Raw genomic sequence first — 72089 nt, forward strand, 5'->3', positions numbered from 1 at the left:
TGTAACAGGAAATATATTTGATAGATAAAGTTAAAGCACATTAAAACCTCAGACTTACTTTTATGAAAAATAAGAGTAGGTGGTTTGCTTGCTCTCTGCCTTTTCTAAAACTTCGCTTCTCAGTGAAACAATAATCATCTTATTTTAAAACCATTTTGACCATGTCATTTCCCTTTTCAAAAGCCTGCAGTTCCTTACCCTTGCTTTTTGTAAAATTTCTATTATCAAGTACCTGTGGCCTCCATCAGTTCTCACTTTCTCATCTCATTATGCTACAATTCACCAACTTTATTTTTAGACACTCTCTACCATGATCTGCTCTCAGCCAAAAAAAGTAACTTCTCATCCCTAATGAAACTTTCTTACTCTCTGCCTCCAGAGGGTAACACTTATTGTTCAATGACCATTCTCCCTGGCCATATTTATACGTGATTTCTTTTAAAATTTTGATTTAAAAATACTTTATTACACGAATTCTTCCTTAGTACAAATCATTTGTTTATATTTTGTATGGCTTTACCACTGACTCATACAACTTACTTTATATAATCAACATTTATACATTTATATTATACTTATTGTCATTTTCACAGTTGTCTCTTTTGGTAACTCATTATGACCTGATTTCAGTCTGGTTTGTATGTCTCTCTATGGAATTCTAAGAAACAGTATCTATCAAAGCCACCTCTGAGACAATATTATGACAGGGAGAGAGCACTGGCCCTGGAGTTCCAGTCCTGGCTTATAACACTTACTAGTTGTTTGACCTTCGGTAATTTATCTACATTTCTAAGCTTCCATTAGCAGTATCCTCTTTCTTTTATCTGAAGATTAAATTAAATAAGCTTACAGTAAGCACTTGGCAATTGAAAGTTTATCAGCATTAGTATGGCCCATTCTATCATGTTAATACTGTTCCCAGGGACTTCCTTGGAGGTTCAGTGGTTAAGACTTCTCCTTAAAAATGCAGGAGGTGCAGGTTCAATCTCTGGTTGGGGAGCTAAGATCCTACATGCCTCACAGGCAAAAAACTAAAAACCAGAAGCAATACTGTAACAAATTCAATAAAGACTTAAAATTTTTTAAAAAATGGTCCACATCAAAAAAATAATCTTAAAATATACTGCTTATAAAGGATTTGTTTCTAATCAACAGCTTCTATAATCTTGTTGCCCTTAGCAGATCTGCTCTACTTGCATGTTTACCTTATTAGCTGAATCCTGTCAATGGGCCAATCTAGCAGTTGTTTACACTGCTGCATTTCCTCTATCCCTCCTAAATCAATTCTGCATTTCTAGGGATTTCGTGAGAGATCATTTGTCTCATGTGGCCCCACCTACTTTGATGCTTGTGGGCAGGCATATTCAGAAAGCTAGTCTATATTTCATAAACTCTGCATAAAATTAGAAATGATAAGTACCTTAAGGAAGGTACAGAGAAAATTATATAGGATTTCCCTGGTGGCTCAGATGGTAAAGCATCCGCCTACAATGCGGGAGACCCGGGTTCGATCCCTGGGTCGGGAAGATCCTCTGGAGAAGGAAATGGCAACCCACTCCAGTACTCTTGCCTGGAAAATCCCATGGATAAAACAGTATGGTAGGCTAAAGCCCATGGGGTTGCAAAGAGTCGGACCCGAGTGAGCAACTTCACTTTCACTTTTCAGAAGGTTAGCATTTGAAAGTCAACTACAAAGAATTTGCAGTCTCATATATTAATTTACTTATTATGAACACGCTGCCTTATTTATGAGAAGATATTTGGTAGGCAAAAATATGTGAATAAACAAGTAAAATTGGATATTTCAGTAATGCTTTCATTAATAACTTTAGCTAAAAACCTTACTGAGCCAATCAAAACCAGATAGCACTCATATATTGCTGATTAGAGTATGAAACAGTTATATGATTACTTTGGGAAGTTATTTGACAATTTCATAAATTAAAAATATGCCTACTCCATGACCCAACAATTCACTACTAGGTATATACTGAAGAAAGATGAAAATGAGTGCATGTGTCGAAGGAAAGATTTGTACAAGCATGCTCTTAACAACTTTATCGATAATAGTAAAAAAAATAGCAAACACTAAAAGCACCCCAAACATCTATGAAGCTGGAATAGATAAACAAGTTGTGGTATTCATAAAATGGAATACTATCCAGCAATAAAATGTATTAACTCCTGGAGGACTTCCCTGGTGGTCCAATGGTTAAGAGTCCGCTTGCCAGTGCAGAGGCCTCAAGTTCAATTGCTGGTCCAGGAAGATTCCACATGCTGCAGGGCAACTAAGCCCATGGACCACAGTTACTGAGCCTGTGCTCTAGAGCCTGAGAGACACAACTACTGAGCCCATGTGCTGCAACTGTTGAAGCCCCGCACACCCTAGAGCCGGAGCTCTGCAACAAGAGAAGCCCCTGCGATGAGAAGCCCATGCACCACAATTAGCGAGTAGCTAGCCCCCACTCACTGCGACTAGAGAAAAGGCCATGCAGCAATGAAGTCCCAGCACAGCTAAAAATAAATAAAACAACATTTTTTTTAAAAGTACTAACTACTGATATATGGAACACTGTGGATGAATATTTAAAAAAAATAATATGTCAAACAAAAAAAAAGAACACAGGCACAAAAGAATATGTTATATGATTCAAATTATGTGACATTCTGAAACAGACAAGGCCTAATTATGGTATCAGAAATCAGAATAGTGGTTAACATTGTAGGAGTATATAATGAGAAAGATGCTGTCTCGGAAGCAGCATCTTTGGGGGTGATGAAATGCAATGTTGCTTCAGATAATGATTACAAGAATATCCATACACAGGTAGAATTTCTTCACGAAGTATGCATTTTACTCTATGTAAACTATACTTCAATAAAAAATGCAAAAACATAAAGCAACAAAGAGGCAGATGTCTAGTAAAATATCAAAAGATGACTTCTACAATGTGCTAAATAATACTTACCTGTGGTGGGGGAGGAGACTATAAATAGAATATAAATCTATACATATATGATTTTCATTATTCCTTTCCTCTAATACATGCTGAAACAGGCCTTATTAGTTATCATTTTTAAAATATGTGAAAGTTATGTTGCATTATCATGTTGGCATAGGGTTCCTGATACCTCAGGACAAATGTTTACAACTCTTTTAAAATAAAAGTTATATTGATTTAGCAGACTGAAAAATATTTATCTAAGGATCACTTGATAGGAGGATAGTTGATTGTTAATCTAGTTTAATAACTTGATCTCATAAGTTTCCAAGCCTGTAGTAGTATCATGGAGGACTGTTTTGATGGATGCATGGTGGTGGTGGTGGTTTAATCACTAAGTCATGTTCAACTCTTGCGACTGCATGGACTGTAGCCCACCAGGCTCCTCTGTCCATGGGATTCTCCAGGCAAGAATACTGGAGTGGGTTGCCATTTCCTTCTCCAGGGGATCTTCCCAACCCGGGACTCGAACCCGAGTTTCCTGAATTGCAGGCAGATTCTCTACCGACTGAGCTATGAGGGAAGCTTGGTGGATGCATACTTGACCATATTGTATATTTTTAAAGATTCTTGTACAAGTATTCATGCTGCTGCTGCGTCGCTTCAGTCATGTCCGACTCTGTGCGACCCCATAGACGGCAGCCAACCAGGCTTCCCGTCCCTGGGATTCTCCAGGCAAGAACACTGGAGTGGGTTGCCATTTCCTTCTCCAATGCATGAAAGTGAAAAGTGAAAGTGAAGTCGCTCAGTCGTGTCCGACTCTAGCGGCCCCATGAACTGCAGCTCACCAGGCTCCTCCCTCCACGGGATTTTCCAGGCAAAAGTACTGGAGTGGGGTGCCATTCATACCCTGAGGCTAATGTTTTATTTCAGTATTTTAAAGCAAACTAGCAAATTCCATAGTGCTGACAAAGTAATAGGCTCTGACTTATTTGAAGTGAGAACTCTCTCCTGTCTGTTCCATCCATCCTCCAATCAATTTCTAAGTTTTATGAAGAAGTTCTTAAAATTGGGATGAGAAGCATCCAACCATGTGAACATAAAGGGAGGTAAAACATAAAAGAAGCTATACAAAGCTACTCTACAGGAAAAAGCTCTTCTATTAGTGTGCCTTTGTTTGAATAAATTTTAGCTGACTTAGTTAAGTGAACACCGACATCTGAAAATAATTAATAACAACTTACAATTGTTTGGGCTTCCCTGGTGGATCAGACAGTAAAGAATCTGCCTGCAAGACAGAAGACCTGGGTTCAGTCCCTGAGTTGGGAAGATGCCCTGGAGAAGGAAATGGCAACCCACTCTAGTATTCTTGCCTGGGAAATCCCATGAACAGAGGAGCCCAGCGGGCTACAGCCCATAAGGTCACAAACAGTCAGACACGCTCAGTCATACAGAGCTTCCAGGTATATAGCACTGTCCAGTTTCTTTCATTTGGTAGACTGTTATTTGAACACGAACACTTAATGGAATGTTTTGCCTATAGAGTGTTCCCATATACCACAGTCTTGTTACTTGAACCATTACAAATATGGCAGACTGGACTCTAATATTGAATATAAAAATGTCTCTTTAATTTTGGCTTTGTGGAGAACCAAGTGTGTGTGTGTATTAGTTGCTCAGTTGTGTCCAACTCTTTGTGACCCCATGGACTGCAGCCCACCAGGCTTCTTTGTCCATGGGATTCTTCAGGCAAGAATACTGGAGTGAGTTGCCATTTCCTTCTCCAGGGGATCTTCCTGACCCAGGGATCAAACCCAGGTTTCCTGCTTTGCAGGCAGATTCTTTACCATCTGAGCTAACTGAGTAGTTCAATATAAGTGGATTTTCCAGATAAACTACAGCTTAGCATTTGAAGCACCAACATGTTTAATTATAACCAATATTAAGAGGAGTTTTCATAAAAATCTGTATAACATTTTATCTCCTTTTTACAATTCATGTATTTTGACACGTATTTTAGTTACAAAGAAAAACAGCAGCACATTGTAATATTTGGAAAATATAGAGATGTGTGAAGAAGAAAACAAAAAACATCCATATTCCAACAGTGTTTATTTAAAGATAAACACTTAATATTTCAGTATGATTTCATCCTTTCTACAATGTAATATATTTCTATGTGTATAAGTATAGTTACATATTAATCTTACACTTTACATACTATTTTATCTTGGTTTTTAAATCAATACTATATCATGATAACATTTTTCACATTACTTGATGTCTAGACATACTAACTACTCATCATTCTCTATATCCTTTTTATCTTCCTTCTAAGATAATTGCTAAATAATTGTATTATAATTTAATTACATAAATGTTTAATCAGTTTCATGATTATATTTACATTAAAAATTAAGGATGCTTAAATTATAAATAACAGACTTCAACCTATTCTCATAAATCTATATATCATATTACATGATTTATGAAGAATTGAATAACCATTGAGTGAAAAAAGAATCTATGCTGTGTGATTATAGATAACGTTTTATATAGTTATGCTGTGATTATTTGGAGTTGTCTAAAATATGATCTCAATCTTGAGTTCTCTGTGAAATATTTAAAATAGACACTGTCTAGTAGATTCTACGGAGAAGGCAATGGCACCCCACTCCAGTACTCTTGCCTGGAAAATCCCATGGATGGAGGAGCCTGGTGGGCTGCAGTCCATGGGGTCGCTAGAAGTCGGAAACAACTGAGCTACTTCACTTTCACTTTTCACTTTCCTGCATTGGAGAAGGAAATGGCAACCCACTCCCGTGTTCTTGCCTGGAGAATCCCAAGGGACGGAGGAGCCTGGTGGGCTGCCGTCTATGGGGTCGCACAGAGTTGGACATGACTGAATCGACTTAGCAGCAGCAGCAGAAGTAGATTCTTAATAGGGTTAAATTTAAATGCAACATTCTTTATGTTTCTTAGTATGCTTACTTACATTGAAATATAAAATGCTAAGAATAAACACAATACCAGTGAAACCAATAATTAACTTGAAGCTTCAGAATATATATATATACACTATTAAGTATGAAGTGGTATGATACAGTAAAGGTGGGAAAAAATGTCCTTTGAAATTTCACAAAAAAGGAACACATCTCTATATTATTGAATCAGAAAACGTCAAGGTGCCTTCCTCCTTGAGATCTTAGGAAATACAACATTAAAATGGGGGTGGCATCTGCCTTTAATTTGAGTGATAGGTACAAAGATAGCTACCTACTCAAATATACTTTATATGGTAGAATGTATTGAGAATACTTTATATTCTTCTCGACATTGAGAATGACAGATGACAAATATAAACCCTTAGGGCTTTATTTATAAAGTCACATCTGTACATTCACATTGGCTCTGTTTATGAAAAGAGACAGACTGGATAAAAATAGTCAGGTATGATAACACAATGAAGTGTTCAGAGGATGTTGTTAAACATGTAGTCAACTATAAACCATTTGGCCCTGTATTAGGGCCAATTATTCAGAAAACTCTAGTATAAATGTCCTTAAAATCCCACTAAACCACAGTTTTGTCTTTTCTTTGAATTTTAACATGGGTACAGTAATTCTGAGCTCTGTGGTGGCTCAGTGGTAAAGAATCTGCCTGCCAATGCAGGAGCTGCAGGTTTGATCCCTAGGTCAGAAGGATCCTTGGGAGTTCTTCCCTGGAAAATCCCAGACAGAGGAGCCTGGTAGGCTACAGTCTTGGGGGTTGCAAAGAGTCAGACGTGACTTAGCAACTAAACAACAGCAACAGTAATTTTACAAGCTCCATGAGGACAGGAACCATGGGCAGTTTGTTCTGTCTTGTATTCCTAGAACCAAGCATAGTGCCCCACATTCAGCAGGTGCTCAATAAATACTTACATTGAATAAAAAAATATAGATTGGTTGGTTATAAAGTGCTTGGAAATTAGATATAGGGCATCTTGGGGAGATTAAATGCTGCATTACATGTATGTTAATATTCATATGCATGTATATGTATATCTATATTATAAAGTAATTAAAAAACACAAAAGTCTTAATAAAGTTGTAATCAATAATTTATTTTCCTTCAAAAAAGCGTATCATTTAAAAATATTTTCATCCCTGTAGGGCAAAGATCAAAGCTAAGGAATCTTAAGCAAACAATACAATTTGACTAGCTAATAATAGTGTTTAATATTGCCACGAGATGTAGCAAAACTTCCAGGCAGTGTGTAAGGAGGTATATTAGAGCAGGCTGGCTAGTCCTGTCTAAAGTGCTGCCCTTAAATTTTTCGTTTTTTTTTCTTGTTCGCCTCTGGTACTCATAAGCTAATGTTTTCTGCTTTTAGGAAGCATCTTCAATGTGGTGTCTTTGAGACTTTTGGCTGTGGTAGCCTGGACCTCAGGCAGTGAGAGATATTTGTCGGTGTTGGTCTTTATAAGTTGAATATACAGAATGTGATCTACATATGTTACATTGAATATTTTCCTTGCTCAAACAATGGAGAAATATTTAAAATCTTAAAATAGTGGAGTATTCTGTCTATGCATTTTATATACAGATACACATGTCTTTGTGTAGGTCTTAGACATGTATACTCATTTTATTTGTACTAGAGGGTGTTTAGCATGCATTCATTAAAACATGTCATCATTTCCCCAGTGATTTTATAAAAATACCATGACTGCCATTCTACACATCAGGAAAATGGTCCTCTGCTACAACATAAAAGCAAAGGTTTGTACATCTGTTTCATCTTAATGAATTTTGTGGTAGTAGATGATTTATGCTTCTTTTATCTTTTTATTCAATGAAAGCTCATATAACAGGATGACAGTTTATTCATCATAGCTTCATTGAATTGTTTTTCATGATATTTAAATGATGAATGCTATCTTTTAGTAAATGGGTATTTCGAAGTAACATTTTAGTATATTTTCTCATTTTAAAATTTGTGGGTGTATGTATGTGTGTGCATGTGTATTTTGACTTGAAGAGTCTCTACTGTTATGTTTGATATAGCTATTAATGATCTCTCTATCAATTCAGTGGCTCTTTTATCCTCCATCTATAGAAATTGAAGGAATGCAAATGTTAAATTGAGCTACAGACACCAATGGCCATGAAACAGATTTATTTCAATATATAAAGGGTTTTATAGGCTTCCTAGGTGGCTCAGTGGTAAAGAATATGTCTGCCAAGAAGAAGACATTGGTTTGATCCCTGGGTCAGGAAGATCCCCTGGAGAAGAAAATGGCAAACTACTCCAGTATTCTTGCCTGGGAAAGCCAATGGACAGAGGAGCCAGGTGGGCTACAGTCCATGCAATTGCTAAGAGTTGGATACCGTTTGTCAACTAAAGAACAATGACAAAAGGGTTTTATGGTATTGGTGGGATATCATTATATTTTGTTGCCTAAGAAGGGGATGACAGAGGATCAGATGGTTGGATGGCATCACCAACTCAATGGAAATGGGTTTAGGTGGACTCCGGGAGTTGCTGATGGACAGGGAGGCCTGGTGTGCTGCGGTTCATGGGGTCGCAAGGAGTCAGACACGACTGAGTGACTGAACTGACTGACTGACTGAAGCTCCATTTAAATATCAGAACTCAATATGGAAAAACAAAAGGAAGTTAACTTGTCCTCCTTGGGGCTATCTCCTCAGTGTTCAAGTTACTCTCCAGGAGTTAGTCACTCAAGTAAGGTCAGAAAGTTTTTTAGTGCTGAGTCTCCCTAAAAAACAACCAAGTGGCTTTAAGTGTATTAAAACTAACATAATGTATCAGGGTACTCAGGCCTCCCTGGTAGTTCAGCTGGTAAAGAATCTACCTGCAAAAAAAGAGAAGAATCTACCTGCAATGCAGGAGACCTGGGTTTGATCCCTGAGTTGGGAAGATCACCTGGAAGAGGGCAAGGCAACCCATTCCAGTATTCTTGCCTAGAGAATCCCATGGAAAGAGGAGCCTGATGGGCTACGATAGTACATGGGGTCACAAAGAGGTGGACAGGACTGAGTAGCTAAGCACAGCACAGCATGTCAGGATACACAGCTTTATTTAATTCCTACAGCAAACCTGTGAAGTATGTTTTTATCCCCATTTTGCAGATAAAAGCCTACCCACTCCTGTATTCTGGCTTGGAGAATTCCATGGACTGTATAGTCCATGGAGTCACAAAGAGTTGGACATGACTGAGCAACTTTCACTTTGAGCTTCCCTGGGAGCTTAGCTGGTAAAGAATCTGCCTGCAATACAGGAGACCCCAGTTCAATTCCAGGGTTGGGAAGGTCCTCTGAAGAAGGGAAAGGCGACCCACTCCAGTATTCTGACCTAGAGAATTCCATGGGATGTATAGATCACAGGATCACAAAGAGTTTGACATGACTGAGCAAATTTCACTTTCAATCTAAACTCAAAAAGACTAAAAACATTGCCCAAGGTCCTAGAACTAGTAAGAGATAGCTGAGATTCCATAATTGCTCTCCTTCCACAAAGGCTGTATTGCCTTTTCTACTCTGTGCTGTCTCCCAGCAATGTTAACACTGTATATAGAAGGCTAAATTTTAACTTAAAGCTTTTAAATGCATACACCTTTCAAAACTGCTCTCATATTTACTCAGAAAAGTCATTGAATATAAATGAATATTTGCCTCCCATTCAGTAAGTATTCCCGAGAAAAAATCCTGACCATCTTATTTCTCAGTGAAACATCCCACTGATATTTTGAGAAAATACTTATTGCATTGAATAGTTGGAATGTTTCACAGAGTAAAATACCAGTTCTTTTTGCTCCAGCTCTAGCTAGATTTGAAATGTCAGGTTGAGTCATTTCTCTGTATTCTGAAAGAATGTGAGACAGTAGGGAATATTTGGAGATGCCAGACACATACAATGTAGTATCCAGACCAAGGGGAACGATAGGTCATTGCCTGGCAGATGGCATAACGAGCTGGAGAGGCTAATGGCAGATGGACTTGACAATTTGGGCAAAGCCAAGGAGCGTTTGGCTACTAACACAAAGTACAGGAAAGCATTGCAGAAGTCTACTCCCACCTGATGATGATATCAACTTGGCTTTAGCAGATGATGTGATGAGAATGGGGCATATGGAAGATAAAGTGATTTTTTCCCTAGGTAAGGTAAAGAAAAGGCAGCTAATGTAAGCCAAGTGTCTGAAATTTTTGGTTAACTAAACTTCTTTGTGTGTAGGGATGTATTTTTAATGTACTTAGTAACACTTTCACATAGTTAAAGTAAAGTATGAATTTATAAGTTGTTCATTAATGCTGTAAGGTTAAACTTTAAATTTTACCACAGCCTTCAGCCTTCATGAGTTAAGCAAATTAACTCCAATTATATATTTTGTTTTGTTAGGAAAATGATATATTCATACCACTTGAAGCAATTCTAGTAAGTAGGTTTTCTAAGCTATATTTTTGCTTTGAGACTACTTGAAAGGAGCCACTATTTTTTCATTTATCAATCAAGGTAGCTTTTTTTGTATATAATGTTCTATCAGTCTAAAAACATGATGAAACTATTTAACAACCAAAAGAGAGCTTTGAGATATTTTCCCCAGTAGTAATAATTAATTTGCACTAATCCATCAAATTCTTTTATCCATCTCTAACACATACTGTGTTGAATTATTGATTGGCAATTTCTGGTTAAAATGTATCTTAACTTTAGCCCCTGATGAAGTCTCTCCAAACTTCCTATGAAGATATTGTGAATCCATAGAAAATGATGAAAACACTTAGAGCAAAAGATTAAAACAAATAAACAAAACAAAAGATAAGAGCTAGTATCTGGGCTAATGAAATGAGACTAAGAAATGAGCAGAAGTTTGCCTCATGAAAGTGAGATGGGTTACTTCCATGTCCCAGATATTGTAAACAGTGCTGCAGTGAACATTGGGGCACATGTGTCTTTTTCAATTCTGGTTTCCTCAGGGTATATGCCCAGTAGTGGGATTGAAATTGCTAATATCCATTGGATCATAGAAAAAGCAAGAGAATTCCAGAAAAACATCTACTTCTGCTTTATTGACTACGTCAAAGCCTTTGATTGTATGGATCACAACAAACAGTGAAAAATTCTTCAAGAGATGGGAATACCAGACCACCTTACCTGCCTCCTAAGAAATCTGTATGTAGGTCAAAAAGCAACAGTTAGAACCGGACATGGAGCAATGGACTGGTTCCAAATTGGGAAAGGAGTACACCAAGGCTGTATATTGTCACCCTGCTTATTTAACTTCTATGCAGAGTACATGATGCAAAAAGCTGGACTGGATGAAGCACAAGCTGGAGTCAAGATTGCCAGGAGAAATATCAATAACCTCAGACATGCAGATGACACAAACCTTATGGCAGAAAGTGGAGAGAAATTAAAGAGCCTCTTGATGAAATTGAAAGAGGAGAGTGAAAAATCTGGCTTAAAACTCAACATTCAAAAAACAAAGATCAGAGCATCTGGTCCTATCACTTCATAGCAAATAGATAATGAAAAAATGGAAACAGTTGCAGACTCTTATTTTCTTGGGCTCCAAAATCACTGCAGATGGTGACTGCAGCCATGAAATTAAAAGAGGCTTGCTTCTTGGAAGAATAGCTATGACCAATCTAGACAGCATATTAAAAAGCAGAGACATTACTTTGCTGACAAAGGTCCATCTAGTCAAAGCTATGGGTTTTTCCAGTAGTCAAGTATGGTGTGAGAGTAGGACCATAAAGAAAGCTGAATGCTGAAGAATTGATGCTTTTGAACTGTGTGTTGGATAAGACTCTTGAGAGTCCCTTGGACTGAAAGGAGATCAAACCAGTCAATCCTAAAGGAAATCAACCCTGAATATTCATTGGAAGGACTGATGCTGAAGCTGAAGCTCCAATACTTTGGCCACCTGATGCAAAGAACTGACTTACTGGAAAAGGCACTGATGCTGGGAAAGACTAAAGGCAGCAGGAGAAGGGGACGACAGAGGTTGAGATGGTTGGCTGGTATCACCTACCCGATCGACATGAGTTTGAGCAAGCTCTTGGAATTGATGATGGACAGGGAACCCTGGCATGCGTGGGATCGCAAAGAGTCAGACACGACTGAATTACTGAACTGAACTGATGGTAGTTTTATTCCTAGTTTAAAAGGAATCTTCATAGTGTTCTCCATAGTGGTTGCATCAGTTTGCATTCCTACCAACATTATAAGAGGGTTCCCTTTTCTCTATACAGATCCATCAACAGATGAATGGATAAGGAAGTTGTGGTATATATACACAATGGAATTTTACTCAGCTATAAGAAGGAATACATTTGAGTCAGTTCTAATGAGGTGGATGAACCTAGAGCCTATTATACAGAGGGAAGTAAGTCAGAAAAAGAAAGACGAATATCATATATATTAACACATATATGGAATCTAGAAAGATGGTACCAAGATCCTAGGTGTAGGGCAGCAAAGGAGACACAGACATAAAGAACAGGCTTTTGGACATAGTGGGAGGAGAGGGTGGGATGACTTGACAAAATAGTATTAAGACATATACATTGCCATAAAATAGATAGCTCGTGGGAATGATGTATGATGCAGGGAACCCAAAGCTGGTGCTCTGTGACAACCTGTAGGGATGTGGGGGAGGGAGATGAGGGGGGATTCAAGATAGAGGGGACACGTGTGTGCCTATGGCTGATTCATGTTGATGTGTGACAGATGCCATCACAATATTGTAAGGTAATTATCCTCCAATTAAAAAAAAAATAAAAAGTAAGATGCATAGGGGTAAGATGCATGTAGTTTTACAAGTCTACACTATGGCCGATGGCTCAGAGTCCAAGGATCTATACTAACTAGAACTCTAGACAACCATATCTCTAATGTGAAGTTGGTACTTTATGAGGCAAAAAGAGTATGCATACTTTCATCCATTTTTCTCTGTTCACATTGAAAGACAGCAGCTCCAAGCAGAATGACTGGACAGGCAACTGGTAGCAGTATATTTTATTCTGAGAACATGTAAGACTCACGAATAAACTGTGATAACTGGAGATTAAAGATTGTAAATGCCTATTATACATAACGGAACAAGGTTGTGGGTAGGAAAAATGTTACTGAAGTAAAGCAAAGATATGTTAAGCACATGGAAGCTAAAAACTGGAAACAGGACTAAAATATGTGGGCATTAACCTATCCTCTAACACTGGACCAAAAAAAGCCATTCAACTATTCTTTGAGTTGGCAAAGCCTGGGACTAAAGGCAAACAACTCGCTGGTTCTGTTGCCAACTATTTTGTCTGAAGAGAACTTGCCTCATTTGAAGATGAGTAAATAGAAGAAACACCGTGTGGGTTATGAAAAAATTCATACCAGACTGGGGAAATGGAACATGCCTTTTGAAAGAAGAGAATAGCACAGAAAATGAGTCCCTACAAGATAGAGAAGAAAATATCTTAAAACTCTTTGCCATTCTAAACACACTGGGGGAAAAAACATGCCTTGGAGGCACAAAAGTACAGTCATATGGACAACATTCTGAGATGTGCAGGCAACAAAAGTAGTTGAAAAGGGATATGGGTGAGATAATAAAGGGTTTCAATGTATCTAAAGACACAATAGAAGATTAGGAAATTAAATGCTTATTGGAGTTACTAAAAAGAAGAAATATACTGCAGAATAGCAAATTAGTTATGTAAAATAAACACATAGGAAGCTTTACTAGAGTCCTGGGAAAAGGAAAAAGAAATGAGAGGGAAAATGACAGCTATGGAAGAAAGAAAATGAAGATCTAGTCATGAATAATTGATATATCTGGGGAACAAATGTTACAGAAGTTATAATTTAAAATAAAGTGGAAGACAACATTTATGAATTGAAAACATGCCCATGTATGTACCTTGAAAGTGCCTACTAAATTTCAGGATAAAAATAATGAAAGGAAACTCATATCTAAATGTATTCTGGTTAAATTCTTATACTATATGTATAAAAGTCATGCTGGCATCTGTGAAGGGGAAAAAATAATAAAGACAATCTAGAAAAAAAAAAAAAAAAGCAAGCTGACTCTGGATTTATCTGTAACATCTTAGTCCTAAACGAAAAATAGGACTAAGATGTTACAGATAAAGGCAATATAACAACATCTAAAGAGGCAAATCTAGAGGTGGCAAGAGTTTGACACGTCTTGTACATTCAGCCATGATTGCTTCCATGTGTGAAGGCAATAGAAGTAAATCTTCAGATGCAAAATGATTCATTTAGACTTTTGAAAGAATTTACTTTAGGCCTTATTCCAGCCAACTGAGAGATTTTTTTTAAGGTCTAAAGTGTGAAAATCACATTATTATGAAGCCAGCGACATTTTTTCCTCTGAACATAATGTTAAAAGAATCAGGGTGAGAGTATATGTTTTCAGGTGGATTCTGCCAACCTAGACGTAAAGCTTTAATTTGCTGTATTGTCTTCAGATGCTATTCTTCTTTCATTTCCACTCCTTTTTAGTACCAAGAAGTGTGTTTTCCAAGCCATGTCTTTTATCTCACAGTTCATATGGAATCTTGTCATGTTTAATGACAACTTACAACAATTATTGGTGGTGTACCATTCCAGCACTTGTTAGCAATAGATAAACAATTTACGTAGTCACTGAATCAGAACACTGTTCCAGGAGAATTACTGAATAATTTTTACTCTCTACAAAATCATACCTACTAAAAGAAATATAACAGACATTCATTACAAAGAAACTTGAGTAATAATTTACTGCATCTTTAAAACACATTGACTGTCTTGACTAATTGCTACTATAGGCTGATGCTTTGTGATTTACCACATATAAACTCAGGTGTGATCACAATCATGCATTGAGTAATTACTAAGATTATGGGGTTAGTTTGAGAATTTTGAGATGTATCTTATTCACCAAAATGTCTTATCTGCACTAGAATGTGAAGTCTTGTATTAAAAAAGAGAAAAGAAAAACAGTAAATGCAGAATCTTCCACTTTAACTTCAACCAACACTCTAATTACATGAAGATCAATATTGATGATCCAGATACACAGCATTATTCATTTATTCAGTCAGTAAATCTTTATTGAAGTACTCCTATGTACAAAGAATTTTACTGGAACCTAGATACACATCTGCAATAACCTTGCCTGGTAATTACCTCTTTTCTACTTTCTCATGCTTAATAAATATTTTCTTCAAACACTTTGAAATAGTTAGACCATCATCATTCTTGGGTCTTTGGAATTCAAGTCTTTGGTAGATAAGATTGAATTCCATCTTTATAAATATGTGTGTAGGTTTAGGGGCCAAAATCTAAAATTTATCTTGAAAGCAGATTTGCCTGTCCACATCATTCTTGCAAACATTATGTCATTATTTTATATGAGTTTGTTCACAGTTACCAGTTATATGTGTAGGCCAGTTGTATGTAACCTTCCCATACAGATAACTTTGAGGATGAATTTAGATCTCACTTTACTTCAAGAAAATAAGCCTCTCACTCAGTGTCACATAATACAAATGGAAGGTCAAGTAAGGATGAAAGAAAGCTATGAAAGTTATATATGTGTGCGTGTGTGCTGAGTCTCTTAGTTGTGTCTGACTCTTTGCAACCCCACAGACTGTAGCCCACCAGGCTCCTCTGTCCATGGGATGATCCATGCAAGAATACTGGAGTGGGTTGCCAAGCTCTCCTCCAGGGGATCTTCCAGAGCCTGGGATCCAACCTGCATCTCTTTACATCTCCTGCATTGGCAGACAGGTTCTTTACCATTAGCGCCATCTGGGAAGCCCAGGGTAGATATAGGTTATATTATTTTAATGGATTCTCTTGGACAACCTATAGAAAGTTGGGAATGATAGAAAGAAGAATTGATTTAAAAAGCTCAGACATTAAAAAAAAGAATGAATTTGAGTCAGTTGAACTGAAGTGGGTGAACCTAGAGCCTGTTATAGAGTGAATTAAGTCAGAAAAAGAAAAATAAATATCGCATATTAATGCATATGGAATCTAGAAAAATGTTACTGATAAACTTATTTTCAGGGCAAGAATTGAGATATAGATGTAGAGAACATACTTGTGGACACAGCAGGGGAACAAGAGGGTGGGATGAACTGAGAGAATAGCACTGATATATATATACATTGCCGTGTGTAAAATAGATACTGAGTGGGAAGCTTCTGTATAGCACATGTAGCTCAGCCTGGTGCTCTGTGATGACCTAGAGGGGTGGGATTGGGGGGGAGGTGGAAGGAAGGTTCAAGAGGGAGAGGATATATGTATACTTATGGCTGATTCACATGGTTGTATGGCAAAAACCAACACAACATTGTAAAGCAATTATCCTCCAATTAAAAATAAATTTAAAAACAGATTATTGAAAGTTCAGGCCATTTTCCTATTTGTCCATCTTGTTCCTACTTTCTCATTTCTCATTATTTTATCATAAATAAATTTATAATATATTATACAGGGGGTTTTTCTTTAAGAAGTTTCTAGGGGGAGTTATATGCCATAATGGGTAACAGAACAAGAGTTGGAAACCAAGTTACTTGGGTTTGAATCCTGACTAACCCATTCCCTAGATATGTGACTTTGTACTTAATTTTTTCAGTTTTTGCATCTGTAAAATGAAGGAAGAGGTTATCTCCATAAAAATACCTATGAGGCATAAGGAATAATATTAGTACCTAACTCAGGGTGGTTTAAAGAAATAAGATATTTATTTGTGTATAGGCAAACAGAGTTTGTATGCACTAGATAGATAGTGCTTTTGCCTATATTAATCTTCATTAATCCTTGCAACAACTTTATGAGGTTCACTTCAGTCACTCAGTCATGTCTGACTCTTTGCTACTCCATGAATCCCAGCACGCCAGGCCTCCCTGTCCATCACCAACTCCCAGAGTCCACCTAAAGTCACGTGCATCGAGTCGGTGATGCCATCCAGCCATCTCATCCTCTGTTGTCCTCTTCTCCTCCTGCCCCCAATCCCTCCCAGCATCAAGGTCTTTTCCAATGAGTCAACTCTTTGCATGAGGTGGCCAAAGTATTGGAGTTTCAGCTTCAGCATCAGTCCTTCAAATAAACACCCAGGATTGATCTCCTTTAGGATGGACTAATTGGATCTCCTCGCAGTCCAAGGGACTGTCAAGAGTCTTCTCCAACACCACAGTTCAAAAGCATCAATTCTTCAGTGCTCAGCTTTCTTCACAGTCCAACTCTCACATCCATACATGACCACAGGAAAAACCATAGCCTTGATTAGACGGACTTTTGTTGGCAAAGTAATGTCTCTGCTTTTGAATATGCTATCTAGGTTGGTCATAACTTTTCTTCCAAGGAGTAAGCGTCTTTTAATTTCATGGCTGCAGTCACCATCTGCAGTGATTTTGGAGCCCAAAAAATAAAGTCTGACACTGTTTCCACTGTTTCCCCATCTATTTCCCATGAAGTCATGGGGCCAGATGCCATGATCTTCGTTTTCTGAATGTTGAGCTTTAAGCCAACTTTTTCACTCTCCTCTTTCACTTTCATCAAGAGGCTCTTTAGCTCCTCTTCACTTTCTGCCATAAGGTGGTGTCATCTGCATATCTGAGGTTATTGATATTTCTCCCGGGAATCTTGATTCCAGCTTGTGCTTCTTCCAGCCCAGCGTTTCTCATGATGTACTCTGCATAGAATTTAAATAAGTAGGGTGACAATACACACCCTTTACGTACTCCCTTTCCTATTTGGAACCAGTCTGTTGTTCCATGTCCAGTTCTAACTGTTGCTTCCTGACCTGCATATAGGTTTCTCAAGAGGCAGGTCAGATGGTCTGGTATTCCCATCTCTTTCAGAATTTTCCACAGTTGATTGTGATCCACACAGTCAAAGGCTTTGGCATAGTCAATAAAGCAGAAATAGATGTTTTTCTGGAACTCTCTTGCTTTTTCGATGATCCAGAGGATGTTGGCAATTTGATCTCTGGTTCCTCTGCCTTTTCTAAAACCAACTGGAACATCTGGAAGTTTACGTATTGCAGAAGCCTGGCTTGGAGAATTTTGAGCATTACTTTACTAGCATGTGAGATGAGTGCAATTGTGTGGTAGTTTGAGCATTCTTTGGCATTGCCTTTCTTTGGGATTGGAATGAAAACGGACCTTTTCTAGTCCTGTGGCCACTGCTGAGTTTTCCAAATTTGCTGGCATATTGAGTGCAGCACTTTCACAGCACCATCTTTCAGGATTTGAAATAGCTCAACAGGAATTCCATCACCTCCACTAGCTTTGTTCGTAGTGATGCATTAATCCTTGCAACAACTTTATGAGACAGGTATTCTAATTATTGTCCTTATTTTGTAGATAACTGAATTGAGTCATTGAAAGGTTAAATAACTTTCTCAAAATTACATAGTCAGTGAGTAGGAGAGCTGAGGTTTGATTCAATATAGTCTAACTTCTGAGTCTGTCTTCTTGACCACATTTTCTCTTTCTTTCTACCGTATAATGAGAGAACTTTACTTCAGGAGCATTTACTAATACCCAGGGCTAAGAATACAATTGCTAGTATGTCACTACTTAGATTTCTTGATATTTTAAAAATAGGCTTGCTCTTCTGCTTTTAACAAGAAATACTTTATCTATATCCTTTCAAATAAAGGTGAAATAGAATATAATTGCAAAAATCATGACTGCGTTTACAGTTGGCACTAAAATTCATAAATTATCCACATCTTCATCTATTCCAATTTCCATGTCACTTACATAAAAAATTGCTGATATGATTCAGAGCATTATTTGATGACTGAGTTTTAACTTCTTTGGCACTGCCATTAAGAAATAGGAATATTTAAATGTGCAGGTAGTTGTCTCTCCCCTTCAAATATCTGCCTTTAGAACTTATTACCAATAGCTTCAGGCATTTAATAACATATTGTATGGCAAGGTCATATTAGTGGGGTCTTTCCTATATCAACATTTTGCCCAAAGAATTCTTAAACCCAAACTGCATTTCTACATTGAAAATAATTACCAGAATATTTCACAGCAAAATGAGCTCTAATAGGTAAAATAAGAATATAGGTAAAGAACCAAATGAATAAGTGCATGTTATATCGATCACCAGCTCATATTTTAAAAATGCTTTTAGACAACTCTCACTCTGATAATCAATGACTATATCTCTGTGTTAATGTCTGTCATTTTAAATAATGTTGTTACCTGAAATTGTATATCTACATTGAATAACCTGAGAATAAATTAATAAGGCACTACTGAACTTGGTTTTCAGAAGCTATTAAAGCAAATAATGGCTATTACTGATGTTAAGATGTCTTTGTCACTATGCAGTTCAGTTCAGTTCAGTTCAGTAGTTCGGTCGTGTCCAACTCTTTGCAACCCCATGAACCACAGCACACCAGGCCTTCCTGTCTATCACCAACTCCCAGAGTTCACCCAAAACCATGTCCATTTTGTTGGTGATGCCATCTAACCATCTCATTCTCTGTCATCCCCTTCTTCTCCTGCCCTCAATCTTTCCCAGCATCAGGGTCTTTTCAAATGAGTCAGCTCTCTGCATAGGTGGCCAAGTATTGGAGTTTCAGCTTCAATATCAGTCCTTCCAATGAACACCCAGGACTGATCTCCTTTAGGATGGACTGGTTGGATCTCCTTGCAGTCCAAAGGACTCTGAAGAGTCTTCTCCAAGACCACAGTTCAAAAGCATCAATTCTTCTGCGCTCAGCTTTCTTTATAGTCCAACTCTCACATCCATATATGACTACTGGAAAAACCATAGCCTTGACTAGATGGATTTATATGTATATGAGTTGGACACAACTGAAGCTACTTAGCAGCAGCAGCAGCAGTGGTACATCCATATTAAGTACTATTTTAATAAAATAACCCCTGATTGCAAAATATTTCTTCAAATGCTTAAAAGGAACTTTATACCTCACATCTCATAACCCCCACTCCTATATATTTTGATCCAACCACAAAAGTACTTATCAAAAGCTTTGCTGGGACTAAAAGACTCCACATATATGTGTCTGAATCCTTCATTAATCTGTAAGTTCCAAGATGATAGGGACTATGCTTAATCCAATGCACATCAAAATAGTTAACACATAGTAGGTGTTCAAAATACTTCTTAAGTAAATGAAAGAGTCCTTACATGAAAAAATAACAATTTGATTAGCATATAGATGAAAACTGAGGACAAGGGAAGAAATTGTTTTCCAGAAATGATTGCCAAAATGAGAATATAAAAATGGATATGCACAGAGCCCAAGGAAGCCCAGAATTAAATGAAAGGGTAAGTGATAGGAACAAATAAAGGAGGTTCAGAGAAGTAGGAGAAAAAAGAGAGAGTAGTTATAAAACAAGGGAAAAGAAACATTCTAGAAGTTGAGACTTAATAGCAATGCCAAATGTTGTGGAAAAGGTAAGCAGTTTGAAGACTGAAGTTAGCTATGATTGTTAAGTCATTCTTATATATGGAATTTTATGTATAGTGCGTCAGTGTCAATCTAAGCAATGCTAAATATTTAAGAACAAATCATTTGAATTCAATGTCCTCCACATATGGTAAATCACCAAGGCTGGTCTGTGTTATACACTACAAAAACAACAAAACACTTAAGGTACAAGTATTTATTAAAAACAGGATACCTAGTTTTCTTTTTCATTTCAAGAGAAGGCTGGAATAGGAGACACAAATTAACAATGTTTATTACTGTATATGCAATTTCAATCAGAATCTGAAAGCCTAAAGCATATAAAGGGAAGTAAAATTAATATATGCAGGAACTTTAATTAGAATAAAAATGTTCTCTAAGCATTTATCTCAGATACAATCATTATTTTTACGGTGAAAATGAACTCAAATTTCATACTTTTAAGCTGATTAAATAGATTCTCTTCATTCAATTTCTTGGAACTGCCCAATTTACAGAGAATTTGGGTATTAAAATTTACTGTACATGACAACTGGAGTCATTTTCAGAATGCAGTCTACCACCTCTATGTGATTAGATTCCCTATTATAAGCTCTGAAAAGGTTAATGAATAATACCTTTGCCAAGCAGCTCAGGTTTTATAATTGAGTGTAATAAGTAGATATGGTGATGGAGTTCTTTGTTAATGTAATTATAATGCAGATCCACCATGTGTTATAAAAACACCATAGTGAAAGATTTAAAGAGAATAAAGACTCAACACATTTGTTGCTTGTAAATATGATCGAGAGACACATTGTATGTTTCTACTGATATTTGTCTATTAACTGCAAAATATACCTCAGAAACAACTATTCTTTTAAACTATAAACAAAGTTAGAATGGCCTTATGGCTTGAATTCCCATCTCTTCAGCCTGTCTCTTCCAGCCTTCTGATGAGAGCGAGCGAGCAGGAAAATGAAGGTTAGGGGAGGGAAGAAAGAAGAGAGAAATGAGGTATGAGAATATTTGCTCTTTGTTACCTGGGTTTCTTCTCTGCTCACCATGAAGACAACTACAACGCTTCAAGTATCAATCTAAATTTATTCCCCCAAGACAACTGAAGTGAACAACACCCTACACAATTACCACTTGCTTCCCAGTCCTTAGCTTGTACTTTATTCATAAAAGCTGTTACCTGTATATTTATCTACAGCCTAGTGGTTAAGAGCACGAACTCTGGAGATAAGCCTGTCTACATTCAAATCTCAATTCTGGCTAACTCTTAGCTGTCTGCTCTTGAGAAAAGAATTTAAAATACCTGAAGTAGTGTGTTTCTTGCACCATACCTAGATTAATAGTGATATATGAGGTGTTTTCCACCTTGGTTCAGGCTTTCCTTGCAAGACTCATCTATGACTTCTCTCTCAAGAGAGATGCTCTACGCATAGCACATGTTCCTAAGCACATTGTCCATCTGAATGCCTAAGTTTATACCATTCCTTTTGCCTGTAAAACTTCATACTATATGAGAAACTACTACATTTGTCATTCAAATGCCACCTTCTCTTTGAAGCCCTCCCTAAATGCTGTGAAGCCTTTCCTTATCTGTGATCCTATAGCACTTACAATTCTAAATGAAGATCTGCTTTCAAAGTTTATTGGCAAGGTTTGAGGGAAAAATTACAGTGGAGAAAGGTTGTTTTCAATACTATTTATGTTCTGGAGTAATCTAAAATTTTCAATAATGTAACTGGAAAAGATTTTCTTAGTTAAAAAATAGTGAAACATCAGGATTGTTCTACTGATTTTCAGAAATTAAATGATGGTTGTATTGGAAATAAAATTAACTACTAAAATTTTCTGAACTATATCTATGTATTCTCATTGTTCTTTTTTAACTCATTAAATCTGATGCCTTTTCAGAAGGTCTGCCTTCTCAACAGGGCTTTTCTCTAATTATCTCCTTATTTGTGAATGCAATGGGAATTTTAGGCAATTTAAGATGCACCTATTCGGTTTTATATAGACTTTTTTAAAATGATGCTTATTCTGACCAGTATTACCAATTTTTGTGTTAATTCTTATTTAACAAAATATCAAATAGGCATTGAGGAAAGCCATTGATGGTTATTTCAAATTATATTGTGTAAAAAGCATGTCAACACCATCTAGTCATAAAGATCAAGGTAAAAAAAATTTCTAAGTTATTTATTTCCATAGATCCATTAAGCCAGGAATTTAAAACCCATATAAGCCCAAATAAATTAGAATTGTCTTTCTGTTACTTTCTATTTCCAGAAATGCTTAAAATACTTTATATTTATAACATATAATGAAAATGCAGGAAACTGAAAGAAAGCCAAGGTAGGGAATAAGGAGATGGATAAAGACAGAGGGAGGAAAGAAGAGAGACAGGAGTAAAAGAAAAGTATTAGCAATTAATGTCACTTTTCTTGGCTCTCTAAGGAATTTTTGATTCTGCGTAACAATTTAATGTCTCATATAAGAGCTATTTGATGGGCACTAAGAAGGGAGAAAAAACATACTTTTAAGTGTCATTAGCTACCATTTATATCAGGAGATTATTTCTGTTTTTGTGGACTTTGGGGGTTCTTGGGTAATTTAAAAGAAAACGAAAACAAGTCATTTGGAAGCTATTATAATTTTTGTGCAGTGGAAGAAATACACACAGTATCAGGCAATATAGGAACTTGAGTCTGTTTCCAGACTGCAAGTCTGTATTCTCTTGATGAATTCTTGTATTTATCTGATAAAATGTTAAGCACTAAAAATGTGGGATTAAATAAAACAGCTTCATGCATGGCGCCCTCTCCTATCTGGAGGAATATCATTTAGAGAAAAATGAGAAGCATTTTATCATTGAGGCTGTAGTATTACCTTTTTTTGAATAACCATGACTGCATACCTCTGATATTTACATGTGATGCTCAAAATAATTTCATTATGATAAGTTATACTGCGGCAACAAAAAACTCCAAAATGTCAGTAGCTTAGAACACCAGAGATGTATTTCTCACACATAATACTGGTCTATTAACAGTTGTCTAGGGGCTCTGCTCCAAGCCACTTTACTCTGAAAACTGGGTGGATAGAACCATCACCAGCTTGAACAGTATTAGTCATTGTGACAAAGAAGAAGGGAAGCTCTCTGGAAGGTTTTTGCCTCAAATTAAATGCTCTGCATTGTCAAGTAGATGGCTCACGACTCAAGACAGAACTAGTTATAGTTCCATCCAACCACAAAGAGATGGTACAGAAAATGCAGTCCTGCCTCATGCCACTAACGAGTGTAGAATAGGACTATTCCTTGAAAGTATTAATGATTCCTACACACATTTCCAAATAAAGTCTTCCTAGCAAGTTCTAAATTTCAAAGATTCTGTGCAGAGCAGAAAATGGATAAGAATGAGCAACATTTAAATGAAATTAAATATATATACACACAGTTTGGGGGGAGTTTTAGGAATTTCTGACAATATTCTACAAAATACATACCTTTAATTTGAAAGTACTGTAATTAAGAGAAAACTATGGGGAAATCCTGGTTAAAACTAGCAAACAAACCTTTATAGAAAAATCACTGGGATGTATCAGGGTTAAAAATAATAATCTAAGCATAATATAGTCAGAAAAAATATTAGGAGCTTTATATTTTTGATAGATCAAAAATGCCACAGACATTTTCCAGAAGCTAAGAGATCACTGCTGGGTCAGCAATTCTATTCTCACTCATGACACTGCTTTAGAGATTTGATCATTACCGTCCCTTATTTTCTATTTTCTGACTTACAAAACATTTATTTTACTGTTTCATCCCAACCCATTCCATTCAATCACATTCCTGCCTCATCCCAGCATATTTATTCAATAACTCCAATCTTCAATTTGCAAGAGGCAGGGTAAGCCAGCTGGTCCTGATGTCATCTACCTTATGTCTATTTCTCTAAGATTTCAGCTCTTTTATTAAAAGGTAAAGAGGCTCTCTCTTTCTGATTTGTTGTTTTTGTTGTTCATTACCTAGTGTTTGAGGGTCCATATTTTAACACACCATAGGTTGGTAAACATATTTATTTTGAATGCCTGATAGGCTTCCCAGGTAGCACAATGATAAAGAAAAGTGAGTCACTCAGTCGTGTCCAACTCTTTGCAGCCCTATGGACTATACAGTTAATGGAATTCTCCCAGCCATAATACTGGAGTGGGTAGCCTATCCCTTCTCCAGTGGATCTTCCTGACCCAGGAATCCAACCGGGGTCTCCTGCATTGCAGGCATATTCTTTACCAACTGAGCTATTAGGGAAGCCCTGATAAAGAATCTGCCTGCCAATTCAGGAGATACAAGAGACGTGGGTTTAATCCCTGAGTTGGGAAGATCCCCTGGAAAAGGAAATAGCAACCTGCTCAGGTATTCCTGTCTGGGAAAATCCCATGGACAGAGGATCCTGGTGGGCTACAGTCCAAGGGGTCACAAAGAGTCAGACATGACTGTGCACACACACAAATTATAAATATATAAAATATAAATTAAATCACTGTGACTTCTGGACATTATGGAAGGAAAACAGAATTCGAAAACAAATTTTCATAAGCTCAAAATCGCAATGTAAAAAAATATACCCTTTAAATGTAAAATTAGGTAGTCAAGGGTGAAATCTGGCTAAGGCAGGCAACAGGTCAAGGACAAGAAACTTGAACTGGCTAGGGCTTCATCAGACATCAAATTTCATTAAAATAAGTTAATGAAATAATAAGCTACTACATATTACAATAAACATGCAGAGTTACCTCATTCTATATTCAGTAGCCCATTTAATCTTCAGTACAAACTGGGAGATAAGTTTTCTTATAACTATTTACAGATTAAAAATCCAAAACTTAGAAAAATCGAGTAACTTGCCCCAGATTGCACATGTAGTGAACTGTAAAGTTCAAAATCAAATCAGATTTGTCTGAGTCCAATGTTCAGTTTTTTCCTCTTATAGTGACTGCAGCTTATTAAAATAACTTATTTTTCACATCTCTTTGTACAAAAGTGAAATTTTCCTTTTTTAAATTTAAAAGCCTAAAAAAATTTTAACTTAACTTTATTTGATGCTTTCTTTTTTTTTTTCATTTAAATATCTTTAAGAAATTTTATTAAACAATAATCAGATAATTTTTATTTTGTACTTGACTCTAAAATATTTAAGTCATTCAAATACAGCTGTTAAATTCTTACAATCATTTTCCCAGCTGCTTTGTATTTTTCACTTCCTAAAGTTTAGCTGGAACTGGGGACGGTGAGATGGGAAGAGGAAACACATCTGTAATGGCCATTTAATAAGCTATGCTCTGTGGCTAAATAATTATACATATAGTTATAAAGACTCTCATTCTTTTAAAATTAAATAACATCAAAACTTGGTTTACCTACAGTATCCAGTAAGCACAGAAACATTTTATATTACCTGAATTCAGAAACACATGGCACCAAACAGGGGACCACAAATATTATGCAGGAACAGAATAATGCAACACAGGGGCAAAACACGCTGAAGAAATTTTTTTTCTTTGCTGGAAGATTTTTGATTACAGTTTCAATTTCCGTGCTTGTGATGGGTCTGTTAAGATTTTCTATTTCTTCCTGGTCGAGTTTTGGAAAGTTGTACTTTTCTAAGAATTTGTCCATTTCTTCCACGTTGTCCATTTTATTGGCATATAATTGTTGATAGTAGTCTCTTATGATCCTTTGTATTTCTGTGTTGTCTGTTGTGATCTCTCCATTTTCATTTCTAATTTTATTGATTTGATTTTTCTCCCTTTGTTTCTTGATGAGTCTGGCTAATGGTTTGTCAATTTTATATTTGATGCTTTCTAATATGTAAAACATAGCTGTTTAATATATCAGATCAAATCAGATTAGATCAGTCACTCAGTCGTGTCCAACTATTTGCGACTCCATGAATCGCAGCATGGAAGGCCTCCCTGTTCATCACCAACTCCCAGAGTTCACTCAAACTCATGTCCATCGAGTCAGTGATGCCATCCAGCCATCTCATCCTCTGTCGTCCCCCGATCCCTCCCAGCATCAGGGTCTTTTCCAATGAGTCAACCCTTCGCATGAGGTGGCCAAAGTATTGGAGTTTCAGCTTTAGCATCAGTCCTTCCAATGAACACCCAGGGCTGGTCTCCTTTAGAATGGACTGGTTGGACCTCCTTGCAGTCCAAGGGACTCTCAAGACTCTTCTCCAACACCACAGTTCAAAAGCAGCAATGCTTTGGTGCTCAGCTTTCTTCACAGTCCAACTCTCACATCCATACATGATTACTGGAAAAACCATAGCCTTGACTAGATGGACCTTTGTTTGCAAAGTAATGCCTCTGCTTTTGAATATGCTATCTAGGTTGGTCATAACTTTCCTTCCGAGGAGTAAGCGTCTTTTAATTTCATGGCTGCAATCACCATCTGAAGTGATTTTGGAGCCCCCCAAAATAAAGTCTGACACTGTTTCCACTGTTTCCCCATCTATTTCCCATGAAGTGATGGGACCAGATGCCATGATCTTCGTTTTCTGAATGTTGAGCTTTAGGCCAACTTTTTCACTCTCCACTTTCACTTTCATCAAGAGGCTCTTTAGTTCCTCTTCACTTTCTGCCATAAGGGTGGTGTCATCTGCATATCTGAGGTTATTGATATTTCTCCCGGCAATCTTGATTTCAGCTTCTGCTTCTTCCAGCCCAGCGTTTCTCATGACGTACTCTGCGTAGAAGTTAAATAAGCAGGGTGACAATATACAGCCTTGACGTACTCCTTTTCCTATTTGGAACCAGTCTGTTGTTCCATGTCCAGTTCTAACTGTTGCTTCCTGACCTGAATATAGGCTTTTCAAGAGGCAGGTCAAGTGGTCTGGTATTCCCATCTCTTTCAGAATTTTCCACAGTTGATTGTGATCCACACAGTCAAAGGCTTTGGCATAGTCAATAAAGCAGAAATAGATGTTTTTCTGGAACTCTCTTGCTTTTTCAATGATCCAGCGGATGTTGGCAATTTGATCTCTGGTTCCTCTGCCTTTTCTAAATCCAGCTTGAACATCTGAAAGTTCATGGTTCACGTATTGCAGAAGCCTGGCTTGGAGAATTTTGAGCATTACTTTACTAGCATGTGAGATGAGTGCAATTGTGTGGTAGTTTGAGCATTCTTTGGCATTGCCTTTCTTTGGGATTGGAATGAAAACTGATCTTTTCCAGTCCTGTGGCCACTGCTGAGTTTTCCAAATTTGCTGGCATATTGAGTGCAGCACTTTCACAGCATCATCTTTCAGGATTTGAAATAGCTCAACTAGAATTCCATCACCTCCATTAGCTTTGTTCGTAGTGATGCTTTCTAAGGCCCACGTGACTTCACATTCCAGGATGTTATATATAGTGGTATGTATTAAGACCAAGACTTACTTTTCAGTAAGTGAAGTCACTCAGTCATGTCCACCTCTTTGTGACCCTATGGACTGTAGCCTATGAGACTCCTCCATCCATGGAATTTTCCAGGCAAGAGAGCTGAAGTGGGTTGCCATTTCCTTCTCCAGGGGAGCTTCCTGACCCAGAGATCGAACCTGTGTCTCTCACATTGCAAGCAGACGCTTTCACCATCTGAGCTGACAGGGAAGCTTCTCAGTAAGAGTAAGGCTAAATTTTAATGCAAATGTGACAGGCTCTATATGCAACTTCTAAAACATTATTCTCTTATTATACCTTATTCATTATTCATTATTATACCTTATTCTCTTATATGAACTACATTACTAACACTATTTGTATATTCTAAATATGCATATCTTTAAACTACATAGCATACAGTATGTATCCTTTGTCCATTGTCTCTAAAACCTCTGACTTCCTGCCAGAGAGTACTGCTGAATGCTATTTTTACAGTCTTGCCTGTTGAAAGAAACACAGTGCAGCACTAGTGGAAAGTGAAATGAAAATATATTGGGGGATATAACAGGAAAAGAACGTAAGTACTACTAGGCTGGTTCATGCCAAACAGATTACAATAGTCATTATAACAATTATTATTAAGTTCCTCTTAGGATTTTCTTCAAGTGGGACTGCTGTGTTCTAAAGTGTGGGTGGATTAGCATGTGAATATTACAGTTATCTAAAACTGTAGAGTATGAGATATTTTAAAATATTACAAGCAAAATTATTCACTTCTCATAAATGGATTGCTCTTTGAACATGTTTGGAGGGGATCTATAGTTTTCAAAGGTTCGTGTTAATACCATCAAAATGATGTACTGGGCCTATTATTTAACTGTATTACAATAGTTTAGGGGAAGAAGTAAATAAATCATTTTAACTAGCTTCCATTACCTTGAAAATAAGTTGGCTTAGTTTATATATGAAACAAGGACTAGCATTATAAAAATATGTACTAATAAAATGAATAGAAATGACACTGTTTTTACAAATCAGGAATGGAGACTTCTCAATTCTTCCTTAGAAACAATTCTTTAACCTTAAGTGCTCAAGCTTGAGATGTAATGAGAAATTTTTAGCAAACATACTAGAAATTATGTGTCCAATTATCTCAGGTACCATCTGATGTAGTCAACTTGGAAGGTTATATGCTGATTATTATTACCAATTTAATTATCATATGACAGTTATTAAGGACTGACCAAACTTGTCAGCAAATTCAGATGAAAATATTATGGGTCTCTCTAAAATACTGAATGTAATGACCTAAAAATGGCTATATGATGGGACTACATGTCTACCAAAGCCATTTTTCGAAGCAGATTTAATCTGATCAGCTCAATTCGGGGGTAGTCTAAGAATGCCATGTCTCTGTTTATTTAGATGTTTGAATGTTTATTTAGAGGTCAGCTTATCTGTTGAGCACAATCTCCTATTTCATCATCAGTTCTACCTTGAGAAACTGGTAAGAAAGATGGTATTCTGCAAGCTTTTTCTCTGAAAACTGGACACACCTATATTTTAGCACCATATCCAGCAAGTTCTTTCCACTCTCTGGTTTTAAAAATAAAATTATTTAGTCTCAAAATCCAAGATGTATGGACAACCTTATACATACCCACTACTGAATTAGCAGTTAGACTGCAAATGAAACCTGGTTGTAACTTTGGGAATATTTCAAGGGCAGTCTGGAATTCACCAATACCATGGCACAAAGTCTTTAAAATCTGAACTAGAAGCTCAGCTTCATGAAGCTATTTAACTTTCCAAATTCTATTCCTTATCATTTTATGGAAATAATGCCAGAAAAACAAGATGTCAAATTCATTGAATAACATAAAGCATAATGGTAAATTAGAGATTTTTTTCCAAGATATTTGTTTTTACTAGCACAGTATAGGGATAAATTTCCAAAAAAGGTATCTGATAATCCCATCCTCTTATTTTCCAAGTCTAATGTTTTGACTTGTATGAAGAGTAGTAGAGTGAGAAGAGATATGGTAAAACTTATTTTAAATCCAATCTTATTTATTGGGCTCCCTTCATAGCTCAGTTGGTAAAGAATCCACCTGCAATGCAGGAGACCCCAGTATGATTCCTGGGTCAGGAAGATGCCCTGGAGAAGGGAAAGGCTACCCACTCCAGTACTCTGGCCTGGAGAATTCCATGGACTGTTTAGTCCATGGAGTCACAAAGAGTTGGACATGACTGAGCGAATAGAAGAAATATGGTAAAACTTATTTTAAATCCAAACTTATTTATTAATTAGATCTAATTGGCATAAGTGAAACAAGAGTCCCAAATAATAGCAGTCTATTATTTTTCCAGTAGTCATGTATGGATGTGAGAGTTGGACTATAAAGAAAGTTGAGCGCTGAAGAATTGACGCTTTTGAACCGTGGTGTTGGAGAAGATGCTCAAGAGTCCCTTGGACTGCAAGGAGATCCAACCAGTCCATCCTAAAGGAAATCAGTCCTGAATATCCATTGGAAGGACTGATGCTTAAGCTGAAACTCCAATACTTTGGCCACCTGATGCGAAGAACTGACTCATTGGAAAAGACCCTGATGCTGGAAAACATTGAAGGCAGGAGGAGAAGTGAATGACAGAGGGTGCGATGGTTGGATGGCATCACCAATGTGATGGACATGAGTTTGAGTAGGTTCCGGGAGTTGGTGATGGACAGGGAAACCTGGCGTACTGAAGTCCATGGGGTCGCAAAGAGTCAGACATGACTGAGTGACTGAACTGATTGATTATATTTTACAAGGATGTCAACTAATGTACCAAAAGAATACCATTTTACATATTAGTGTTATTAGTAATATGAAAAAAAGGAATATACTGCATGTAAATAATGTATTCAGCCAGTTTTAAAGCTGCCATTATGTATGAAATTTAGTATAAATGAAGACTTCAACTGAAATTTTGTTTCTTATCCAAGCAATATTTCATTTTAGGCATGTATTGAACTCCCATAGACTTTGAACTTGTGTCTAATTAGGGTTGGAAGTAGACAAATTTGGCTTCCCTGGTGTCTCAGACAGTAAAGAATCCACCTGCACTGTGGGAGACCTAGGTTCGATTCCTGGGTTGGGAAGATCCCCTGGAGGAGGGCATGGAAATCCACTCCAGTATTCTTGCCTGGAGAATCCCCATAGACAGAGGAGCCTGGTGGGTTACAGCCCATGGGTCACAAAGAGTCGGACATGACTGAGAGACTAAGCACAGCACAGTAGACAATTATTATGAACTGTTTATTTTGAAATATTCTATAAGGTGTCATGCCATTGTAACATGTAATTTAAAACACTGAATTCAATGACCTAAGTTTTATGATAATATTATAGAGGAAAGTAAAAACATGGAAATGTAAGTTAAATGTAATTCATGATCTTAATTGAAGACACTGAGGGTTATAAAGTATAGAGGAGTTAGATCAATGATCTAGAAAACAACTTTAGATGAATGAATATCAGGCTTTAGAGATTTAAGTATTCTGCAAAGAAGGAAATATTGAATATGATTTTCTGATTAGTTGTGATGGCCTGGGTATGAATGATTTGCCCTTTGAGGCACAGTGAAATATGTCCTGTCTTTGCATGCATGCTAAGTTGCTTCAGTCATGTCAGACTCTTTGTGATTCCATGGACTGTAGCCTGCCAGGCTCCTCTGTCCTTTGGATTCTCCAGGCAAGAATACTGAATACTGGAGTGAGTTGCTATGCCTTCCTTCAGGGGATCTTCCCAACCCAGGGATCGAGCCAGTGTCTCTTACACTTCATGCCATAGCAGGTGGGTTCTTTATCACTAGCACCACTTGGGAAGGGCACCCATAAAATATTTTATGGTACCCATAAAGTCCACATTAAATAAATTAATATATATAATAAATATATATGTATATATGCATGTATATATGCATATATTAAAATATATGTTTGTATATATATATATTTTACTCAAAGGAAGATTATGTCAATGATGCTGTAAAATTTGAGATTGGGTCTTTTATTATTAAAGCTCATATTCATATTTCTATAATGATGCTTATGCTCAACTTTCTTGCAGTATTAGAAGGAGATGATTCTTCTAGTAGGCATTGGACTGATTTTTAATCAGTGACATATTGACATATTGTTCAGTCTGCTAGGCCAGTATTTCATTGAGATGAAAAAAGTATATATATATATATATATATATTTATGGAGACTCAATGATCTTATTGTTTGGTCATGGTCACATAAATCAGTATTTATGAATGTCAAGCCTTTGCTAGTATGATACAACTTAAAAATTAAAAGCAAGAAAGTGTAATAATCCAAGCCATGTGTTTAAACAAAATTTTTTCTTTACCACAGCCAAAACAATCAAAGTAAATATAGAGACGCAGTTGATAGAATGCTATAGATAAAGTACAGAGGCAAGTAAGAAATGAGGATATGATATTCATTTGAAATTAAAGTGTTCAATTGTTTAAATTAAATTATTAAGAATAAACATCTGTAAATAGACTCAAATAAAGATTAACATAAATATTTGAAAATGTATTGCCCTGTAGATTGAAGTTTCTTTAAAGAAAAACAAAGAGAAGTTCTGAGAGGACAACTGGTGAAGTTCTTCTCAAGTGATACATTGGGATGGGATGGTAATACATTGGGATGGGATAAATTTGGGAAAATTATTGGATGGTATAAATTTCATGCCACATCATGGGAAAGGCAGAATTTATCTGACAATCCCATAGAAATGCACAACCGCTATCACATATCCCTAACATCAGAATCAGAACTGAAAAACATTTTTCATGAAAGCAGTCCCTATAGATAGGTTGAAAAGTCTCCCTGAGTTCTAAATGTCAGTAACTATACTTCCTTGTCTTCTTGTTTTATCCTCTTCTAAATAGTGTCTAAAGAGTAGTTTAATCACAATTATTTTGACTACTCACATTGCAATTATGTTTGCAACATTGATAAATTATGTTACTTTGCCATAAGTACTTTAAATAATTACAGTACTTGTCAGATATCTCTAAATTAGATTATTTCATGCAAAAGAAAACTTAGTGTATCCATACCCATATCATATTATATTCTGTCCTTGATGTGACATCACATCAGTTTGGTTGGCAGTTGATAACATTACAGATAAAGATGCCTATTTTATCAAAGGATTGTGCCTGTCGTGGTATAGGAGATTTAGTGTCACTCACTAGCAGCTAGTAACATTCTTTTTGCAAGTTTGGGGAGTTAGGGATAAGGCTAGATGACAGGGTATCACAAACAGTTTGCATCGTTCAGTACTTTTTATACAAATGGACACATGAGTTTTTCCCATTTGAAAATTATATATTTGAGTTTCTAAATTTCCACTTGAAAGATAAGGTGAATGCCTGTGGTACAAACGTTTCCACCCATCCCTTCCTGGTGGTTAAACTAGCTTCTACTTGGAGGAAATGTGTCACTTCTGATCAATTCCATCATAGCAAGGAGACACTGCTTTTTAAACTCAAGATTTTATTTCCTAACAAGATAGCATATATAGTATGTAATTAATATCAAGACTGCCAATATTTGTAATACTGTCAATGAGATATTGACTGATAAATTAGTAATAAAGTATCAGAAAAACATGAAGACTGGAGATGCTATAGATCTTCTCAAATGGTTTCTCCATAGTAGCTGTAAGTTGTTACAGCTCCAAGTGATCTCAGTCACTAAGTCCTGTTTGACTCTGCAACCCCATGAACTGCAGCCACCAGGCTCTTCTGTCTATGGAATTTCCCAGGCAAGAATACTAGAGTGGGTTGCTGTTTCCTCCTCCAAGGGATCTTCCCAACCCAGGGATCAAACCCATGTCTCTTGTGTCTGCTGCATTGGCAGTCCAATTCTTTATCACTGAGCCACCTGGGAAGCCCAAATCCCATGGAGAGAGGGGTCACAAGAGTCAGACACAACCGATACTAGAGCACACACACATATACAACTCAAAGTTAATATATCCAAAAATCTAATTTCTTATCTCCTATCTACCAAAAAGATTCCACCTATAGTCTTTTCCCATTTTAAGTAGTGACAATTTTTTCTCACTCCAGACGTCCTATCCATCAAAAAATTCTTTTGATTCCAACATCCATCAAAAAATTCTTTTGATTCCAACATCTATATAAATCTAGAGTATAACAGATTCTCACAATTTCCTCTACTATCTCTATGATCCAAGAAACCATCATTTTTTAAATAAACTTAGAGCCTACTAACTGCTTAATCTGCTCCCACCCTTCTCAGTCCTCACTTCTGTGTAGTATACAAAGTGTAGTATTCAAACAGCAACAAAGACATTCATTTATCTAACTCACATCTTGTCATTACTATGTCTCTCAGTATCACATGGAGCATAAACAAATATTCTTACAATGATCTAAACACTAAAGATATTCTGCTTCCCCCTTAAATTGCTCCACTTCATTTCTGACCATTCTTCCCTTATCATACTGGCTGTAGCCACAGTCTTCTTTGATGGTCTTCAAAAAAGTCACTCTCTCAACTTTGGGCCTTTCTATTATTTCTATAATGCCAAGACAACATTGACATATGATTTATCTTTATTTTCATGATATGTAGTAAAAGGAGATCAAACCAGTCAATCTTAAAGGAAATCAGTCCTGAATATTCATTGGAAAGGCTGATGCTGAAGCTGACACTCCAAACTTTGGCCATCTGTTGCAATAAACTGACTCCTTAGAAAAGACCCTGATGCTGGGGAAGATTGAAGGCAGGAGGAAAAGGGGACAACAGAGGATAAGATGTTTGGATGGCCATCAGTGATGGACTCAATCGACATGAGTTTGAGCAAGCTCAGGGAGTTGGTGATGGACAGGGAAGCCTGGCATGCTGCAGTCTATGGGATCGCAAAGAGTTGGACGTGACTGAGTGACTGAACTGAATTGAATAATAGGAGAAATACTTTATGTTCACTGGCTTTTGAAGACTGGCCTCCCTAAGTTGCTACTGTTGTGCTATTGAAGTGATAGTGAATCATCCTCTTACCAGAGAACAGATTACCCATTGGTAAAGTATGGTTCTACTGGTTTACAGTTCATTCAAAAACATGCCTATGCTATACTAAAATAGTACATAACAGAGCATTAAAAATACATAAACTTTGGGTGCACTGGGTAGTATATCTATCTTTGTGTGGTATATCTATGATATTTAGAAAATAATGGTAGAAAGGTGTTAATGCAAAGTCATTTAATTAGAAAACTCAACAAAAGAAGTGATGACTTGTGAACATGCATATGTATTGGAGAGGAGAGTGTACATACTGGAAATAGGCAAACTTTTTTGAAGTTGATGACTTTTATAATTTCTAGAGAGAAATAAAGCATACTATACACATAGAAAAAAGAGCTTTGGTCTTCTTAGTTTGCTAAATTTTCAAAGTACTAATATTCATTTAGACAGTGCTACTTTTTGGATAAATTAGTCAATATCCTTTAGATACAGTGTTCTAAGTGCTATTAAGAAGCCATGTAACTCCCCCTACTCCATTTAGGAGCATTATGAGGCAGCACATTATATGTTGAAAATCACTGCAGATGGTGATTGCAGCCATGAAATTAAAAGACGCTTACTCCTCGGAAGGAAAGTTATGACCAACCTAGATAGCATATTCAAAAGCAGAGGCATTACTTTGCAAACAAAGGTCCCTCTAGTCAAGGCTATGGTTTTTCCAGTGGTCATGTATGGATGTGAGAGTTGGACTGTGAAGAAAGCTGAGCACCGAAGAATTGATGCTTTTGAACTGTGTTGTTAGAGAAGACTCTTGAGAGTTCCTTGGACTCCAAGGAGATCCAACGAGTCCATTCTAAAGGAAATCAGTCCTGGGTGTTCATTGGAAGGACTGATGTTAAAGCTGAAACTCCAGTACTTTGGCCACCTCATGCGAAGAGTTGACTCACTGGAAAAGACTCTGATGCTGGGAGGGATTGGGGGCAGGAGGAGAAGGGGACGACAGAGGGTGAGATGGCTGGATGGCGTCACTGACTCAATGGACATGAGTCTGAGTGAACTCCAGGAGTTGGTGATGGACAGGGAGGCCTGGCGTGCTGCGATTCATGGGATCACAAAGAGTTGGACACAACTGAGCGACTGAACTGAATTGATTAATTATCAAATACAATCGAGAGTGCAATCAAATATACAAAATAAATCAGGAGTGAGTCTTCTTTCAAAGTAATAACAATAAAAAAACCTGTGAGTCTTAAGGGTAAATGTTTGTAGGAGAGAATCCAACTTATCTAAGATAGGAAGTATTTCTCAAATGTCAAATAACTACTTTTATTTCAAAGGGCACTTTTGCAAGAAAAAAAATGTTAGTAATTCTCTTTTGTCATGAATTTCTCCTTTTAAGACACATTAAAAAATCTTAAAACCTGGAGCTAAATAATTGAACTTGGTACAGTAGCATTTCTATTTTCAAAGAAGGTTCTGTCTCACCAGTGCTTGTTAATAAAAGCTCCATCATAAATGGAGTAAAATACAAGCTGGCATTTATTCCATGCTGTTACAAACAAGTTTGTGCAGCATACTTGAAGTATATTTTCTTGATAATTCCTATAATACAGTACATGGCTTCCTACTGAATGAGGTAAATGATGATAATAGCAATCATCAAAGTTATAATACTTCAAGTCCTATTAAAGTTGACTTCAGGGAAAAAAATTACTGTGTACTGTTGTTTGTCACATTGTTACTTTTTTTTTAACTTTCACATGGCTCTTTTAGTTTTTTGGTTTTGTAAAATTGTTAGGATGTCTAATCAGTCTCCATAGATTTAAATATTATGAGACTCTGCATAACAGCCATGAATAATGACATTACAGAAGGTAAAGCTTAGTATAAAACACTTGAAGGTCAAAAGAAAATTTTAGTTGGAATGATGTCTTAACAAAATATGGGACCTAAGATTACTCCAAACATGTGTGCTAAAATGACTATTTAAACATGATTATAATGTGCTATTTATATATTTTGGTCAATGAATAATGATGCCTTTTGCACATGCTTAAAGAGTAATTTTATGTTAACCAAAGCTTTAGTAGTAACCAGATTTTTCAAAAATTTTCAATGTGAGCAACTAAGGAACACAGGATTTCATTTTAACTGAGTTCAAAAAAAGGTCTTAGATAACTGCTGTTTGATTTATTTTGAAATAATTCACTTGAAACCAGATTTATAAAATCTTCTGAAGGGAATCACTCCAAAATTAAAACTTCAGATTCTTTCCAAGGAATTAATGTTTCATTTTGCTACAGAGCTTTGCCTGCCCAAATCCAGAAGAATATTTGTCCCCCTCTGGTTACAGTTTCTTAGAGCAGAAGTAATTTATTCTTGCATACAGACTTAGTTATTTATGGTGTTTTACATGCTTATTATGGTAATGCTAGTTTATTTGCAAAAAAAGAAAAAAACAGTATGCACTAATAGTAAGTAGTGGGATTCTATTCTCACTGGGCATTATTAAGAATCATTATTAGCTGCCTACTCTTTTATAGCATCAATACAGCCTTCTGGTATTCAGTCAATATTTTCTCATAATACTTCATATTTAATTAATCTCAAAGATAATAAATTGATGTTTGTCACCTATTCTTTCCATTTAACCTTGAAAAGCATTTTTATGTTTTGTTCTTTAGAAATAAAAAAATATTTATGGGAATCATCAGTTTAATCTGGTATGCATTTTTAAACCATGGATACAGATCACCTATCCCCCGACATTTCATGGGGTGAAATTAGCATATTCATTAATTTTGTTTCTATTTCCATTTCTATTCCCAAGGTTAATTAATTTAAAGAAGTCTGACTTAATTATGTATCCTATAGTCATTTCTGCCAGGTATAGGACAAAGAAACCCATTTAAATACAATACCACAGATTCCATTTCATATTTATGGCATGCTCTTGTGCTCATTTACACTATATGACCTGATTGTTTTTTCCTGAAGCATATGTTCATTGACATTTTATCAGTTGGGATTCAATGAGAGAAGCAGAATCAATGAAGAATGTATAGATATAGATACAGATTGTGCTGTGCTCACTCAGTCATTTCCGACTCTTTGGGACCCCATGGACTGTAGCCCACCAGGTTCCTCTGTCCATGGAATTTCCCAGACAAGAATACTGGAGTGGGTTGCCATTTCCTCCTCCAGGGGATCTTCCCAATCCAGGGATCGAACTCTGTCTCCTGTGTCTCTTGCACTGGCAAATAGATTCTTTTCCACTGTGCCACCTGGGAAACCAATTAGATACAGTTCAAAGATATAGATACAGATATAGACACAAAAGCTTCAAATTCTTTCTGAATAAATCCTCAGACTTATTAAATTAAATTGCCTTACATGATTGTGGGACTGGCTAAGGAAACCTAAAATCCATTGGCAGGTTGTTAGTAAGGGCAGAATGGATCTCATGGGCATGGACCTAAATTGTTGTCCACAGGCAGAATCCATTCCCCCACCCACCTCAATCTTTCAAGCTTCAGCACTATTTTTAAGGCCTTCCAGGTGATTAAAACAGACACACCTAGATTATCCAGAGCAACCTCCTTTACTTAAAGTTAACTAATTAGGACTGCAGCCATGAAATTAAAAGACACTTACTCCTTGGAAGGAAAGTTATGACCAACCTAGATAGCATATTCAAAAGCAGAGGCATTACTTTGCCAACAAAGATCCATCTAGTCAAGGCTATGGTTTTTCCTGTGGTCATGTATGGATGTGAGAGTTGGACTGTGAAGAAGGCTGAGTGCCGAAGAATTGAGGCTTTTGAACTGTGGTGTTGGAGAAGACTCTTGAGAGTCCCTTGGACTGCAAGGAGATCCAATCAGTCCACTCTAAAGGAAATCAGTCCTGGGTGTTCATTGGAAGGACTGATGCTAAAGCTGAAACTCCAGTACTTTGGCAACCTCATGCAAAGAGTTGACTCATTGGAAAAGACTCTGATGCTGGGAGGGATTGGGGGCAGGAGGAGAAGGGGACAACAGAGGATGAGATGGCTGGATGGCATCACTGACTCGATGGACATGAGTCTGGGTGAACTCCGGGAGTTTGTGATGGACAGGGAGGCCTGGCGTGCTGCGATTCATGGGGTCTCAAAGAGTCGGACATGACTGAAGCAACTGATCTGATCTGATCTGATCTGAACTGATTAGGAACTTTACATTAGCAATATAGCATCACAACATCATCCAAATTAATGTCTGAATAAACAGAGAATGTAGCCTAGTCAAGGTGATACATTAAAAAAGAAAAAACTGTAGCCATGAAGCCAAATTTAAATCAATAAAAATCTATTACCATTTCAAAATATTACATTAATTTAACCTTTTTATGTATTGGCATTATATCTTTAGAAGGTAGAAAAAAACATAGCTGTTTGAACTGATAGGCCCTTTGATATTGCTAACAGGAGCAAGAGGAAATTAGAAGACAAGGGAGTAAAATACTCAACAAAAGTACACCATGAATATATTCCTTCCCAACTTGAATCTCAGGAAAAATAAATAATTCCTACAACCAAGGAAGACTGCAAATATGGTGAAAGGATTCAGTCATGAAACAACATGTAGCAATTAGCATTTCAAAATATATATAGGAGAACTTCCAGCAGTAAGTAACAGATCAGCTTGACTCAAACCATTCTGCAAAAATCAACTAGAAAAGCTGTGGAAAATATTGTTTAAAATATTTCTAAGGCATGAGTGGGCTACCAAGACAGCCAGAATCTGAAGAGGCAAGATCCAGAAACAAAGGGGAAAAAATTTAAGAAGGACATTTCAATTCAGTTTTCCCTTCAATGTATTAACCATTAAGCCAATGTATATGGCTTCCGAGAGGTTTAAAACCCATCAGAGCTTTTACTGGTCTCAGGTGTCTAAGGGAGACAACTAGAATTCACAGCCCAGTAAGGAGAAAAGTTTCTCTCAAACAACCTGGCTTTCATTTTAAACTTTTCAAGGCTCATCTTTAAGAAAAAGCAGGAACTGGATATATAAAAGTTCACACAAAAGATTAAATTCAACTTTTAATGAAATGAATCACTGAATTTATAGAGTTTCTATGTCTATATTCAGTCTTCCTTGGTGGCTCAGTCAGTAAAGAGTCTGCCTGCAATGTGGGAGACCCAGGTTCAATCCCTGGGTTGGGAAAATTTCCTGGAGAAGGAAATGGCAACCCACTCCAGTACTTTTGCCTGGAGAATTCCATGGACAGAGGAGCCTAGGGGGCTACAATCCATGGAGTCATAGAGTCAGACACGACTGAGTGACTAACACTTTCACTTTCACTATGACTATATTCTAATGAAAGCAAGAAGCAAAAGCAAATCCTCTCTTAGGAAATACTATACAGGCAGTCACCAACTGAACAATGGTTTCACTTATGATTTTTTTGACTTTATTGTGATTTGAAGGTGATATGCATTCAGTACAAAGCATGCTTGAAAATTTGACTTGTTTTCTGGGCTAGTAGTGATATGTGGAAGAACACTGTCTTGTGATGCTGGGTAAACAATAAACACACAACCATACTGTATCTGTGCAACCAGCTTGCTTTTCATTTTTGTGTAATATTAAACAAATTACATGAAATATTCAACACTGTTATAAAACAGGCTTTGTGTTAGATCATTTTGCTCAATTGTAGATTAATATAGGTGTTCTGAAAACGTTTAAAGTAGGGTAACTATCATATTTGGTAGGTTAGGGTATTAAATGCATTTATTTTCAATGTAGGATATTTTCAACTACAATGGGTTTATCAGGACATAACCCACCATAAGTTGAGGAAGATCTGTAATTCTGAATCTCAAAATATCTTTAAAACATTTCATATACCATTTCTGGCATATAATAAAATAATTAACACACTTAGCAGATAAGACCAGGTGACCAATATGAGTAGAAAACTAGATAATAGAAGTAGATGCATAAGAGACTCAAATTCTGAGGTTGCTAGACACAAATTTGAAAATGGGAATTTCAGTACAAAATAGGAAGCCGTAAATAACAAACATATGGTGACTTATGGTTTCCAATTCAGCCCATACAGAACTTAGAAGTCACCATTCCATCCCAACAAGTAAAAAGCTTAACAAACTGAAACCTCAAAAGCTCTTCTTAGGTCAATCAGAAGAGCAACATCACAAGCAAATTGCTGACCCTCAAATTGGAAAGAAACACAGGCAGATACAGAGAATTAGAACACATCAGAACAAAAACTGAGGAGCAAAAATCCCCACAGGAACCAGTGCTAGGATAGGAAAACCTGAACTATAAGGAATAAAGTACTGGAGGCTCAGTTTGCACAAGTCTGTGAGATAAAAACTCCGGGGGAACCTAGTCATAGAGGGACCACCTCATAGCAAATATTGGAGGAAATTTTCCTCTTGCTTCTGGCAGGGGAGGGGAAAAGGAACCATTTTGAAGTCTGCCATATCATTCTGTTCTTAACAAAGTCTATCCTCAGGATAAACTATTTAGCCGAAGTCTAATCGGTTTAAAGTTTTATCAGAGTCTAACCAACCTGAGGCTGGGGGCAGTGGCCGAGAGGAGCTACCCCACGTCCAAGGAGCAGTGGCTGTGCGGGTGCAGGAGGGCCGAGAGGAGCTACTCCACATTCAAGGTGAGGAGGGGCAGCCGTGAGGAGATACCCCTCTTCCAAGGTAAGGAGCAGCGGCTGTGCTTTGCTGGAGCAGACGTGAAGAGATAGCCCATGTCCAGGGTAAGAGAAACCCAAGTAAGACGGTAGGTGTTGTGAGGGCAGACACACCGAAACCATAATAACAGAAAACTAGCCAATCTGATCACACAAACCAGAGCCTTGTCTAACTCGATGAAACTAAGCCATGCCATGTGGGGCCACCCAAGACAGGAGGGTCATGGTGGAGAGGTCTGACAGAATGTGGTCCACTGGAGAAGGGAATGGCAAACCACTTCAATTCTTGACTTGAGAACCCCATGAACAGTATGAAAAGGCAAAAAGATAGGACACTGAAAGATGAACTCCCTAGGTCGGTAGGTGCCCAATATGCTACTGGAGATCAGTGGAGAAAAAACTCCAGAAAGAATGAAGGGATGGAACCAAAGCAAAAACAACATCCAGTTGTATGGGACTGGTGATAGAGAAAGGTTCAATGCTGTAAAGAGCAATATTGCATAGGAATCTGGAATGTTAGGTCCATGAATCAAGGCAAATTGGAAGTGGTCAAACAGGAGATGGCAAGAGTGAACGTCGACATTCTAGGAATCAGCGAACTAAAATGGACTGGAATGGATGAATTTAACTCAGATGACCATTATGTCTACTGCTGTGGGCAGGAATCCCTTAGAAGAAATGGAGTAGCCATCATGATCAACAAAAGAGTCCGAAATGCAGTACTTGGAAGCAATCTCAAAAACGACAGAATGATCTCTGTTCATTTCCAAGGCACACCATTCAATATCACAGTAACCCAAGCCTATGTCCCAACCAGTAACGCTGAAGAAGCTGAAGTTGAATGGTTATATGAAGACCTACAAGACCTTTTAGAACTAACACCCAAAAAAGATGTCCTTTTCATTATAGGGGACTGGAATGCAAAAGTAGGAAGTCAAGAAACACCTGGAGTAACAGGCAAACTTGGCCTTGGAATATGGAATGAAGCAGGGCAAAGGCTAATAGAGTTTTGCCAAGAAAATGCACTGGTCATAGCAAACACCCTCTTCCAACAACACAAGAAAAGACTCTACACATGGACATCACCAGATGGTCAACACCAAAATCAGATTGGTTATATTCTTTGCAGCCAAAGGTGGAGAAGCTCTATACAGTCAGCAAAAACAAGACCAGGAGCTGACTGTGGCTCAGACCATGAGCTCCTTATTGCCAAATACAGACTTAAATTGAAGAAAGTAGGGAAAACCACTAGAGCATTCAGGTATGACCTAAATAAAATCCCTTAGCATTATACACTGGAAGTGAGAAATAGATTTAAGGAACTAGATCTGATATACAGAGTGCCTGATGAACTATGGACGGAGATTCGTGACATTGTACAGGAGACAGGGATCAAGACCATCCCCATGGAAAAGAAATGCAAAAAAGCAAAATGGTTATCTAGGGAGTCCTTACAAATAGCTGTGGAAAGAAGAGAAGTGAAAAGCAAAGGAGAAAAGGAAAGATATAAGCATCTGAATGCAGAGTTCCAAAGAATAGTAAGGAGAGATAAGAAATACTTCCTCAGGGATCAATGCAAAGAAATAGAGGAAACAACAGAATGGGAAAGACTAGAGATCTCTTCAAGAAAATTAGAGATACCAAGGGAACATTTCATGCAAAGATGGGCTTGATAAAGGACAGAAATGGTATGGACCTAACAAAAGCAGAAGATTAAGAAAAGATGGCAAGAATACACACAAAAATTGTACAAAAAAGAGCTTCATGACCCAGATAATCATGATGGTGTGATCACTCACCTAGAGCCAGATATCCTGGAATGTGAAGTCAAGTGGGCCTGAGGAAGCATCACTATGAACAAAGCTAGTGTAGGTGATGGAATTCCAGTTGAGCTATTCCAAATCCTGAAAGATGATGCTGTGAAAGTGCTGCCCTCAATATGCCAGCAAATTTGGAAAACTCAGCAGTGGCCACAGGACTGGAAAAGGTCAGTTTTCATTCCAATCCCAAAGAAAGGCAATGCGAAAGAATTCTCAAACTACTGCACAATTGCACTCATCTCACATGCTAGTAAAGTAATGCTCAAAATTCTCCAAGCCAGGCTTCAGCAGTACATGAACCATGAACTTCCAGATGTTCAAGCTGGATTTAGAAAAGGCAGAGGATCCAGAGACCAAATTGCCAACATCCACTGGATCATTGCAAAAGGAAGAAAGTTCCAGAAAAACATCTATTTCTGCTTTATTGACTATGCTAAAGCCTTTGACTGTGTGGATCACAATAAACTGTGGAAAATTCTGAAAGAGATGGGAATACCAGACCACCTGACCTGCCTCTTGAGAAACCTATATGCAGGTCAGGAAGCAACAATTAGAACTGGACATGGAACAACAGACTGGTTCCAAATAGGAAATGGAGTACGTCAAGGCTATATATTGTCACCCTGCTTATTTAACTTCTATGCACAGTACTTCATGAGAAACGCTGGACTGGAAGAAGCACAAGCTGGAATCAAGATTGCCGGGAGAAATATCAATCACCTCAGATATGCAGATGACACCACCCTTATGGCAGAAAGTGAAGAGGAACTAAAGAGCCTCTTGATGAAAGTGAAAGTGGAGAGTGAAAATGTTGGCCTAAAGCTCAACATTAAAAAAACTAAGATTACAGCATCTGGTCCCATCACTTCATGGGAAATAGATGGGGAAACAGTGGAAACAGTGTCAGACTGTATTTTTGGGGGGTCCAAAATCACTGCAGATGGTGATTGCAGCCATGAAATTAAAAGACACTTACTCCTTGGAAGGAAAGTTATGACCAACCTAGATAGCATATTCAAAAGCAGAGACATTACTTTACCAATAAAGGTCTGTCTAGACAAGGCAATGGTTTTTCCAGTGGTCATGGGTGGATGTGAGAGTTGGACTGTGAAGAAAGCTGAGCACCAAAGAACTGATGCTTTTGAATTGTGGTGTTGAAGAAGACTCTTGAGAGTCCCTTGGACTGCAAGGAGATCCAACCAGTCCATCCTAAAGGAGATCAGTCCTAGGTGTTCATTGGAAGGACTGATGCTAAAGCTGAAGCTCCAATACTTTGGCCACTTCATGCGAAGAGTTGACTCATTGGAAAAGACCCTGATGCTGGGAGGGACTGGGGGCAGGAGGAGAAGGGGATGACAGAGGATGAGGTTACTGGATGGCATCACCGACTCAATGGACATGAGTTTGAGTGAACTCTGGGAGTTGGTCATGGACAGGGAGGCCTGGTGTGCTGTGATTCATGGGGTTGCAAAGAGTCGGACATGACTGAGCAGCTGAACTGAACTGAACTGAACCAACCTGAAGGACTTCCCTGGTGCCTCAGTGGAAAAGAATCCACCTGCCAATGCAGGAAATGTGGGCTCAATCCTTGGGTCGAGAAGATCATTTGGAGACGGAAATGACAACCCACTCCAGTATTCTTGCCCTTGTAATCCCGTGGACAGTGGAGCCTGGCTGGCTGCAGTCCATGGGGTTGCAAAGAGTCGGACATGACTTAGCAACTAAACAACAACAACAACAAATCAACCTGAGTTGCCCAACTTTAGCTCCCTTTAGCCATCTTGCCCCAGCTAAAGGAGGAGGCTGGAAGCACTGGTCAAATACATAGTCCAGGAACACAGCTCACCAAAATACTAAGACCTAATCATTATAAATGATTATAAAATGATTTTCCTCCCCCAAACCTTATCACTGCATTACTAAAGACCAATTTACTACAATTCCTTTTACCCGGGACAGCATGTCCACCTTTCAACAAAAAATTATATAGCACACTAAAAGGCAAAAACACAGTCTGAAGAGCTTGACCAAGCATCAGAACCAGGGTCACATATGGCAGGAATGCTGAATTATCAGACCGAGAATTCTTTTCAACTATGAATAACATTCCAAAGGCTTTCACAGAAAAAGTATAAAACAAGCAAGAACAGATGGATAATATAAGCAGAGAGAAGATAGCCTAAGAATTAAAATAAATACTAGTGTTCAAAAATACTAACAGAAATAGAGAATTCCTTTGATGGACTTACTAATAGACTGAACACAGCTGAGGAAACAATCTTTGAATTAAGGAATTGATATTAGAAATTTCCAAAATCTAAAAGCAAAGGAAAAAAGAACAAAATAAAGAACTGTGGGATAACTACACAGGTATAACATGTGAGTAATGGAAATACGAGAAGAAGAAATAAAGGAAGGAACAGAAGAAATATTTGAAGCAATAATGATTGAGAATTTACCCAAAGTAATGTTAAGACACCAAATCACAGATCTAGGAGGCTCAGACAATACAAAATTGGATAAGTACAAAAAAAGAGAGGCAAACCCCTACAACTAGGCATATCATATTTAAATTTCAATAAACCAAAGATGATAAAATTTGTGAGAGAAGACAGAAGGACAAAGATAATAATTATATTCAACTTCTCAGAAACCACATATGCAAGAAGAGGATAGAGTGAAATTAAGTATTGAGGGAAAAAATTCTTACCAAACTAAAATTCTGTAACCTGAAAAATTATCCTTCTAAAGGGAAGAAGAAACAATGACTTTATATATAATTTATATAATATACATATTCAATATTTAAGGATGCTTATTTATAAGTGAAATGAATGACATCAATGATACAAGGGATGGGAAGAAGAAATTAGGAATCTTATTGCCAAAGTTGTAGTGTTATTTGGAAACTGATGTGGATTACTTGAAATGTATATTTCAAATTCTAAGGAAACTTAAAAAGTTGGAGGAAAAAGCTGTGATTCTGTCCTGCACAGCTATTCTTTGGAACAGTGGTAGTTTATCTCCATCTGCTTTCTCTCCCACCCAAGTGTGTGCCACCAACCCATAGAAGATTCAATGGTTTGAATAACACTAGCCTATCCTACACTTGAAAACACTTAAGATATCTAAGATCAAAAAGTTTACTAGGTTTACAGTTCTTTCTCTGTAACATTTTTCATGAAGCCCTTCTTAATCTTATTAGTAATTTTTTTCCCCTCTCTCTCTCTTGCTCTCCGTCTTGTTTTCTCCTTTAAAGTCCTAGAGTGATACTGCAGAGTTTTTATTTCTATTATACCTAAGTTACTTCCTTTGTATTATACTTTGTATAATTATAAGCTTCTTGAGGACAAGAATTCATTTTACATTTTTAAAAAAACACATGCAAATCCAGCATAGTGTATCTTTGTTAAATTAAATTGAATTGAAAATACTATACAGAATATACTCAAGTATATTTTGAATCAATACTACAAAGTGATTTCCTTTTCTGTGGGAAGGAGAGATTCAAACACGTATAGCCAGACCAAATCAATAACCTAAATCATTTTTCTGTGGCACATTAATATTTTTATAATTATTTATCTTATTATCCAAATTTGGAGTCTGTAACTCTTTTCATATTATGGCTCTGAAACTAGTCATTTGTAGAACTGGATGCAAGATGATTTCTGGATGGAATCTTAGGGAAATTTACTATGCCCTCTGACTAAATTGAACCTGAGATGGCATTTTTGCTCCCCAAAAGATTAGGGGGGCAGGTTGGTGTTGGTTAAGTATCTTTCCTGGATTATCTCTTACTTAGAATGTTACATTTAATTTACAAAATGTTTTCCATAGATGAACATAGAAGCCTATTTATTTTGTAGTTAAAAGACATTTCTTTTTATAAGTATGTTTTATTAAGATTACATCTAAATAACTGAAAGAGAAATGTTATGCTGAATCAGATATTACTTTATTTCATAAAATGTGTAAATTAGTATTTAAAATTCCACACATGAATAATTCAAAATACATATAACCATGTTCCTCAAATGGTTACAAAAATAAAAAAAAGTAAAGCATACTGATTTTTAAAATCACTTAAAGAAACATTATTGGAAATCTATATTTAAAGTTAATGATTATTTTATGAAATAAATAATCATTCCCTATATCTTTGGTAGAAAGTAAGCAACATTTGCACCATAAAACCATCTGAAAATATTTCTACATTAAACCTGAATGGCATGTTCCTTATCTCATTCAATTGTAGCTGCATGTAGCATTTCCTTTTTTAATAAATGAGAATATTGAAGCTCAGGAAACTTAAGAAAATACTCACATTCACAATAGGTGGTAGAACTTGATTTACCTATGTGTAGTTTCTAGCAAAGGGCCTCTAATATTCTTCAATATTGGCAAGAAAAACTACTATGTACAGCTAACAAAAGCCTTAGGTCAGGGAGATTTACTAGCAATTTTTACCATTTTCTTTTCCTATTTACTCTTCTATGTTTGAAGACTCCATGATATCTTAGCAACGCATGTGTGCTATCTTAAATATAAAAGTCATTCTCAAGGAGATACACACAATTAACTCTCTCATTTCCTTCATCATAGTGATGATCTTAAATCTGTTTTGTAATCAATCAACAATGATTGAGTTGTTACTATGTACTCAGTAATATATGAAGTGCTGTGGAAATATAATAGTGCTATCCTAACTTAAACTAAACAAAAAATAAGCACTTCCATCTGCTTATAATCTAATTTCGTGTACCCCAATTATTTTGAAGTGAAAGTCACTAAGTCATGTCCGACTCTTTGCAACCCCACGAACATGGAATTCTCCAGGCCAGAATACTGTAGTGGGCAGCTTTTCCCTTCTCCAGGGGATCTTCCTGACCCAGGAATCAAACCAGGGTCTCCTGCATGGCAGGTGGATTCTTTACCAACTGAGCTATCAGAGAAGCCCAGTTATTTTGAAGATATCTGCTATTAAATAATGGAGAAGGAAATGGCAACTCAGTTCGGTGTTCTTGCCTGGAGAATCCCAGGGACGGGGGAGCCTGGTGGGCTGCCGTCTGTGGGGTCACACAGAGTCGGACACAACTGAAGTGACTTAGCAGCAGCAGCAGCAGCTATTAAATAATGTTGCTTAATAAGGTTCTATTTGATTAATAGAAACAATAGATGCATTAGAGTTAAAGAAGTGAGAGATACGTGTTAATTGGAATTGTCAAACTTGTTAATGTATGCCAATATTTGTGATTAAATAAAATATATCAATAACTCAGATTTATAAAAATACACAGCAGTGAAAAATAAAAAATTTCCATTCACATGATATTTTCATATTTATAATATGGATAGAGAAATAGGGACAGAGGTTATCTTGCAGATAGAAACTTCTATATAAGGAATACCAGGGGAAAATGTTAAGAGCTTTGTCATCATCATAGCAGAATAAGAGTTTTCTACCATCACCTCCCTAAGGAACACTGATTTAGACAATCTCCATGGATGAGAGAGTCTTTTTGAAAGTCTAGGAGTCCAGCAGAGAAGTTAAAAACACCATTGGAGCAATAAAAAAGAAAAGAAAAAGAAAGCAAGATTAGACCACTGAAGAGATTAAGAGGAAGTTTCACTTTACTCACATCATCTTCCTCCAAGGTGACACAGCTTAGTGCCAGAGAGACATACTTAGCCCATGATTTCCCTGTGGGGGGAAATGAAAGCATGTGAATGAGCTCCCAGATTCCTCAGTTATATGGGATGTTACCGGAGAGTCATTTATTTCTCCCTCCATTCAGAATACTGAGATGTGCTGTGTGAATAGAAAGCAGAAAGCAGGTGGGAGAACAGCAGATAGGACTCTCAAGGGTCATCAGAGTGACACAGGTCTTGCTAACCAGTTTGCAGACTCCATCAGGAGGAAGTCTTGACTACAAGCCGCTCGCTGGACATGCAATGTCTGAATATTCTTCCAGCTGGCCCATCAACACACTCAAAGCTCTGTATGCCTCACTCTCACACATCTCCCACTCCATGGTTGGATTCCTGTGCATGTACCCAGGGGCAATAAGTGCAAGGTTTTACAAATGAGTAGTCAGCATGAGTAGAAAGCTGCCAAAATATGTTGGACTGAGAGAAATTACACAAACTTGAGTATTTAATAATACCCTGGGGAAAGAAAAAGAGATGTTGTCAGTACTTGGCCTGGCTTTGCAGGATTGAGAGAAAGAATACAAGCCTAATAATTCAGCCACAAGATGGAGAAAGAACTGTGGAGCAAGGGTACCCATAGGAAAGGTCTCGGAAGAGCCTCCGAATTTCAACCGGGCCAATGGAAGGTATTTTACTCTCAAAGCTAGGCAGTATGGAATGGGGGAGGTGAGTGCTTCTTCAAATGTGTATACAGCAATACAAGACTTCAAGAAACGTGAAAACTCAAGGCCACATGGTACCACCAAAGGGACCAATGATTTCCCAGCAACCAAAAAAAGAAATGGAGATCTGCAGTTTTCCTGGTAAAGAATTCAAAATAATCATCTTAAGGAAACTCAATGAACTATTAGAAAATACAAAGATGATTCAATGAAATCAGGAAAACAATGTGTGAATAAACTGAGGAGTTTAATAAAGAGGTAGAAATCTTAAAAAAGAAACAAGAATACAGTGAAAAATTGAAAAAAATGCAACCGAGTGCATCGACATCAGACTGAATCAAGAAAAAGAAGTGATCTATCTGTTAGGTAAAAGACAGGTTCTTTGAAATTATCCAGTCAGAGAAGAAAAGAAAGAAGGAAGGATGGAAGGAAGGATGGAAGGAAGGAAGAAAGAACAAAGAAAGCCCGCATAGACTATGAGATATCATCAAGAAAAACAATCTATGCATTCCTGGAGTTCCGGAAGCAGAAGAGAATGAGAAAGGGGAAGTTTCTTTAAAGAAATAATAGCTGAAAACTTTCCAAATCTTGGGAGAGATTTGGACATCCACCTTCATGAAGATCATAGGTAACATAAGATATCAACAAAAAAAAATCTTCCCCAAGATAATATAATAAAATGGTGGTAGAGAACCAAAACGAAAATTAATGAAAACCAAAACAATTAAACATTACTTGTCTATGAATTATGTCTTTTTCAGTAGCCATGAGAAAGAAAAATGGGAATGCTTTAAAGATAGAGCCTGGTTTAACAAGAAAAATAAATAACATTTGTAGCATGCTTAATAAGTACTAGGACTGTGGCAATATGCATTATGAGAGGATGAGAGTTATGCTTTCATAGTCATTCATGGATGTAAGTTCATTATTTCATGTGTTTCTCTTAAGTTCTTAGGGTCTTTGGGTGGAAAGAAAGGGAAAGAAGGAAAGACTAAAAGGAGGATTTTATACATCAAATGTGGCATACACTACTAGAAGTGGCATACACTACTTCTGCTCACATTCCTTTAGCTAGACCTAACTGCACAAGATGCTGAGAAATGCAAACTAGCAGAAATGCAGTCTAAATGGAAAGCCTATTTTGGTCAATAGTTAGCCAGTCTCTGCCACAGGCTCATAGGTAATATCAAAGGAATGAGGATTGGCTTTGGGGATGCAATGAGAATAGCTGGTGAAAAGAAACATGATAGAGGTTTTAGTAATGAAGATTCTAAAGTGACCAAACAGTATGGTTATATAACCCAGAGGGATGGTATGGGGAGGGAGGAGGGAGGAGGGTTCAGGATGGGGAACACATCTATACCTGTGGTGGATTCATTACGATATTTGGCAAAACCAATACAGTATTGTAAAGTTTAAAAATAAAATTAAAAAAATAAGAAATACAAATTGTCAAGGGAACTTGGCAGTAAAATCCAGAGGGAACAAAATTCACGCAAATCATAGCAAATTTTTATGTCAGGAGATTGAAAAGATAACTGGGTGCTCAGCTGCTTCAGTTATGTCTGACTCTTTGACCCTATGGACTGTGACCCACCAGGCTCCTCTATCCATGGGGATTCTTCAGGCAAGAATACTGGAGTAGATTGTGCCATTTCCTACTCCAGGGGATCTTCCCAACCCAGAGATCAAATCCGCATCTCCTGTGTCACCTGCATTGCAGGCAGATTCTTCACCCACTGAGCCACCTGGGAAGCCCCAAAGATAACTGGATGAAAATATAATTAACTGTTATCAATATGATATATTATATATGTTAAATAATATAAATTTTTAGAGAACAGTGTGTGTGATTGCTCTAGTTAGTTAATAACTAGGATAACGCTGCTGCTGCTGCTAAGTCACTTCAGTCGTGTCCGACTCTGTGCGACCCCATAGACAGCAGCCCACCAGGCTCCCCCGTCCCTGGGATTCTCCAGGCAAGAACACTGGAGTGGGTTGCCATTTCCTTCTCCAATGCATGAAAGTGAAAAGTGAAAGTGAAGTCGCTCAGTCGTGTCCGACTCTTAGCGACCCCATGGACTGCAGCCTACCAGGCTCCTCCGTCCACGGGATTTTCCAGGCAAGAGTACTGGAGTGGGGTGCCATTGCCTTCTCTGAACTAGGATAATAGGGCCATTGTAATACTGATACTTCAATTAAAATAGTGTTAGGACTATAGGTTGAAACAATATAGGTGAAAATCTATCTCCTGAATTTAATGTGATTCTAAGATAAAATAAATGGAATAAAAACTGGTACCCTAAAACGTCTCTGAAATATCTGTACCAAAAATTTCTGCATGGTACTAAACAACAGAAGCTACTTTGGAATGAGAAGACAAGTTTCCATTTGTCCTTAAGATAAGTGTTTCCACAGGTAATCTTCATAATTAATCAATGAAATCTTTCTGTCTGGAGTCCCACATATGCTCCTAATCATCTTTTGTTATTGGCCATAGGGAGTTGTTGTTTCAGGTTCCTCCCTACCTGACGTAACTTGGGTTTCAAGTTAAATGAAAGGGCAGCAAGAAGTATGATTGAGTGATTGAGAATCAAGAGTTAATAAGAAAGTTTCAAATACAGAGTCTGACTAGCATCTGGTATAAGTAAGATAAAAAGAAACTTGAAATCTCAAAACCTGTTACTCAGTCACATAACCATGTAGCCTTGAAACTCTGGGACTCCAGTGTCACAATACTTATGCTGGAAGGTCAAACACCAAATACTAGTTTGTAATTTTGCTTATGTAAATTATTACCTATACTTTGCAGCTTATTAGAAAGCTATTGAAGTTTTATGGACCTTACTTTACTTATTGGGAATGATAATAATAGTACTTAAACTACAGCAAGTATAGATTTAGATAATTTATTTGAAAACTTGCAGCACATTTGGTTCTGTCCAAAATGGCCATTGAGACATTTGATCCATGATTCATTAAATAATACAAATATTTAACTTCATTAAAGTTTTATTTACATTATTTTTATTGTCATTCCTTATGAATTTTGGGTTTCACATTTATTTTTGTTTCTCGTCATGAAGTTCAGCAGGTTAGTCTTAAGTTGATGAGCAACTGATCTAAAGATTATAACAACTTGATTTTTGGCTTTATATTCATTGTATCTGTTGTATCTGGTTATAGGAATTTTACTTTATTGGTATCATCATGAAGTTGGTGGCTGTATTTGAGTGTGACCACCAAGAACCTGGGTGATAACTTGTTAATTTGCTCTTCATCTTTTAATACTCCAATAAATCTCCAAATTTAAGGATAATGCACTGCCATTAGTTTTTTAAATCTGCTATGCCAGTTTTTATTTTTTTGGGCTCCAAAATCACTGCAGATGGCGACTGCAGCCATTAAATTAAAAGACACTTACTCCTTGGAAGGAAAGTTAGGACCAACCTAGATAGCATATTCAAAAGCAGAGACACTACGTTGCCAACAAAGGTCCATCTAGTCAAGGCTATGGTTTTTTCTGCGGTCATGTATGGATGTGAGAGTTGGACTGTGAAGAAGGCTGAGCGCCGAAGAATTTATGCTTTTGAACTGTGGTGTTGGAGAAGACTCTTGAGAGTCCCTTGGACTGCAAGGAGATCCAACCAGTCCATTCTGAAGGAGATCAGCCCTGAGATTTCTTTGGAAGGACTGATACTAAAGCTGAAACTCCAGTACTCTGGCCACCTCATGTGAAGAGTTGACTCATTGGAAAAGACTCTGATGCTGGGAGGGATTGGAGGCAGGGGGAGAAGGGGACGACAGAGGATGAGATGGCTGGATGGCATCACCGACTCAATGGACGTGAGTCTGAGTGAACTCCGGGAGTTTGTGATGGACAGGGAGGCCTGGCGTGCTGCAATTCATGGGGTCGCAAAGACTCAGACACGACCGAGCGACTGAACTGAACTGATGCCAGTTGTTCACAGCATTGTTTGTCCTGTGCTTGTTATTCACTACTCATATATAAACATTCCAAGTTTCTGGCAGAAATCTTGGAGCTTCTCTTCTTCCTCTACCTTCTCCATGACTTCCATGGATGTAATCCATCAGGTCATCAAAATAGTTTCTGTGTTCTCCACATTTTACTCAAACTTTCATTTATATCTTCCAAAGGTATAAATGGAAGTCCAAACAACACGGTTGGCCTCTTACTGGTGTCACTCTAATTGTTTTAGACTCACGTATTAGACCCAAAGAATATGTTATTCACCACAATGACTAAGAAATGTGAAATAAGCATCCTTTTACTTGTGAATTTGGTAGGAGTAATTGAATTGAATTCATATTTGCAAACTCAAAATCTATCATACACAATGAAAGGTTAATATAAAGATTTCTTTTCCATGTAAATGCAAGTATTTTCAAATATACATACATATATATGCAAGTTTCCTCATGCTTTTTCATTGTTAGTGCATAAATCAATGACACAATATAACCTAACGTGACACTATGCACAGAAAATAACTGTACTGGTGCCATCTTGAAGGTGCTATCACTGAATAATAGGGTTGTTGTTCAGTCTATCAGTCATGTCTGACTCGTTGTGACCCCATGGACTGTAGCACACCAGGCTTCCCTGTACTTCACCATCTCCTGGAGCCTGCTCAAACTCATGTCCATTGACTCAGTGATGCCATCCAACTATCTCATCCTCTGTCATCCCCTTCTCCTCCTGCCTTCAATCATTCCCAGAATCAGGGTCTTTTGTAATGAGTCAGCTTTCCACATCAGGTGGCCAAAGTATTGGAGTTTCAGCTTCAGCATCAGTCTTTCCAATGAATATTCAAGACTGAGTTCCTTTGTGATTGACTGATTTGATCTCCTGGCTGTCCAAAGGACTCTCAAGAATATTCTCCAACACCACAGTTCAAAAGCATCAATTCTCCAGTGCTCAGCCTTCTTTATGGTACAACTCTTACATCCATCCACGACTACTGGTAAAACTATAGCTTTGACTATATGGACCTTTGTTGGCAAAGTAACATCTCTGGTTTTTAATACGCTGTCTAGGTTTGTCATAGCTTTTCTTCCAAGGAGCAAGCATCTTTTAATTTCATGGCTGCAGTCACCATCTGCAGTGATTTTGGAACCCAAGAATAAAGTCTCTCACTATTTCCAGTGTTTCCCCATCTATTCATCATGAAGTGATGGGACCGGATGCCATAATCTTAAGATTTTTGAATGTTGAGTTGTAAGCCAACTTTTTCACTCTCTTCTTTCACTTTCATCAAGAGGTTCTTTAGTTCTTCGCTTTCTGCCATAAGGGTGCTGTCATCTGTATATCTGAGGTTATTGATATTTTTACCAGCAATCTTGATTCCAGCTTGTGCTTCATTCAGCCCAGCATTTCACATGATGTACTCTGCATATAAGTTAAATAAGCAGGGTGACAATATACAGCCTTGATGTACTGCTTTCCCAGCTTGGAACCAGTCCATTGTTCCAGGTCCAGTTCTAACTGTTGCTTCTTGACCTGCATACAGGTTTCGCAGGAGGCAGGTAAGGTGGTCTGGTATGCCCATCTCTTTAAGACTTTTCCAGTTTGTTGTAATGCACACAGTCAAAGGCTTTGCATTATCAATGAAGCAGAAGTAGATGTTTTTCTGGAATTCTCTTGCTTTTTCTATGATCCAACAGATGTTGGCAATTTGATCTCTGGTTCCTCTGCCTTTTCTAAATCCAGCTTAAACATCTGAATGTTATCAGTTCAGGTACTGTTGAAGTAGCTTGCAGAATTTTGAGCCTTACTCTGCTAGTGTGTGAGATGAGTGCATTTGTGTGGTAGTTTGAACTTTCTTTGGCATTGCCTTTCTTTGGAATTGGAATGAAACACTGACCTTTTCATTCCTGTAATATGTACTAGACATTGTCAAAGTTGTGTGAATAAGAATTCTTTCCTTATCTTGAGCACCAGAATTGTGCATAAGAAATTGTTCTCATGTCTGGTCACTTTATACTACTCTGGAATTTCATTTCCATGCAATGATACTGAGTTTCTTTCTGATAGCATTAATAGGACTTCTTCATCATGAATATGATGGAGAGTTCTTTGAAGGACCTACAGTGGTGTTGCATTTGGTTCTTCTGTATGTCCTTTTAATCTATTCAGTTTTTCCTCTTACTTGCCCTTCAGTATCAACGTTGTGCTGGTTTTTCGTTTTCCTTCTTGAATAATCGTATTGTTATCCAAATCCTGACTAGCTTGTATATCAGGCATGTGGGTTCTTCTCTCTCACAGCCCCAGTCCTTTTACTCCTATCTATTAAATGAATGGAAATGGTAACAAAAAACATTACAATGTGCCATTGGCTTTTCTTTTTGTGAGTATATTATTTCTGCCATATTCCATTGAGAATTTTCAAATAAAGATGTCACATTGCCAAGCAACAGAAAAAAGGTTATTTATTTATGTATTTTTCTTTTGTAGCCATCTGATCAATGGTCCCTGGTTTGCTAGTAGAGGAAACCTTGCTAATGTCTTATGGATTTGACACCTGGATCGACTGGGCAGGATTAGCCAGTATGTAGGTACCAGTGGAGTGCATGGTAGTCCACATCAATAGGCAGGTAAGTGTGCGAATCACATCCACTAAAATCTCTCCAAATGAGCAAACACTTCTGGCAGTCTACCACAGTTCTAAGTATACCTCTGTAAGGTATCCATCCAAGGGAAACATCACCCATTAACCCTGGGTGACAGGGCAGTTGTAGGGAGGTTAATTAGATGCCTGTATCACCCTCATGACAGCTATTATACCTGATCACTGTGTAGTAAGAGAGCCACACTCATTCTCATTCCTCCTGATGATGATCTGTAAGTATTTACAGATCAACAATTTCAATAATTTATATCAACAGTTTCACTGCCTGTTTTACACAGCAGCTTGACCAAGCTCCTCCTTTCAAACTCTGTCCTAATTGAATGATTCAGCCATATCCAACCAAATGCCCAGTGGCAATAATACATGGGATGGATTTTTGCCTTTTTTTCTTCACGATTACAAACTCCTACCTAGATTTGTAGATTGTATTTGAAAAATAAACTTGTTGAATAAAACTGTACAACATTATATCATTAGAAGTAATTGGGTTTTTATATTTTATTTGTAAACAAAAGATAGTATGTCTTCATTTTAAAAAAAACTTGATATTTTAAAGTTATATACTATTATCTGAGGCCTAACATTGTAAGAAATAGGAATAGTTTCCTTTAAACAACAGGTAGAAAATGGAAAATATCACTGTACAATATATTTTCTCTTTAAGAGTTTTTGAGCTATATCAAAATTTGTTACTGTTATTTGCATTAAAATAAGGAAAAATATCTTTTGTGAAATCAGTTCAATTTTAGCCACTGCTGTATTTGGAAAATAAATATATGCTAGTCTCTTTCTTCCAAAACAGAGTGCATTAAGTGGCAATTACCATCCTACATACCCTTTAAGTTTAATGAGCAAGAAATCTGAGGGAATGTAAAATAACTATGCATGGTAGATGCTTGTCATTTGTGCCAACAGTGCAGAGAGATAGAGCTAGATAGATGAGAGAGAGAAAGAAAAAGGTTGTGGGGGGTGAACATTTGGCTAATATAAATCTCTCTTTATATATATTTTCTACCAACAATTTAAGTGTATGAGGCATGACTTGAAAGTAATGAGACTTGTTTTCTTGTGTGACTACTAAATAAATCTATAGACAGTTCTAAAGGATGTTTTATGTAAAAATTCTGATAGGCTTTTTTAAAGCAAGCACTTAAACAAAACAGCAATGCATGGGATGTAGAGTACCCTAGGCATGCAGTGAGAGATTCAAAGTTGAACAGATTCCCTCCTAACTGAACATATGATCTTTTATGATATTTTTGCTTTTGTGGATTTCCATTCCCTCAGTATTGAATGAAATAATCTTTAAATCTATTTCATTTGTAAAAATCACAAAACTATTTATTTTTTAGAATTATAGCTCATATTATGAAAGATGTTTAATTCAGGTACGATTTCTTCAGCCTTCAAAAAAATAATCCATCTACTCCATAGTTATGCCCCCTAATGTTTTAAGTGATAACAATGACAATTAAGTGTTTGACTATTTTAAAACATCCACTTCCTATTTGCCTAAATAGAAAGACTCAAAACTGTGCATTGTGGATGACAGGTAACAAGGTCAGATTTACCAATACATCACCAAAGTTCATATCTATGTAATTTGCTGACTGTATAAGGAGAGAAATTTTTCAATTTAAATACTTTTTAAATACAATTTAAATACTGTGACTAATCTGAAGCATATCTGAAGTTTTATCAAAAGATTTCCAAGGATTTCCAAGATTAGAGCCCAAGGATCTAGAGCTATGGCTTTCTATATTTTCATTCTGTAGATGGATCCAGTGGCAGTGGGGGAGGGAGGGAAGGAGATCTCAAATTTGAAAACAAAAACAAAAAACTATCCTCTGACAAGGGTGGTTACCTAAAAAGCAGATTCATTTTTTGTAAAGTGTTTCTAAATACTACATTTAAATTTAGCCTATGACGGATTCCCAAATGAATTACTACATTAGTAAATAAACACATGAAGTCAGAAAATATTTTACCTGCTTGATGTACATTAATATTTAAATAATTGTTTTGTCTTCCCTTGTATTTCAAATTTACCTGTGGATAACAGATCATTCATTCAGCTATTCATTCATTTACAACATTTTTCTTAACTCTCAATTTCTACTTGGAATATACAAAACCGTACAGGACACCATTTCCACCTTTATAACAAAAACAACAAAGCCAGATATCCTGCAAATTCATAATTTTCTTGATCCTCTCAGAAAGCTGTGATCACAAAACAACCAAATAACTTTAAATCTAAGGAAAGACAGGGAAGAAGACATAAGATACAAGTACTTATGTGAAGATGGATGTAGCCAGATATGGTTAAGAATTAAACAATATTTAAGTGAATACTATAGTATAGTTTTTTATATTTAATAATTTTTTAGTTTTGATAAATGTTCAGTGGTTATGTAAGAAGTTAACATGGAAGGAAACTGGGTGAATGGCACATACATAGGAACTCCATTAGATTGCAATTTTTCTGTAAGTATCTAATTAAAAAAACTTATAAATTATTGACAGACTGGTAAAAGATGACTATGGCTAGAAAGAGAATATAGAACCCTTGAGGGCACAGATATAAGGGAAATACACACTGCAATCTCTTCTCCATGGACATCACTGGACACTGAAAATATATTACTGACATTGTGAGAAAGCATCCCTCAACCTATGACATAAAGCACCCTTCTAAGTACATGTCTGAGTGAGAGGAATAGCAGCAGCAAATCCTACCCACACATATTTCTCTTATTGCACCTACGGGACAGAAACTTTAAACTGTGAGAGGGAAGGGCAACACTAACTGTCACCCTTAGAGCACTGGTGAAAAGGAACTACAGCTGGTAGAAGGGAACAAGAGAAAAAAAATGTGTTACCCTGGGAAGGGCAAGAGGATGGGCTAAGAACTATATCTGGGGAAAGGTAAGAGTGCCACACCTCCAAGACTTAGGAACACAGTTCTTGCCAGGATAAAGGATTCATTAGAACAACAGAAAATACTCCATCATCAGGTTAATCAGAGCCAAGTGATAAGTAACAGTGGAACAATGATGAAAGTGTATTAAGAGCCTGAATGAAAACTCTCCCTGAGACAGTGCAAAGGAAGATCTAAAGCTGTGGAACAGACATTGATAAAACCTCGAGGCAACCAAAAGCCACCCTAAACCAATGTATCACTTAAGGAATTTAAAGTCTGACACACCTTGTTAAGATTACCAATAGCAGCAAGAAACTCCACACTCTGCGCTACTCTTAACTAGAATGACACACATACAAACATGCTAAAAACTTAGTAAAAACAAAGACATGCCCATTTCTTGACATAAGAACTATTCACTTTAGTCTCTATTGTCTTACATAAGATGTCCAGGTTTCAACAACAGCAATAAAAATATAAAAGGTATATTAAAGAATCAATTAAAGTCCACTTACTGCCAAGAGACAAAGTGGTCAACAGAATCAGAATTAGATATGAAACAGATGTTGGAACTATTTGAAAGAATATTTAAAATAACTATGATGAAAATGTTAGGTGTTCTCATAGATAAGAGAGTCAGATGGCAAATTTCAGCAGAAAAATGCAAATTATATGAAATAATCAAGTAAAATGTTAAAAATGAAAATCACAGTAGATGTGATACACAATACCTTTGATGGGCTCATCAGTAGATTGGACACAGCTGAGGAAAGAACCAGTGAACTTGAACATACGCCCATAGAAATTATCCAAACAGAGACACAAAGACAAAAAGAGGGTGAAAATAAACATACAGAGGAGCCAAAAATTGAAGGACAACATCAAATGATCTACCATGTGAGTACTGAAATCCATAAAGGAAGAAAGAGAACAGGGAGCTAAAAAATATTTGGAGAAATATTGGATTTGCTGCTGCTATTCCTCTTATTCAGACTTGCGCTACAAGGGTTGCTTTTTCAGCAACTCACCAATCTTTGTTCTGAGTGTCCTGTGACGCCCATGAGGTCTGTAATAAGTGTGTACTCCCTCTATGCCTGTGCCCCCAGGGATTCTATATATTCTATATATTCTGAATAGCTTTTACCAATCTGTAAAAATTAATGTCACACAACAAACCACAGAGTGCAGAAGCTCAGAAAAAGCCAAGTAGAATAATTAATAACACACAAGCATGTACACATGTACACACACAAAAACACTAGACTTACATTCAAACAGGTGAAAATATAAGTCATTTAGAAATAAAGGACATGTGATATATAGAAGAAAAATGATGAGAACTAGAGAATATTGTCAGAAACCACACAACACTGTATTGAAATGATACTTAAAAAATGTTGAATTAAAAAAAAATTCAACCCAAGTTCCATACCTAGTGAAAATGCATTTCAAAAATGAGGAAGAAATAATTTCCCTGAAAACAGAAGAGTGAATGAATGTATTCCTACATACCTACATTACAAGAAATGTTAAAGGACATTCTTTAAGCAGAAGGAATATGATACTAGGAATAAATCTGAATCTACACAAAGAATAAAGGCCACTGGAAGTTTAAAAAAATGAAAGCAAAAAGTTATTTTCGTCTTAATTCTAACTGCTTTAATTATATCTGTTTTGTGTCACTTATTCAAAGCAAAAATAATACCAAAGCACTGTGTTTTTAAAATATATGTAAAGTGAAAATTATTACAAAAATAGTACAGAAGAAAGGAGGAAAAAATTTGGAATGCATAGTTGTAAGGACCTTGCAATACACATGAAGTGGTATGTTTTTTAAAGTGGACTCTAATTAATTGAAGATATATATTTTAAACTCTAGGATAACCTTTTTTTTTAACAGAGAGAATAAGTCAATAATGCAGATAAATGGAATTACAAAAATAAAACGAAATCACAAAAGTGCTCAATTAATCCAAATGAAGGTGAAAAAGAGGAAAATATATAGAACAAATGGAAAACAGCTAGCAGGATGGTCAAGTTTAATCAAACCACATCAATAATAGCATTAAAGGTAAGTTCTCCAAATATGGGAATTAAAAGAGATTGCCATATTGGTTAAAAAAATTGAACGCCAGTCTAAATCCTGTCTATCCTGTCAATCTAAATCCTGAAAATCTATAGACGATATATAGGTACATAGACAGATTTAAAGAGAGGAACAAAACTATACACCATTCAAACACTGATCAAAAATAAAGCTGGAACATCCTTATTAATGTCAAAGTACACTTCAGAACAAATAATGTTATCATGGAAAAGAAGGACATTGTATAATAGTAAAGAGGCCCATTCTCTGAGAAGACACAGCAATTCTGTGTGTGCACTTAACAAGTTTTAAAATACATGAAGCAAAAAGTAAAAAAAAACTGAAAGGAGAAAAAGAAAAATCTACAATTAAAGTTGGAGCCATCAACATTCTTCTCTTAGTAATTGATAGACCAAGTGGAAAATCAGTCAGGATAAAGATCTGAAAAAACATTATCATCCAACTTGACCTAATAGACATTTATAGAACACTCATTCCAACAATAGCAGAAAATATTTTTTTTCAACTGCACATGTAACATTGAACAAAATAGAGCATAAATTTTTAAAAGAACAGAAATCATAGAGAGCATGCTCTCTGACGAATGAATGAAATAGAAATCAATCAATAGAAGGAAGATATCTGAAATGCCCAAATATCCTGAAAAGAAACACACTTCTAAATATAACCCATGTGTCAAAAAAGGAAGTCTCCAAGAATGTTAACAAATTACTTTGAACTAAATAAAAACAAAAGTATAACATGTCCAGACGTGTGGAATGCAATTAAAGCAGTACTAAGAAGGAAATTTATAGCATGAAATGGTTATACTGAAAGGAGTGCTAGTCCTTAAATCAGTAAACTAACCTCCCAACTTCAGAGATTAGAAACCAAAACAAAAAACATTTTTAACCCAAAGGAGGCAAAAGAAAGGAAATAATCAAGAGGAGAACTGAAATCAGTTAAACTGAAAACAAAAACAGACAAAAGCAATGAAGCCTAAAGCTAGATCCTTGGGGAAAAAAAAAAAAAAAAAAAAAAACCTTTTTAAATTGCCTTACTTACCAAGAAAGAGACAGAGAGTACGCGTGCAAGACAGACACAAATTACCAATATCGGGACTTAATTAGGGAAGAACTTTATTACAAAACATATAAATATTTAAAGGGTAATAATATACTAAATACTGTTCTATCCCCATAAATTTGACAACATAGATGGAATGGAAAGATTCTTTAAAAGACATAATGCCAAGTTTGCATAAGTGGACATAGATGCTCTTTTAAACTTATATTTATTAAATAAATTGAATTTGTAGTCTAAAACCTTCCCACAAATAAAACTAGAGACTCAGTTGAATCCTACCAAATAATTAAGAATTAATGCCAACTGTACATGATTCTTCCAGGAAACAGAAGAGGAGAGACTATTTCCCAACTCATTTTATGAGACCAGCATTACCTTGGTAGCAAACTACTCAAAGATATTACAAGAAAAGAAAAACCACCAACTAATATCCCTAATGAACATAGATGGGAAAATCCTCAACTTAATATTAGAAAAGTAAATCTAGTAACATACACCCCTGCTATTCAACAACATCTATTAAGTACTTGCGATGCAATAAGACAAGGAAATGAAAGCACACAAGTTGAAAAGGAAAATAATTGTCTCTGTTTGCAGATGGTACAAATGTTTACACAGAAAATCCTCAGAAAGTCTACCCTAAGATACTAAAAGAAACGAGTTTAACAAGGCCAAAGGAACTAGGTCAATATGAATAAAATGCATTTCTATACATTAGCGATCAACTTAGAATTCAAAATTAATCAAGCATCATCATTAACAAAAATACCAAAAATGAAATGATTCTGTATGAATCTCATAAGATACATGCATTATCTGTATGCTTAAAACTAAGAATTTTAGCAACTGGAACTCTCATATCTGCTGGTGGGAATGCAAAATGGAACAGCTACTTTGGAAGGTAGTTTTGTAGCTTTTAATAAAGGTAATCGTATATTTGCCATATGACTCAACCCTTCCACTCCTCAGCAATTACTTAGGGGGAAATGAAAATTTTTACACAAAATTTTTATGTAATTGCATATAGCTGTTTTATTCATATTTGCCAAAAACTGGAAACAACTCAAATGTCCTTCAAACTCTGAATAGATGTCCGCATCATCAGACATCCATAAAATGGAATACGACTTAGCAATAAATAGGAATGAACTGTTGATGGGGCAACATCAGTGACTCCCATGTGCATTTCACTTAGTGAAAGAAGTCAGTCAAAAGGTGACATATTATATGATTTCATTTGTATGTCATTTTTAAAAAGGTAAACATATACTAACAGAGCACATCAGTAACAGCCATGGTCTGGCGTTGAAAGAGCAGTTAGTTACAAAGGGTTGCACAAGGAAATCTGTGAGAGAGACGGACTCTTCAGCTTTGATTGAATACTGTAAAACCTAAAGACAAAAGGAGTTGTAAACACATTTTTTCTTTAGTCATTTTCTGTACGCCCTGGCCCCACAGAGGTATCAGCAACTGATTATGGATTTTCTTACAACTACACTATGGATGGACAAATACATATATTGTGAATAGTTAGAGTCTCAGGAAGAAGTTACAATAAGCAAGACGAAAGGCTAGAATAAATCCTTTGGTGCTGAATTAGAGCCAAAGATATCAATAAGTATAGGTAGAGAGATGAGAATAGGCAGATAAGACAGATGATAAACTGAAATAAAGATAATGAACTTCGGTTACTGTGCATACACATATATCTTTGTTGTTTTAGAACCTACATTCTAGTTTGAATGAGTCAAATATACAACTATGTATTATGTCAGTAATAAATTCAGTAGAGAAAAGTGAAGCAAATATATACAGGAAATACACGGGTGTGTGTGCACTGATTTTATATATATGCATACATACATATGAATATACACACATTTGTATATATTTATGTATACGTATAATATATATACATATTTATGCTGTCTGAGAAGTTGTCTCGGATAATGGCACATTTGGGCACACAAATGAATAAAATTGGGCTTCCTGGGTATCTCAGCTGGTAAAAAATCTGTCTGCAATGCAGGAGACCCTGGTTCGATCCTTAGGTCAGGAAGGTCTCCTGGAGAAGGAATAGGCTACCCACTCCAGTATTCGTGGGCTTCCCAGGTGGCTCAGGTGGGAAACAATCTGCCTTCAGTGCAGGAGATCTGGGTTCAGTCCTTTGGTTGGGAAGATCCTCTGGAGGAAGGCATGGCAACCCACTCCAGCATTCTTCCCTAGAGAATCCCCATGGACAGAGGAGCCTGGTGGGCTACAGTCCATGGAGTTACAGAGTAGAACATGACTGAGTGGCTAACCACAGCACAACACAGCACATGAATAAAATTAGAGGAAACTTCATATAGATATTTGAGGGAAGAACATTTCTAGGATTGGGAAGAGTGAATGCAAAGTTTGCGAGGCAAAACATTCAGTTCAGTTCAGTTCAGTTCAGTTTAGTTCAGTCGCTCAGTCGTGTCTGACTCTTTGTGACCCCATGAATCGCCAGGCCTCCCTGTCCATCACCATCTCCCGGAGTTCACTCAAACTCATGTCCAGCGAGTCGGTGATGCCATCCAGCCATCTCATCCTCTGTCGTCCCCTTCTCCTCCTGCCCCCAATCCCTCCCAGCATCAGAGTCTTTTCCAATGAGTCAACTCTTCGCATGAGGTGGCCAAAGTACTGGAGTTTCAGCTTCAGCATCATTCCTTCCAAAGAAATCCCAGGGCTGATCTCCTTTAGAATGGACTGGTTGGATCTCCTTGCAGTCCAAGGGACTCTCAAGAGTCTTTTCCAACACCACAGTTCAAAAGCATCAATTCTTTGGCTCTCAGCTTTCTTCACAGTCCAACTCTCAAATCCATACATGACCACTGGAAAAACCATAGCCTTGACTAGATGGACCTTTGTTGGCAAAGTAATGTCTCTGCTTTTCAACATGCTATCTAGGTTGGTCATAACTTTTCTTCCAAGGAGTAAGCGTCTTTTAATTTCATGGCTGCAATCACCATCTGCAGTGATTTTACTGACATGTTATTGCTAATAATCTAATCTACATAGAGATCTGTGGATTTTTACCATCAGAGTCTTGTTATTTTTTTTCCCTTTTGAACAAAGCCTTTTTCAAATATTAACATTATGACAGTCCCAAACATTAATACTAATTGGTGAAAAAAACCCTAAAGCTTCATTTAAAAAGGGTAATATTTCACATTCCAATGTGTTTTATTCACTTTCAAAATTCCTTACCACATAGTTGCCTTAGATAATTATCTCTCGATCCCTTTTTACCTTTTAATTTCCAATAGAAATCCTGCAACATTTTTGAAAAAGGGTTCTTAAGCACTTTTCCAGAGCATGTCTGTACTTAAAAGGAGTCCACCTATAAAATTGTTATTGTTCTTAAAACTTACTAAAGGCTTTCCTACTAGTTACCTTTCATATACATATCATCTATCTTTTTTCCCTTGTGACTTTTATATAGGTAACAGATAATTCTCTTTCTATTTTGTAAATATATATTTTTGCCTAGACTTACAAAATGCTAGTATCAGTAATCTGGGAGTTGTGATCAAGTGTTCTTATAACTATCTTATCATTTGAGCAAACTATCAAAGAATAACCAATTCACATCCAAAAATTTGATTGAGTTTGTAAGTACATACGTGTTTAAATAGGTTGGCATTTCATAACCATCACATAAAGACAAACATGTCAGGGAGAAACTTCCAGTGTAGATCTAGCCCCATGACCACAATTTTCTACCAGTACATTATTTTTCTCTGGATGTTAGGGATAGTTATTTTTTATTATATAGAACTAGCATGTTTTTCTAGTGAAAGAGATGGTGAAGTATAGGAAAACCTAATGCGCTGCAGTCCATGGGGTCACAAAGAGTTGGACATGACTGAACAATAAGAAAGCATGTTTTTCTACTATATTTATGCATATTTCTCAGTATTTTGAAAAAGCATCAGTGAAACAAATTTTTATCAGTTCCAGTGAAAATTGATAGCTTCTGGTTGCATCCATCTTTTAAAATGTTTGGTTCATCCCTTAGATAATGAGTTGCCCTTGATCTTGAAAAAAGTTATATAATGCTGAATTCAACATGAAAATGTTGCAATCCACTTCTGCTCTTTTACTTAATGCCTTATATACTCTGCTGCTGCTGCTGCTGCTAAGTTGCTTCAGTCGTGTCTGACTCTGTGTGACCCCATAGACAGCAGCCCAGTAGGCTCCTCTGTCCCTGGCATTCTCCAGGCAAGAATACTAGAATGGGTTGCCATTTCCTTCTTCAATGCATGAAAGTGAAAAGTGAAAGGGAAGTCGTTCAGTCGTGCCCGCCTCTTAGCGACCCCATGGACTGTAGCCCACCAGGCTCCTCTGTCCATGGGATTTTCCAGGCAAGAGTACTGGAGTGGGGTGCCATTGCCTTCTCCGCTATATACTCTAGATGCACACAAAGGGTTAAATTATGTAATGCATCTGATAAAACATGGATAACCATGCTATGTGATATAATGATGAGATGTTATGGTGACATTAAAACTGTAACAATGACTATCCCCTCATCATTCTCTCCAACCAAGGATCCAGGCTAGCACTTCTTGATATGAATTATATTCCCAGTTTTTAGATCATTCTACTTTATTTTTATTACTTTTGACATCAAACAACTTTATAGAATGTTGTACCAATGGCTTCTCAGAGGACAATAGAAATCTGAAAATGAAATAAAACTTTGCATTTCACACAAAACCTTGACATCATAAATCTGAGAGGAACAGAAAAAATTCATTATAATGTTTGTCATCACATAGAAGTATTTTACTTATGATTTTACTATATATAACATTTTCTATATTTCCCTACATTTTCATATTTCATATAAAACTATCTAGTGTATAGATTTAACCATTGAGATTATAAATCCATTTTCTAAATGCTTCATTGTTGACAGGAATTTTACATAATTAAATTTCTTAAAACCCAAACAAACCTCAGGTAGTAGCTTCACTGCATGAATTAAGTGTTCTCTGGAATAAAAGACATTCTTTTTGTTTATAACACTTTTTTCCATTATCAAGAAGGCAATGTGAAAAATGCATTCGAGGGGAAAGCAATAGCATATCTTGGCACTGTGACTTAAGTAGATTTCCTATTCATTGAACAGATAAATGAAGCCAGTACAATGTGTTACAAAGAGTGTTGTTTCAACTGCTACTGTATTACTTTGTGATACCCTCCACAGGAAATAGTCTACCACTGGTAGTCATTGTCAAATCCAGTTTCCAGCTGTGACGTTGTACCCCTTCCATTCATTTAAATGGCTGTCTTTTGCTTTAGGATATTAAAAATGTCATGGAAATTGTTCTCAGGTTTCCATTTCCATGCACAGGCAGTGTTTAAAAATAAATAGACAAACCAGGGAATATTATAGGATTAACATTAGGTAAACTTAAATGCAAGTCCTAATTTCAGTTTCATAGTACACAAAATATTGCATACATTAATGGTGGAGCCTTTCTGCTTTCTGTGATTTATTTTTTGATCCTAAAATATCACTTAATCATGGATTAATTCTCTATATTCCTAATATATGCCTGGTTTTAGACAGCAGCTTAAGCAATTCCTAAAGTTGTTATTCCAAATAATATTCATTTAGCTAAATCAGTTGTCCTTCATCTATTCCTCACTCTTAGCCTTCTCTGTAGAGAAAAGTGAGGCTATCATGATTGAGTCCTTTGGTTGTTATATCATAGATCTTATACCTGCTTATAAGAGCACCCATTCCTTTCTCATTCCTTCCTTTGGAGTTTTCATTTATTCTCTCTAAGGATGACATTATGACATTTCCAGGAGGTTCCTCACCTTCAATCTCTTCCAGGCCCTACCTCTATTACTAATGTCCACTTTCATCTATATATTCAAATTATTTTCAGCTACTGCCTGGTTTCCAAGCCTTTCCCCTTCTCCTGAGGGTCTATATTCTCCAGAATCATCCCATTCGTCAAAATCAGGGACATTATTTCAGGGAATGAAACCTAGACCAGCAACTAAGACATAGCACCACCTAGTGTCTAAACTAGTGGCTGAGAAATAACGGGGGTGCGGTTCTGCACAGTTGAGCTATTTAATCAGAATGAAGCAGGTACTGGGGAACTGAAGACAAAAGCAAAGCCAGTCCAGGCTATATAAGCAATAAAGTAAGACCAGGAATATGTTTATGTTAAGAGTATTAGTGACATGACAGAGAGAAAATCAAAGGCTTAAGGAGCCACAACTGGATAAAGAGCCAGTCAGCCATAGGACAAACCAAGATTGAACAGTACAAAAATTGTAGTATGAAACCTAGTTTAAACCAGAAAAAAAGGGACTTGAAGTTGCTAATCACTAAAAAAAAGCTGTTTGGCAAATAAAAATTCTAATTATCTGAAACGAGATTCTCTTTTTGTGACGGCTCAGGGATAGGAATTTGCCGTAAGTGCACTTAAAGTCTTCTCACTCTGTGGATCTGCGATTGAAAAAAGCTGAGAGCTTTTTCTAACCTTCCTTCGTCAAAAAAAATTGCCATTTCTTCTGTGCCATTGATGTTGCAGAGGAACTCAACCTAATTCACTGGAGGGTAGAATCACTGGTACACTGAGAGGAGACAGTTAAATAGGAGGAGGCTGACTCTACAAAAGCCTACCACACAGGTCTACTGTACATATAAGTACAGTAGTGAATTATCATATGCTGAGTGGAATTATCATATGCTATTGTGTTAGACTGTATTATTCGTTCAAATTGTTCCCCGCCTCTCTGTACAAGGTCCACCACTATCTCCCTGGGGTTTGGCCTGATGGGAAGAGTATCATTCTTACTATACTGTTCTCTGGCTTATTCATGTGCCTTGCTTAGGCTAACAGAATGTGAGTGGAAGGAATATATGGCCCATCCAAGAAGAACTGATGAGACATTGAGTGGTTCTACCATTGCTCTTTTTGCTCTGCAGCAAGACATACATGCCTCAGGAAGAGGGCTGTTCCTTCAACCTGAGACTGAATGACAGGATCCTAGAGCAAGCCAAAATTTACCTATAAAGGAGATGTAAGGTGAGTAAGAAATGGAAATTTTTCTTTTGTGAGGCAGTGAAAATTTTAGGGTGCTTCTCATAGTTTAATATTGTTAGCTCTCTTACTCAACTACTCAGCTCTTCCACACTACCCATTACATTCCCTAGAATCATAGACTATCAAATCTAAAAAGATCCCCCACGGGTAATTCAACTCCAAACTGAGGCATGAATTCTATTTACGGACTTCTTAAAAGTTATGGTGTGTGTAGCATTCACCTGGGTACCTCCGGTGGCAGTGATTGCAACAATTTTTGCAGTAATAATATCACTATTGAATAGCTCTGATTCTTCACATATACTTTTCTATATGGAATATGAACCTAATCACACCTCAGTCTAGAACTGTATAGATTGTTATTTTGTGTTGAGAAGTTGGAATTGTATCCTTTTGCAGTACTTTGACTCTATAGTCTCACTCTTTTGAGATCTCTGAGACACAGGATCTACCAGCCAAAATACGGTATTAATTATCTGCATTAGTCTGGGTAAGATGTAGTGGCTGCTATGAAAACAATCTGTTAATGACTGAGGCTTAATATACATAAAATCTTATTTCTGGCTCATGCTACAGGTGAAAACAGGTCAAATCATGCCCCTGCATAGATGTCCTCCAAATTGTGACTCAGGAATCCCAGTTCCTCTCATCTTGTGATGCTGCCTTCTGCAAGATGTGTCTCCCATAATGCATGCCAAAGGGGAAGAGAGAGAGGATGAATGATGATGGAGAGGAGGTAGGCCCAGCATATATATATATATGTTCACATTTCATTGGCCAGAACCCATTCAGACACACTGAAACCAGTTTAAAGGGAAACTGAAAATTTTTGGTCTTCCTATTTATTTTCAGGAAGTGAAAATAGGATTCATGAGCATCTAGCTACTTTATAGATTTCCTAACATTTGGCTTTAATGTAGTAGATAGTGAGCTATGGTATACCACTAGTCACCTTGACCTAATTGATATTTGATAAGAACACATACATTGTAACATATTCAACAATTAGACTCAGTGGTAAAGAATAAACCTGCCATCGTAGGAGTCACAGAAGATGTGGGTTCAATCCCTAGGTTGGGAAGATCCCTTGGAGAAGGAAATGGTAACTCACTCCAGTATTCTTGCCTGGAGAGTCCCATGGAAAAGGGGGCTTCAGTCCATGGAGTCACAAAGAGTTGGACATGACTGAGTGACTAACATGCACACAAATGTACTTATGTCCAGTTAATATTTCTATATCTAATAAATGGCAAAATGTATGAGACTCTATTATGTAATTATTTAAACACTAACATGCTATGTCTGCAACCTTCTTCTAATCCAACAGGTTAGTAATTAAGAATAAGTAGCCCAATTCACTGATGGAAAATAACATCACAGAAAGAGTCCATATTTTGCTCCTTCATATCCTCACATACAAAAACATTAGCAGTAATACCTGTCCCCATCTTGTCAATGGATTTGCCAGCATGGGAAGACTTCTACAGTTGTCTTGTAAATAGGAGCTATTTTCAACTCAAATATTAATTAATTCATACAGATACTTAATAGTGCTTTCTATGTATCTGAAGTTCTAATAGTATCTGGAGAGACAAAAAAGGCCAAGATATAGTCTCTGCTCTCTAGGGACTCATTGTACTGAAACCAAGGAAAGAGATTGAAATAAATAACTAAGATTAAATATATTCAGTCAGCAAAAGTGATGCTGTAGGATACTCGAAAACCCATCTCAACCTAAACATAGTAGCAAAAGTCTGAGAAGCAACTTCAAATTAATCAAAATTCTGAAAACTAATTTACATAAATCAGGTGAATGCTTTTAGTTCCATTCAGTCACCCACTCATGTCCGATTCTTTGTGACCCCATGGACTGCAGCACGCCAGGCTTCTCTGTCCATCAGCATATCCCAGAGCATACTCAAACTCATGTCCATCGAGTCGGTGATGCCATCCAACCATCTCATCCTCTGTCGTCCCCTTCTCCTCCTGCCCCCAATCCCTCCCAGCATCAGGGTCTTTTCCAATGAGTCAACTCTTCACATGAGGTGGCCAAAGTATTGGAGCTTCAGCTTCAGCATCAGGCCTTCCAATGAATATTCAGAACTTACTTCGTGTAAGACTGACTGGTTGGATTTCCTTGCAGTCCAAGGGACTCTCAAGAGTCTTCTCCAAGACCACAGTTCAAAAACATTAATTCCTTGGCATTCAGCTTTCTTTAAAGTCCAACTCTCACATCCATACATGACTACTGGAAAAACCACAGCTTTGACTAGATAGACTTTTAATGGTAAAGTAATGTCTCTCCTTTTTAATATGATGTCTAGGTGGATCATAGCTTTTCTTCCAAGGGGAAAGGGTCTTTCAATTTCATGCTGAAGTACCACCTACAGTGATTTTCAGTTCAGTTCAGTTCAGTTGCTCAGTTGTGTCCGACTTTGCGACCCCATGAA

Source organism: Bos indicus x Bos taurus, chromosome X (genome assembly GCF_003369695.1).
Source record: "Bos indicus x Bos taurus breed Angus x Brahman F1 hybrid chromosome X, Bos_hybrid_MaternalHap_v2.0, whole genome shotgun sequence".
Lineage (NCBI taxonomy): Eukaryota > Metazoa > Chordata > Mammalia > Artiodactyla > Bovidae > Bos > Bos indicus x Bos taurus.